Here is a 68,157-nt window from a genome sequence, read left to right on the forward strand (position 1 = left end):
TTCCCCCCTCGCCAGTCTCTTTCCCCTGGTTTATCTCGCCTCTCTCTTTCCCTCGCCAGTCTCTTTTACGTCTCTTCCCTTGGTGTCTAATTCTTCCCACTTGCACTCGCCTCCCTCTTTTCCATTAACTCTCTCTTGTCCTTGTTTTCCCTCGCCTGTCTCTTTCCCTCTGCTTTCCCTCCATAGTCTCTCCCCCCTGCTTTCCCTCAACCCTCTCTTTTCCCTCTTTCCCCTCGACAGTCACTTTTCCCCCCTTTCCCTCGCCAGTCTCTGTTATCTCTCTTCCCTTGGTGTCTAATTCTTCCCACTTGCACTCGCCTCCCTCTTTTCCATTAACTCTCTCTTGTCCTTATTTTCCCTCGCCTGTCTCTTTCCCTCTGATTTCCCTCGTCAGTCTCTTTCCCCTGCTTTCCCTCAACCCTCTCTTTTCCCTCTTTCCCCTCGACAGTCAGTTTTCCCCCCTTTCCCTCGGCAGTCTCTGTTATCTCTCTTCCCTCGGTGTCTAATACTTCCCAGTTTCACTCGCCTCCGTCTTTTCCATTAACTCTCTGTCCTTGTTTTTTCTCAACTCTCTCTTTTCCAAGTTTTCCCTCGACTGTCACTTTTCCCCCGTTTCCCTCGCCAGTCTCTGTTATCTCTCTTCCGTCGGTGTCTAATACTTCCCACTTTCCCTCGCCTCTCTCTTTTCCCTGTTATTCGTCAACTCTGTTATCCCTCTTTTCCCTCGCCAGTCTCTTTCCCCTGGTTTCTCTCGCCTCTCTCTGTTCCCTGGCTTTCCTCTTTTCTATGAAATCTCTCTTTTCCCTATTTCCAGTCAGCCCTCTCTTTTCCCTCTTTCCCCTCGCCAGTCACTTTTCCTTCCTTTCCCTCGCCAGTCTCTTTTAACCTCTATTCCCTCCGTGTCTAATTTTCCCACTTACACTCCACTCCCTCTTTTCCATGAACTCTCTCGTTCCCCTATTCCCAGTCAACTCTCTCTCTTCCCTCTTCCCCCCTCGCCAGTCTCTTTCCCCTGGTTTATCTCGCCTCTCTCTTTCCCTCGCCAGTCTCTTTTACGTCTCTTCCCTTGGTGTCTAATTCTTCCCACTTGCACTCGCCTCCCTCTTTTCCATTAACTCTCTCTTGTCCTTGTTTTCCCTCGCCTGTCTCTTTCCCTCTGCTTTCCCTCCATAGTCTCTCCCCCCTGCTTTCCCTCAACCCTCTCTTTTCCCTCTTTCCCCTCGACAGTCACTTTTCCCCCCTTTCCCTCGCCAGTCTCTGTTATCTCTCTTCCCTCGGTGTCTAATACTTCCCACTTTCCCTCGCCCCTCTCTTTTCCATGAACTCTCTCTTGTCCTTGTCTTCCCTCGCCTGTCTCTTTTCCCCTGCTTTCCCTCAACCCTCTCTTTTCCCTCTTTCCCCTCGACAGTCAGTTTTCCCCCCTTTCCCTCGGCAGTCTCTGTTATCTCTCTTCCCTCGGTGTCTAATACTTCCCAGTTTCACTCGCCTCCGTCTTTTCCATTAACTCTCTGTCCTTGTTTTTTCTCAACTCTCTCTTTTCCAAGTTTTCCCTCGACTGTCACTTTTCCCCCGTTTCCCTCGCCAGTCTCTGTTATGTCTCTTCCCTCGGTGTCTAATTCTTCCCACTTTCACCCGACTCCCTCTTTCCCCTCTCATTCCTCAATTCTCTGTTGTCCCTCGTTGCCCTCCCCTCTCTCTTTTACCTCTCTTTCCTCTAGGTCTAATTTTTCCACTTTCACACGCCTCTCTCTTTTCCCTGTTATTCGTCAACTCTGTTATCCCTCTTTTCCCTCGCCAGTCTCTTTCCCCTGGTTTCTCTCGCCTCTCTCTGTTCCCTGGCTTTCCTCTTTTCTATGAAATCTCTCTTTTCCCTATTTCCAGTCAGCCCTCTCTTTTCCCTCTTTCCCCTCGCCAGTCTCTTTTAACCTCTATTCCCTCCGTGTCTAATTTTCCCACTTACACTCCACTCCCTCTTTTCCATGAACTCTCTCGTTCCCCTATTTCCAGTCAACTCTCTCTCTTCCCTCTTCCCCCCTCGCCGGTCTCTTTCCCCTGGTTTATCTCGCCTCTCTCTTTCCCTCGCCAGTCTCTTTTATGTCTCTTCCCTTGGTGTCTAATTCTTCCCACTTGCACTCGCCTCCCTCTTTTCCATTAACTCTCTCTTGTCCTTGTTTTCCCTCTGCTTTCCCTCCATAGTCTCTTTCCCCTGCTTTCCCTCAACCCTCTCTTTTCCCTCTTTCCCCTCGACAGTCACTTTTCCCCCCTTTCCCTCGCCAGTCTCTGTTATCTCTCTTCCCTCGGTGTCGAATACTTCCCAGTTTCACTCGCCTCCGTCTTTTCCATTAACTCTCTTGTCCTTGTTTTTTCTCAACCCTCTCTTTTCCCTCTTTCCCCTCGACAGTCACTTTTCCCCCCTTTCCCTCGCCAGTCTCTGTTATCTCTCTTCCGTCGGTGTCTAATACTTCCCACTTTCCCTCGCCCCTCTCTTTTCCATGAACTCTCTCTTGTCCTTGTCTTCCCTCGCCTGTCTCTTTTCCCCTGCTTTCCCTCAACCCTCTCTTTTCCAAGTTTTCCCTCGACAGGCACTTTCCCCCCCTTTCCCTCGGAAGTGTCTGTTATCTCTCTTCCGTCGGTGTCTAATACTTCCCACTTTCCCTCGCCTCTCTCTTTTCCCTGTTATTCGTCAACTCTGTTATCCCTCTTTTCCCTCGCCAGTCTCTTTCCCCTGGTTTCTCTCGCCTCTCTCTGTTCCCTGGCTTTCCTCTTTTCTATGAAATTTCTCTTTTCCCTATTTCCAGTCAGTCCTCTCTTTTCCCTCTTCCCCTCGCCAGTCACTTTTAACCTCTATTCCCTCCGTGTCTAATTTTCCCACTTACACTCCACTCCCTCTTTTCCATGAACTCTCTCGTTCCCCTATTTCCAGTCAACTCTCTCTCTTCCCTCTTCCCCCCTCGCCAGTCTCTTTCCCCTGGTTTATCTCGCCTCTCTCTTTCCCTCGCCAGTCTCTTTTACGTCTCTTCCCTTGGTGTCTAATTCTTCCCACTTGCACTCGCCTCCCTCTTTTCCATTAACTCTCTCTTGTCCTTGTTTTCCCTCGCCTGTCTCTTTCCCTCTGCTTTCCCTCCATAGTCTCTCCCCCCTGCTTTCCCTCAACCCTCTCTTTTCCCTCTTTCCCCTCGACAGTCACTTTTCCCCCCTTTCCCTCGCCAGTCTCTGTTATCTCTCTTCCCTTGGTGTCTAATTCTTCCCACTTGCACTCGCCTCCCTCTTTTCCATTAACTCTCTCTTGTCCTTATTTTCCCTCGCCTGTCTCTTTCCCTCTGATTTCCCTCGTCAGTCTCTTTCCCCTGCTTTCCCTCAACCCTCTCTTTTCCCTCTTTCCCCTCGACAGTCAGTTTTCCCCCCTTTCCCTCGGCAGTCTCTGTTATCTCTCTTCCCTCGGTGTCTAATACTTCCCAGTTTCACTCGCCTCCGTCTTTTCCATTAACTCTCTGTCCTTGTTTTTTCTCAACTCTCTCTTTTCCAAGTTTTCCCTCGACTGTCACTTTTCCCCCGTTTCCCTCGCCAGTCTCTGTTATCTCTCTTCCGTCGGTGTCTAATACTTCCCACTTTCCCTCGCCTCTCTCTTTTCCCTGTTATTCGTCAACTCTGTTATCCCTCTTTTCCCTCGCCAGTCTCTTTCCCCTGGTTTCTCTCGCCTCTCTCTGTTCCCTGGCTTTCCTCTTTTCTATGAAATCTCTCTTTTCCCTATTTCCAGTCAGCCCTCTCTTTTCCCTCTTTCCCCTCGCCAGTCACTTTTCCTTCCTTTCCCTCGCCAGTCTCTTTTAACCTCTATTCCCTCCGTGTCTAATTTTCCCACTTACACTCCACTCCCTCTTTTCCATGAACTCTCTCGTTCCCCTATTCCCAGTCAACTCTCTCTCTTCCCTCTTCCCCCCTCGCCAGTCTCTTTCCCCTGGTTTATCTCGCCTCTCTCTTTCCCTCGCCAGTCTCTTTTACGTCTCTTCCCTTGGTGTCTAATTCTTCCCACTTGCACTCGCCTCCCTCTTTTCCATTAACTCTCTCTTGTCCTTGTTTTCCCTCGCCTGTCTCTTTCCCTCTGCTTTCCCTCCATAGTCTCTCCCCCCTGCTTTCCCTCAACCCTCTCTTTTCCCTCTTTCCCCTCGACAGTCACTTTTCCCCCCTTTCCCTCGCCAGTCTCTGTTATCTCTCTTCCCTCGGTGTCTAATACTTCCCAGTTTCACTCGCCTCCGTCTTTTCCATTAACTCTCTGTCCTTGTTTTTTCTCAACTCTCTCTTTTCCAAGTTTTCCCTCGACTGTCACTTTTCCCCCGTTTCCCTCGCCAGTCTCTGTTATGTCTCTTCCCTCGGTGTCTAATTCTTCCCACTTTCACCCGACTCCCTCTTTCCCCTCTCATTCCTCAATTCTCTGTTGTCCCTCGTTGCCCTCCCCTCTCTCTTTTACCTCTCTTCCCTCTAGGTCTAATTTTTCCACTTTCACACGCCTCTCTCTTTTCCCTGTTATTCGTCAACTCTGTTATCCCTCTTTTCCCTCGCCAGTCTCTTTCCCCTGGTTTCTCTCGCCTCTCTCTGTTCCCTGGCTTTCCTCTTTTCTATGAAATCTCTCTTTTCCCTATTTCCAGTCAGCCCTCTCTTTTCCCTCTTTCCCCTCGCCAGTCTCTTTTAACCTCTATTCCCTCCGTGTCTAATTTTCCCACTTACACTCCACTCCCTCTTTTCCATGAACTCTCTCGTTCCCCTATTTCCAGTCAACTCTCTCTCTTCCCTCTTCCCCCCTCGCCGGTCTCTTTCCCCTGGTTTATCTCGCCTCTCTCTTTCCCTCGCCAGTCTCTTTTATGTCTCTTCCCTTGGTGTCTAATTCTTCCCACTTGCACTCGCCTCCCTCTTTTCCATTAACTCTCTCTTGTCCTTGTTTTCCCTCTGCTTTCCCTCCATAGTCTCTTTCCCCTGCTTTCCCTCAACCCTCTCTTTTCCCTCTTTCCCCTCGACAGTCACTTTTCCCCCCTTTCCCTCGCCAGTCTCTGTTATCTCTCTTCCCTCGGTGTCGAATACTTCCCAGTTTCACTCGCCTCCGTCTTTTCCATTAACTCTCTTGTCCTTGTTTTTTCTCAACCCTCTCTTTTCCCTCTTTCCCCTCGACAGTCACTTTTCCCCCCTTTCCCTCGCCAGTCTCTGTTATCTCTCTTCCGTCGGTGTCTAATACTTCCCACTTTCCCTCGCCCCTCTCTTTTCCATGAACTCTCTCTTGTCCTTGTCTTCCCTCGCCTGTCTCTTTTCCCCTGCTTTCCCTCAACCCTCTCTTTTCCAAGTTTTCCCTCGACAGGCACTTTCCCCCCCCTTTCCCTCGGAAGTGTCTGTTATCTCTCTTCCGTCGGTGTCTAATACTTCCCACTTTCCCTCGCCTCTCTCTTTTCCCTGTTATTCGTCAACTCTGTTATCCCTCTTTTCCCTCGCCAGTCTCTTTCCCCTGGTTTCTCTCGCCTCTCTCTGTTCCCTGGCTTTCCTCTTTTCTATGAAATTTCTCTTTTCCCTATTTCCAGTCAGTCCTCTCTTTTCCCTCTTCCCCTCGCCAGTCACTTTTAACCTCTATTCCCTCCGTGTCTAATTTTCCCACTTACACTCCACTCCCTCTTTTCCATGAACTCTCTCGTTCCCCTATTTCCAGTCAACTCTCTCTCTTCCCTCTTCCCCCCTCGCCAGTCTCTTTCCCCTGGTTTATCTCGCCTCTCTCTTTCCCTCGCCAGTCTCTTTTACGTCTCTTCCCTTGGTGTCTAATTCTTCCCACTTGCACTCGCCTCCCTCTTTTCCATTAACTCTCTCTTGTCCTTGTTTTCCCTCGCCTGTCTCTTTCCCTCTGCTTTCCCTCCATAGTCTCTCCCCCCTGCTTTCCCTCAACCCTCTCTTTTCCCTCTTTCCCCTCGACAGTCACTTTTCCCCCCTTTCCCTCGCCAGTCTCTGTTATCTCTCTTCCCTTGGTGTCTAATTCTTCCCACTTGCACTCGCCTCCCTCTTTTCCATTAACTCTCTCTTGTCCTTATTTTCCCTCGCCTGTCTCTTTCCCTCTGATTTCCCTCGTCAGTCTCTTTCCCCTGCTTTCCCTCAACCCTCTCTTTTCCCTCTTTCCCCTCGACAGTCAGTTTTCCCCCCTTTCCCTCGGCAGTCTCTGTTATCTCTCTTCCCTCGGTGTCTAATACTTCCCAGTTTCACTCGCCTCCGTCTTTTCCATTAACTCTCTGTCCTTGTTTTTTCTCAACTCTCTCTTTTCCAAGTTTTCCCTCGACTGTCACTTTTCCCCCGTTTCCCTCGCCAGTCTCTGTTATCTCTCTTCCGTCGGTGTCTAATACTTCCCACTTTCCCTCGCCTCTCTCTTTTCCCTGTTATTCGTCAACTCTGTTATCCCTCTTTTCCCTCGCCAGTCTCTTTCCCCTGGTTTCTCTCGCCTCTCTCTGTTCCCTGGCTTTCCTCTTTTCTATGAAATCTCTCTTTTCCCTATTTCCAGTCAGCCCTCTCTTTTCCCTCTTTCCCCTCGCCAGTCACTTTTCCTTCCTTTCCCTCGCCAGTCTCTTTTAACCTCTATTCCCTCCGTGTCTAATTTTCCCACTTACACTCCACTCCCTCTTTTCCATGAACTCTCTCGTTCCCCTATTCCCAGTCAACTCTCTCTCTTCCCTCTTCCCCCCTCGCCAGTCTCTTTCCCCTGGTTTATCTCGCCTCTCTCTTTCCCTCGCCAGTCTCTTTTACGTCTCTTCCCTTGGTGTCTAATTCTTCCCACTTGCACTCGCCTCCCTCTTTTCCATTAACTCTCTCTTGTCCTTGTTTTCCCTCGCCTGTCTCTTTCCCTCTGCTTTCCCTCCATAGTCTCTCCCCCCTGCTTTCCCTCAACCCTCTCTTTTCCCTCTTTCCCCTCGACAGTCACTTTTCCCCCCTTTCCCTCGCCAGTCTCTGTTATCTCTCTTCCCTCGGTGTCTAATACTTCCCACTTTCCCTCGCCCCTCTCTTTTCCATGAACTCTCTCTTGTCCTTGTCTTCCCTCGCCTGTCTCTTTTCCCCTGCTTTCCCTCAACCCTCTCTTTTCCCTCTTTCCCCTCGACAGTCAGTTTTCCCCCCTTTCCCTCGCCAGTCTCTGTTATCTCTCTTCCCTCGGTGTCTAATACTTCCCACTTTCCCTCGCCCCTCTCTTTTCCATGAACTCTCTGTCCTTGTTTTTTCTCAACTCTCTCTTTTCCAAGTTTTCCCTCGACTGTCACTTTTCCCCCGTTTCCCTCGCCAGTCTCTGTTATGTCTCTTCCCTCGGTGTCTAATTCTTCCCACTTTCACCCGACTCCCTCTTTCCCCTCTCATTCCTCAATTCTCTGTTGTCCCTCGTTGCCCTCCCCTCTCTCTTTTACCTCTCTTTCCTCTAGGTCTAATTTTTCCACTTTCACACGCCTCTCTCTTTTCCCTGTTATTCGTCAACTCTGTTATCCCTCTTTTCCCTCGCCAGTCTCTTTCCCCTGGTTTCTCTCGCCTCTCTCTGTTCCCTGGCTTTCCTCTTTTCTATGAAATCTCTCTTTTCCCTATTTCCAGTCAGCCCTCTCTTTTCCCTCTTTCCCCTCGCCAGTCTCTTTTAACCTCTATTCCCTCCGTGTCTAATTTTCCCACTTACACTCCACTCCCTCTTTTCCATGAACTCTCTCGTTCCCCTATTTCCAGTCAACTCTCTCTCTTCCCTCTTCCCCCCTCGCCAGTCTCTTTCCCCTGGTTTATCTCGCCTCTCTCTTTCCCTCGCCAGTCTCTTTTATGTCTCTTCCCTTGGTGTCTAATTCTTCCCACTTGCACTCGCCTCCCTCTTTTCCATTAACTCTCTCTTGTCCTTGTTTTCCCTCGCCTGTCTCTTTCCCTCTGCTTTCCCTCCATAGTCTCTCCCCCCTGCTTTCCCTCAACCCTCTCTTTTCCCTCTTTCCACTCGCCAGTCACTTTTCCTTCCTTTCCCTCGCCAGTCTCTTTTAAACTCTATTCCCTCCATGTCTACTTCTTCCCACTTACACTCCACTCCCTCTTTTCCATGAACTCTCTCGTTCCCCTATTTCCAGTCAACTCTCTCTTTTCCCTCTTCCCCCCTCGCCAGTCTCTTTCCCCTGGTTTATCTCGCCTCTCTCTTTCCCTCGCCAGTCTCTTTTACGTCTCTTCCCTCGGTGTCTAATTCTTCCCACTTGCACTCGCCTCCCTCTTTTCCATTAACTCTCTCTTGTCCTTGTTTTCCCTCTGCTTTCCCTCCATAGTATCTTTCCCCTGCTTTCCCTCAACCCTCTCTTTTCCCTCTTTCCCCTCGACAGTCACTTTTCCCCCCTTTCCCTCGCCAGTCTCTGTTATCTCTCTTCCCTCGGTGTCTAATACTTCCCACTTTCCCTCGCCCCTCTCTTTTCCATGAACTCTCTCTTGTCCTTGTCTTCCCTCGCCTGTCTCTTTTCCCCTGCTTTCCCTCAACCCTCTCTTTTCCCTCTTTCCCCTCGACAGTCAGTTTTCCCCCCTTTCCCTCGGCAGTCTCTGTTATCTCTCTTCCCTCGGTGTCTAATACTTCCCAGTTTCACTCGCCTCCGTCTTTTCCATTAACTCTCTGTCCTTGTTTTTTCTCAACTCTCTCTTTTCCAAGTTTTCCCTCGACTGTCACTTTTCCCCCGTTTCCCTCGCCAGTCTCTGTTATCTCTCTTCCGTCGGTGTCTAATACTTCCCACTTTCCCTCGCCTCTCTCTTTTCCCTGTTATTCGTCAACTCTGTTATCCCTCTTTTCCCTCGCCAGTCTCTTTCCCCTGGTTTCTCTCGCCTCTCTCTGTTCCCTGGCTTTCCTCTTTTCTATGAAATCTCTCTTTTCCCTATTTCCAGTCAGCCCTCTCTTTTCCCTCTTTCCCCTCGCCAGTCACTTTTCCTTCCTTTCCCTCGCCAGTCTCTTTTAACCTCTATTCCCTCCGTGTCTAATTTTCCCACTTACACTCCACTCCCTCTTTTCCATGAACTCTCTCGTTCCCCTATTCCCAGTCAACTCTCTCTCTTCCCTCTTCCCCCCTCGCCAGTCTCTTTCCCCTGGTTTATCTCGCCTCTCTCTTTCCCTCGCCAGTCTCTTTTACGTCTCTTCCCTTGGTGTCTAATTCTTCCCACTTGCACTCGCCTCCCTCTTTTCCATTAACTCTCTCTTGTCCTTGTTTTCCCTCGCCTGTCTCTTTCCCTCTGCTTTCCCTCCATAGTCTCTCCCCCCTGCTTTCCCTCAACCCTCTCTTTTCCCTCTTTCCCCTCGACAGTCACTTTTCCCCCCTTTCCCTCGCCAGTCTCTGTTATCTCTCTTCCCTCGGTGTCTAATACTTCCCACTTTCCCTCGCCCCTCTCTTTTCCATGAACTCTCTCTTGTCCTTGTCTTCCCTCGCCTGTCTCTTTTCCCCTGCTTTCCCTCAACCCTCTCTTTTCCCTCTTTCCCCTCGACAGTCAGTTTTCCCCCCTTTCCCTCGGCAGTCTCTGTTATCTCTCTTCCCTCGGTGTCTAATACTTCCCAGTTTCACTCGCCTCCGTCTTTTCCATTAACTCTCTGTCCTTGTTTTTTCTCAACTCTCTCTTTTCCAAGTTTTCCCTCGACTGTCACTTTTCCCCCGTTTCCCTCGCCAGTCTCTGTTATGTCTCTTCCCTCGGTGTCTAATTCTTCCCACTTTCACCCGACTCCCTCTTTCCCCTCTCATTCCTCAATTCTCTGTTGTCCCTCGTTGCCCTCCCCTCTCTCTTTTACCTCTCTTCCCTCTAGGTCTAATTTTTCCACTTTCACACGCCTCTCTCTTTTCCCTGTTATTCGTCAACTCTGTTATCCCTCTTTTCCCTCGCCAGTCTCTTTCCCCTGGTTTCTCTCGCCTCTCTCTGTTCCCTGGCTTTCCTCTTTTCTATGAAATCTCTCTTTTCCCTATTTCCAGTCAGCCCTCTCTTTTCCCTCTTTCCCCTCGCCAGTCTCTTTTAACCTCTATTCCCTCCGTGTCTAATTTTCCCACTTACACTCCACTCCCTCTTTTCCATGAACTCTCTCGTTCCCCTATTTCCAGTCAACTCTCTCTCTTCCCTCTTCCCCCCTCGCCAGTCTCTTTCCCCTGGTTTATCTCGCCTCTCTCTTTCCCTCGCCAGTCTCTTTTATGTCTCTTCCCTTGGTGTCTAATTCTTCCCACTTGCACTCGCCTCCCTCTTTTCCATTAACTCTCTCTTGTCCTTGTTTTCCCTCGCCTGTCTCTTTCCCTCTGCTTTCCCTCCATAGTCTCTCCCCCCTGCTTTCCCTCAACCCTCTCTTTTCCCTCTTTCCACTCGCCAGTCACTTTTCCTTCCTTTCCCTCGCCAGTCTCTTTTAAACTCTATTCCCTCCATGTCTACTTCTTCCCACTTACACTCCACTCCCTCTTTTCCATGAACTCTCTCGTTCCCCTATTTCCAGTCAACTCTCTCTTTTCCCTCTTCCCCCCTCGCCAGTCTCTTTCCCCTGGTTTATCTCGCCTCTCTCTTTCCCTCGCCAGTCTCTTTTACGTCTCTTCCCTCGGTGTCTAATTCTTCCCACTTGCACTCGCCTCCCTCTTTTCCATTAACTCTCTCTTGTCCTTGTTTTCCCTCTGCTTTCCCTCCATAGTATCTTTCCCCTGCTTTCCCTCAACCCTCTCTTTTCCCTCTTTCCCCTCGACAGTCACTTTTCCCCCCTTTCCCTCGCCAGTCTCTGTTATCTCTCTTCCCTCGGTGTCTAATACTTCCCACTTTCCCTCGCCCCTCTCTTTTCCATGAACTCTCTCTTGTCCTTGTCTTCCCTCGCCTGTCTCTTTTCCCCTGCTTTCCCTCAACCCTCTCTTTTCCCTCTTTCCCCTCGACAGTCAGTTTTCCCCCCTTTCCCTCGGCAGTCTCTGTTATCTCTCTTCCCTCGGTGTCTAATACTTCCCAGTTTCACTCGCCTCCGTCTTTTCCATTAACTCTCTGTCCTTGTTTTTTCTCAACTCTCTCTTTTCCAAGTTTTCCCTCGACTGTCACTTTTCCCCCGTTTCCCTCGCCAGTCTCTGTTATGTCTCTTCCCTCGGTGTCTAATTCTTCCCACTTTCACCCGACTCCCTCTTTCCCCTCTCATTCCTCAATTCTCTGTTGTCCCTCGTTGCCCTCCCCTCTCTCTTTTACCTCTCTTCCCTCTAGGTCTAATTTTTCCACTTTCACACGCCTCTCTCTTTTCCCTGTTATTCGTCAACTCTGTTATCCCTCTTTTCCCTCGCCAGTCTCTTTCCCCTGGTTTCTCTCGCCTCTCTCTGTTCCCTGGCTTTCCTCTTTTCTATGAAATTTCTCTTTTCCCTATTTCCAGTCAGTCCTCTCTTTTCCCTCTTCCCCTCGCCAGTCACTTTTAACCTCTATTCCCTCCGTGTCTAATTTTCCCACTTACACTCCACTCCCTCTTTTCCATGAACTCTCTCGTTCCCCTATTTCCAGTCAACTCTCTCTCTTCCCTCTTCCCCCCTCGCCAGTCTCTTTCCCCTGGTTTATCTCGCCTCTCTCTTTCCCTCGCCAGTCTCTTTTACGTCTCTTCCCTTGGTGTCTAATTCTTCCCACTTGCACTCGCCTCCCTCTTTTCCATTAACTCTCTCTTGTCCTTGTTTTCCCTCGCCTGTCTCTTTCCCTCTGCTTTCCCTCCATAGTCTCTCCCCCCTGCTTTCCCTCAACCCTCTCTTTTCCCTCTTTCCCCTCGACAGTCACTTTTCCCCCCTTTCCCTCGCCAGTCTCTGTTATCTCTCTTCCCTTGGTGTCTAATTCTTCCCACTTGCACTCGCCTCCCTCTTTTCCATTAACTCTCTCTTGTCCTTGTTTTCCCTCGCCTGTCTCTTTCCCTCTGATTTCCCTCGTCAGTCTCTTTCCCCTGCTTTCCCTCAACCCTCTCTTTTCCCTCTTTCCCCTCGACAGTCAGTTTTCCCCCCTTTCCCTCGGCAGTCTCTGTTATCTCTCTTCCCTCGGTGTCTAATACTTCCCAGTTTCACTCGCCTCCGTCTTTTCCATTAACTCTCTGTCCTTGTTTTTTCTCAACTCTCTCTTTTCCAAGTTTTCCCTCGACTGTCACTTTTCCCCCGTTTCCCTCGCCAGTCTCTGTTATCTCTCTTCCGTCGGTGTCTAATACTTCCCACTTTCCCTCGCCTCTCTCTTTTCCCTGTTATTCGTCAACTCTGTTATCCCTCTTTTCCCTCGCCAGTCTCTTTCCCCTGGTTTCTCTCGCCTCTCTCTGTTCCCTGGCTTTCCTCTTTTCTATGAAATCTCTCTTTTCCCTATTTCCAGTCAGCCCTCTCTTTTCCCTCTTTCCCCTCGCCAGTCACTTTTCCTTCCTTTCCCTCGCCAGTCTCTTTTAACCTCTATTCCCTCCGTGTCTAATTTTCCCACTTACACTCCACTCCCTCTTTTCCATGAACTCTCTCGTTCCCCTATTCCCAGTCAACTCTCTCTCTTCCCTCTTCCCCCCTCGCCAGTCTCTTTCCCCTGGTTTATCTCGCCTCTCTCTTTCCCTCGCCAGTCTCTTTTACGTCTCTTCCCTTGGTGTCTAATTCTTCCCACTTGCACTCGCCTCCCTCTTTTCCATTAACTCTCTCTTGTCCTTGTTTTCCCTCGCCTGTCTCTTTCCCTCTGCTTTCCCTCCATAGTCTCTCCCCCCTGCTTTCCCTCAACCCTCTCTTTTCCCTCTTTCCCCTCGACAGTCACTTTTCCCCCCTTTCCCTCGCCAGTCTCTGTTATCTCTCTTCCCTCGGTGTCTAATACTTCCCACTTTCCCTCGCCCCTCTCTTTTCCATGAACTCTCTCTTGTCCTTGTCTTCCCTCGCCTGTCTCTTTTCCCCTGCTTTCCCTCAACCCTCTCTTTTCCCTCTTTCCCCTCGACAGTCAGTTTTCCCCCCTTTCCCTCGGCAGTCTCTGTTATCTCTCTTCCCTCGGTGTCTAATACTTCCCAGTTTCACTCGCCTCCGTCTTTTCCATTAACTCTCTGTCCTTGTTTTTTCTCAACTCTCTCTTTTCCAAGTTTTCCCTCGACTGTCACTTTTCCCCCGTTTCCCTCGCCAGTCTCTGTTATGTCTCTTCCCTCGGTGTCTAATTCTTCCCACTTTCACCCGACTCCCTCTTTCCCCTCTCATTCCTCAATTCTCTGTTGTCCCTCGTTGCCCTCCCCTCTCTCTTTTACCTCTCTTTCCTCTAGGTCTAATTTTTCCACTTTCACACGCCTCTCTCTTTTCCCTGTTATTCGTCAACTCTGTTATCCCTCTTTTCCCTCGCCAGTCTCTTTCCCCTGGTTTCTCTCGCCTCTCTCTGTTCCCTGGCTTTCCTCTTTTCTATGAAATCTCTCTTTTCCCTATTTCCAGTCAGCCCTCTCTTTTCCCTCTTTCCCCTCGCCAGTCTCTTTTAACCTCTATTCCCTCCGTGTCTAATTTTCCCACTTACACTCCACTCCCTCTTTTCCATGAACTCTCTCGTTCCCCTATTTCCAGTCAACTCTCTCTCTTCCCTCTTCCCCCCTCGCCAGTCTCTTTCCCCTGGTTTATCTCGCCTCTCTCTTTCCCTCGCCAGTCTCTTTTACGTCTCTTCCCTTGGTGTCTAATTCTTCCCACTTGCACTCGCCTCCCTCTTTTCCATTAACTCTCTCTTGTCCTTGTTTTCCCTCGCCTGTCTCTTTCCCTCTGCTTTCCCTCCATAGTCTCTCCCCCCTGCTTTCCCTCAACCCTCTCTTTTCCCTCTTTCCCCTCGACAGTCACTTTTCCCCCCTTTCCCTCGCCAGTCTCTGTTATCTCTCTTCCCTCGGTGTCTAATACTTCCCACTTTCCCTCGCCCCTCTCTTTTCCATGAACTCTCTCTTGTCCTTGTCTTCCCTCGCCTGTCTCTTTTCCCCTGCTTTCCCTCAACCCTCTCTTTTCCCTCTTTCCCCTCGACAGTCAGTTTTCCCCCCTTTCCCTCGGCAGTCTCTGTTATCTCTCTTCCCTCGGTGTCTAATACTTCCCAGTTTCACTCGCCTCCGTCTTTTCCATTAACTCTCTGTCCTTGTTTTTTCTCAACTCTCTCTTTTCCAAGTTTTCCCTCGACTGTCACTTTTCCCCCGTTTCCCTCGCCAGTCTCTGTTATGTCTCTTCCCTCGGTGTCTAATTCTTCCCACTTTCACCCGACTCCCTCTTTCCCCTCTCATTCCTCAATTCTCTGTTGTCCCTCGTTGCCCTCCCCTCTCTCTTTTACCTCTCTTTCCTCTAGGTCTAATTTTTCCACTTTCACACGCCTCTCTCTTTTCCCTGTTATTCGTCAACTCTGTTATCCCTCTTTTCCCTCGCCAGTCTCTTTCCCCTGGTTTCTCTCGCCTCTCTCTGTTCCCTGGCTTTCCTCTTTTCTATGAAATCTCTCTTTTCCCTATTTCCAGTCAGCCCTCTCTTTTCCCTCTTTCCCCTCGCCAGTCTCTTTTAACCTCTATTCCCTCCGTGTCTAATTTTCCCACTTACACTCCACTCCCTCTTTTCCATGAACTCTCTCGTTCCCCTATTTCCAGTCAACTCTCTCTCTTCCCTCTTCCCCCCTCGCCAGTCTCTTTCCCCTGGTTTATCTCGCCTCTCTCTTTCCCTCGCCAGTCTCTTTTATGTCTCTTCCCTTGGTGTCTAATTCTTCCCACTTGCACTCGCCTCCCTCTTTTCCATTAACTCTCTCTTGTCCTTGTTTTCCCTCGCCTGTCTCTTTCCCTCTGCTTTCCCTCCATAGTCTCTCCCCCCTGCTTTCCCTCAACCCTCTCTTTTCCCTCTTTCCACTCGCCAGTCACTTTTCCTTCCTTTCCCTCGCCAGTCTCTTTTAAACTCTATTCCCTCCATGTCTACTTCTTCCCACTTACACTCCACTCCCTCTTTTCCATGAACTCTCTCGTTCCCCTATTTCCAGTCAACTCTCTCTTTTCCCTCTTCCCCCCTCGCCAGTCTCTTTCCCCTGGTTTATCTCGCCTCTCTCTTTCCCTCGCCAGTCTCTTTTACGTCTCTTCCCTCGGTGTCTAATTCTTCCCACTTGCACTCGCCTCCCTCTTTTCCATTAACTCTCTCTTGTCCTTGTTTTCCCTCTGCTTTCCCTCCATAGTATCTTTCCCCTGCTTTCCCTCAACCCTCTCTTTTCCCTCTTTCCCCTCGACAGTCAGTTTTCCCCCCTTTCCCTCGGCAGTCTCTGTTATCTCTCTTCCCTCGGTGTCTAATACTTCCCACTTTCCCTCGCCCCTCTCTTTTCCATGAACTCTCTCTTGTCCTTGTCTTCCCTCGCCTGTCTCTTTTCCCCTGCTTTCCCTCAACCCTCTCTTTTCCCTCTTTCCCCTCGACAGTCAGTTTTCCCCCCTTTCCCTCGGCAGTCTCTGTTATCTCTCTTCCCTCGGTGTCTAATACTTCCCAGTTTCACTCGCCTCCGTCTTTTCCATTAACTCTCTGTCCTTGTTTTTTCTCAACTCTCTCTTTTCCAAGTTTTCCCTCGACTGTCACTTTTCCCCCGTTTCCCTCGCCAGTCTCTGTTATGTCTCTTCCCTCGGTGTCTAATTCTTCCCACTTTCACCCGACTCCCTCTTTCCCCTCTCATTCCTCAATTCTCTGTTGTCCCTCGTTGCCCTCCCCTCTCTCTTTTACCTCTCTTCCCTCTAGGTCTAATTTTTCCACTTTCACACGCCTCTCTCTTTTCCCTGTTATTCGTCAACTCTGTTATCCCTCTTTTCCCTCGCCAGTCTCTTTCCCCTGGTTTCTCTCGCCTCTCTCTGTTCCCTGGCTTTCCTCTTTTCTATGAAATCTCTCTTTTCCCTATTTCCAGTCAGCCCTCTCTTTTCCCTCTTTCCACTCGCCAGTCACTTTTCCTTCCTTTCCCTCGCCAGTCTCTTTTAAACTCTATTCCCTCCATGTCTAATTCTTCCCACTTGCACTCGCCTCCCTCTTTTCCATTAACTCTCTCTTGTCCTTGTTTTCCCTCTGCTTTCCCTCCATAGTCTCTTTCCCCTGCTTTCCCTCAACCCTCTCTTTTCCAAGTTTTCCCTCGACAGGCACTTCCCCCGCCTTTCCCTCGGCAGTCTCTGTTATCTCTCTTCCGTCGGTGTCTAATACTTCCCACTTTCCGTCGCCTCTCTCTTTTCCCTGTTATTCGTCAACTCTGTTATCCCTCTTTTCCCTCGCCAGTCTCTTTCCCCTGGTTTCTCTCGCCTCTCTGTTCCCTGGCTTTCCTCTTTTCTATGAAATCTCTCTTTTCCCTATTTCCAGTCAGCCCTCTCTTTTCCCTCTTTCCCCTCGCCAGTCTCTTTTAACCTCTGTTCCCTCCGTGTCTAATTTTCCCACTTACACTCCACTCCCTCTTTTCCATGAACTCTCTCGTTCCCCTATTCCCAGTCAACTCTCTCTCTTCCCTCTTCCCCCCCTCGCCAGTCTCTTTCCCCTGGTTTATCTCGCCTCTCTCTTTCCCTCGCCAGTCTCTTTTACCTCTCTTCCCTCGGTGTCTAATTCTTCCCACTTGCACTCGCCTCCCTCTTTTCCATTAACTCTCTCTTGTCCTTGTTTTCCCTCTGATTTCCCTCGTCAGTCTCTTTCCCCTGCTTTCCCTCAACCCTCTCTTTTCCCTCTTTCCCCTCGACAGTCACTTTTCCCCCCTTTCCCTCGGCAGTCTCTGTTATCTCTCTTCCCTCGGTGTCGAATACTTCCCAGTTTCACTCGCCTCCGTCTTTTCCATTAGCTCTCTTGTCCTTGTTTTTTCTCAACCCTCTCTTTTCCCTCTTTCCCCTCGACAGTCACTTTTCCCCCCTTTCCCTCGCCAGTCTCTGTTATCTCTCTTCCCTCGGTGTCTAATACTTCCCACTTTCCCTCGCCCCTCTCTTTTCCATGAACTCTCTCTTGTCCTTGTCTTCCCTCACCTGTCTCTTTTCCCCTGCTTTCCCTCAACCCTCTCTTTTCCAAGTTTTCCCTCGACAGTCACTTTTCCCCCCTTTCCCTCGGCAGTCTCTGTTATCTCTCTTCCCTCGGTGTCTAATACTTCCCAGTTTCACTCGCCTCCGTCTTTTCCATTAACTCTCTCTCCTTGTTTTTTTCTCAACTCTCTCTTTTCCAAGTTTTCCCTCGACTGTCAGTTTTCCCCCGTTTCCCTCGCCAGTCTCTGTTATCTCTCTTCCGTCGGTGTCTAATACTTCCCACTTTCCCTCGCCTCTCTCTTTTCCCTGTTATTCGTCAACTCTGTTATCCCTCTTTTCCCTCGCCAGTCTCTTTCCCCTGGTTTCTCTCGCCTCTCTCTGTTCCCTGGCTTTCCTCTTTTCTATGAAATCTCTCTTTTCCCTATTTCCAGTCAGCCCTCTCTTTTCCCTCTTTCCCCTCGCCAGTCACTTTTCCTTCCTTTCCCTCGCCAGTCTCTTTTAAACTCTATTCCCTCCATGTCTACTTCTTCCCACTTACACTCCACTCCCTCTTTTCCATGAACTCTCTCGTTCCCCTATTTCCAGTCAACTCTCTCTTTTCCCTCTTCCCCCCTCGCCAGTCTCTTTCCCCTGGTTTATCTCGCCTCTCTCTTTCCCTCGCCAGTCTCTTTTACGTCTCTTCCCTCGGTGTCTAATTCTTCCCACTTGCACTCGCCTCCCTCTTTTCCATTAACTCTCTCTTGTCCTTGTTTTCCCTCGCCTGTCTCTTTCCCTCTGCTTTCCCTCCATAGTCTCTCCCCCCTGCTTTCCCTCAACCCTCTCTTTTCCCTCTTTCCCCTCGACAGTCACTTTTCCCCCCTTTCCCTCGCCAGTCTCTGTTATCTCTCTTCCCTTGGTGTCTAATTCTTCCCACTTGCACTCGCCTCCCTCTTTTCCATTAACTCTCTCTTGTCCTTGTTTTCCCTCGCCTGTCTCTTTCCCTCTGATTTCCCTCGTCAGTCTCTTTCCCCTGCTTTCCCTCAACCCTCTCTTTTCCCTCTTTCCCCTCGACAGTCAGTTTTCCCCCCTTTCCCTCGCCAGTCTCTGTTATCTCTCTTCCCTCGGTGTCTAATACTTCCCAGTTTCACTCGCCTCCCTCTTTTCCATTAACTCTCTGTCCTTGTTTTTTTCTCAACTCTCTCTTTTCCAAGTTTTCCCTCGACTGTCACTTTCCCCCCGTTTCCCTCGCCAGTCTCTGTTATCTCTCTTCCCTCGGTGTCTAATTCTTCCCACTTTCACCCGACTCCCTCTTTCCCCTCTCATTCCTCAATTCTCTGTTGTCCCTCGTTGCCCTCCCCTCTCTCTTTTACCTCTCTTCCCTCTAGGTCTAATTTTTCCACTTTCACACGCCTCTCTCTTTTCCCTGTTATTCGTCAACTCTGTTATCCCTCTTTTCCCTCGCCAGTCTCTTTCCCCTGGTTTCTCTCGCCTCTCTCTGTTCCCTGGCTTTCCTCTTTTCTATGAAATCTCTCTTTTCCCTATTTCCAGTCAGCCCTCTCTTTTCCCTCTTTCCCCTCGCCAGTCACTTTTCCTTCCTTTCCCTCGCCAGTCTCTTTTAACCTCTATTCCCTCCGTGTCTAATTTTCCCACTTACACTCCACTCCCTCTTTTCCATGAACTCTCTCGTTCCCCTATTCCCAGTCAACTCTCTCTCTTCCCTCTTCCCCCCTCGCCAGTCTCTTTCCCCTGGTTTATCTCGCCTCTCTCTTTCCCTCGCCAGTCTCTTTTACGTCTCTTCCCTTGGTGTCTAATTCTTCCCACTTGCACTCGCCTCCCTCTTTTCCATTAACTCTCTCTTGTCCTTGTTTTCCCTCGCCTGTCTCTTTCCCTCTGCTTTCCCTCCATAGTCTCTCCCCCCTGCTTTCCCTCAACCCTCTCTTTTCCCTCTTTCCCCTCGACAGTCACTTTTCCCCCCTTTCCCTCGCCAGTCTCTGTTATCTCTCTTCCCTCGGTGTCTAATACTTCCCAGTTTCACTCGCCTCCGTCTTTTCCATTAACTCTCTGTCCTTGTTTTTTTCTCAACTCTCTCTTTTCCAAGTTTTCCCTCGACTGTCACTTCCCCCCGTTTCCCTCGCCAGTCTCTGTTATGTCTCTTCCCTCGGTGTCTAATTCTTCCCACTTTCACCCGACTCCCTCTTTCCCCTCTCATTCCTCAATTCTCTGTTGTCCCTCGTTGCCCTCCCCTCTCTCTTTTACCTCTCTTCCCTCTAGGTCTAATTTTTCCACTTTCACACGCCTCTCTCTTTTCCCTGTTATTCGTCAACTCTGTTATCCCTCTTTTCCCTCGCCAGTCTCTTTCCCCTGGTTTCTCTCGCCTCTCTCTTTCCCTCGCCAGTCTCTTTTACGTCTCTTCCCTCGGTGTCTAATTCTTCCCACTTGCACTCGCCTCCCTCTTTTCCATTAACTCTCTCTTGTCCTTGTTTTCCCTCTGCTTTCCCTCCATAGTCTCTTTCCCCTGCTTTCCCTCAACCCTCTCTTTTCCAAGTTTCCCCTCGACAGTCACTTTTCCCCCCTTTCCCTCGCCAGTCTCTGTTATCTCTCTTCCCTCGGTGTCTAATACTTCCCACTTTCCCTCGCCCCTCTCTTTTCCATGAACTCTCTCTTGTCCTTGTCTTCCCTCGCCTGTCTCTTTTCCCCTGCTTTCCCTCAACCCTCTCTTTTCCCTCTTTCCCCTCGACAGTCAGTTTTCCCCCCTTTCCCTCGGCAGTCTCTGTTATCTCTCTTCCCTCGGTGTCTAATACTTCCCAGTTTCACTCGCCTCCGTCTTTTCCATTAACTCTCTGTCCTTGTTTTTTCTCAACTCTCTCTTTTCCAAGTTTTCCCTCGACTGTCACTTTTCCCCCGTTTCCCTCGCCAGTCTCTGTTATGTCTCTTCCCTCGGTGTCTAATTCTTCCCACTTTCACCCGACTCCCTCTTTCCCCTCTCATTCCTCAATTCTCTGTTGTCCCTCGTTGCCCTCCCCTCTCTCTTTTACCTCTCTTTCCTCTAGGTCTAATTTTTCCACTTTCACACGCCTCTCTCTTTTCCCTGTTATTCGTCAACTCTGTTATCCCTCTTTTCCCTCGCCAGTCTCTTTCCCCTGGTTTCTCTCGCCTCTCTCTGTTCCCTGGCCTTCCTCTTTTCTATGAAATCTCTCTTTTCCCTATTTCCAGTCAGCCCTCTCTTTTCCCTCTTTCCCCTCGCCAGTCTCTTTTAACCTCTATTCCCTCCGTGTCTAATTTTCCCACTTACACTCCACTCCCTCTTTTCCATGAACTCTCTCGTTCCCCTATTTCCAGTCAACTCTCTCTCTTCCCTCTTCCCCCCTCGCCAGTCTCTTTCCCCTGGTTTATCTCGCCTCTCTCTTTCCCTCGCCAGTCTCTTTTATGTCTCTTCCCTTGGTGTCTAATTCTTCCCACTTGCACTCGCCTCCCTCTTTTCCATTAACTCTCTCTTGTCCTTGTTTTCCCTCGCCTGTCTCTTTCCCTCTGCTTTCCCTCCATAGTCTCTCCCCCCTGCTTTCCCTCAACCCTCTCTTTTCCCTCTTTCCACTCGCCAGTCACTTTTCCTTCCTTTCCCTCGCCAGTCTCTTTTAAACTCTATTCCCTCCATGTCTACTTCTTCCCACTTACACTCCACTCCCTCTTTTCCATGAACTCTCTCGTTCCCCTATTTCCAGTCAACTCTCTCTTTTCCCTCTTCCCCCCTCGCCAGTCTCTTTCCCCTGGTTTATCTCGCCTCTCTCTTTCCCTCGCCAGTCTCTTTTACGTCTCTTCCCTCGGTGTCTAATTCTTCCCACTTGCACTCGCCTCCCTCTTTTCCATTAACTCTCTCTTGTCCTTGTTTTCCCTCTGCTTTCCCTCCATAGTATCTTTCCCCTGCTTTCCCTCAACCCTCTCTTTTCCCTCTTTCCCCTCGACAGTCACTTTTCCCCCCTTTCCCTCGCCAGTCTCTGTTATCTCTCTTCCCTCGGTGTCTAATACTTCCCACTTTCCCTCGCCCCTCTCTTTTCCATGAACTCTCTCTTGTCCTTGTCTTCCCTCGCCTGTCTCTTTTCCCCTGCTTTCCCTCAACCCTCTCTTTTCCCTCTTTCCCCTCGACAGTCAGTTTTCCCCCCTTTCCCTCGGCAGTCTCTGTTATCTCTCTTCCCTCGGTGTCTAATACTTCCCAGTTTCACTCGCCTCCGTCTTTTCCATTAACTCTCTGTCCTTGTTTTTTCTCAACTCTCTCTTTTCCAAGTTTTCCCTCGACTGTCACTTTTCCCCCGTTTCCCTCGCCAGTCTCTGTTATGTCTCTTCCCTCGGTGTCTAATTCTTCCCACTTTCACCCGACTCCCTCTTTCCCCTCTCATTCCTCAATTCTCTGTTGTCCCTCGTTGCCCTCCCCTCTCTCTTTTACCTCTCTTCCCTCTAGGTCTAATTTTTCCACTTTCACACGCCTCTCTCTTTTCCCTGTTATTCGTCAACTCTGTTATCCCTCTTTTCCCTCGCCAGTCTCTTTCCCCTGGTTTCTCTCGCCTCTCTCTGTTCCCTGGCTTTCCTCTTTTCTATGAAATTTCTCTTTTCCCTATTTCCAGTCAGTCCTCTCTTTTCCCTCTTCCCCTCGCCAGTCACTTTTAACCTCTATTCCCTCCGTGTCTAATTTTCCCACTTACACTCCACTCCCTCTTTTCCATGAACTCTCTCGTTCCCCTATTTCCAGTCAACTCTCTCTCTTCCCTCTTCCCCCCTCGCCAGTCTCTTTCCCCTGGTTTATCTCGCCTCTCTCTTTCCCTCGCCAGTCTCTTTTACGTCTCTTCCCTTGGTGTCTAATTCTTCCCACTTGCACTCGCCTCCCTCTTTTCCATTAACTCTCTCTTGTCCTTGTTTTCCCTCGCCTGTCTCTTTCCCTCTGATTTCCCTCGTCAGTCTCTTTCCCCTGCTTTCCCTCAACCCTCTCTTTTCCCTCTTTCCCCTCGACAGTCAGTTTTCCCCCCTTTCCCTCGGCAGTCTCTGTTATCTCTCTTCCCTCGGTGTCTAATACTTCCCAGTTTCACTCGCCTCCGTCTTTTCCATTAACTCTCTGTCCTTGTTTTTTCTCAACTCTCTCTTTTCCAAGTTTTCCCTCGACTGTCACTTTTCCCCCGTTTCCCTCGCCAGTCTCTGTTATCTCTCTTCCGTCGGTGTCTAATACTTCCCACTTTCCCTCGCCTCTCTCTTTTCCCTGTTATTCGTCAACTCTGTTATCCCTCTTTTCCCTCGCCAGTCTCTTTCCCCTGGTTTCTCTCGCCTCTCTCTGTTCCCTGGCTTTCCTCTTTTCTATGAAATCTCTCTTTTCCCTATTTCCAGTCAGCCCTCTCTTTTCCCTCTTTCCCCTCGCCAGTCACTTTTCCTTCCTTTCCCTCGCCAGTCTCTTTTAACCTCTATTCCCTCCGTGTCTAATTTTCCCACTTACACTCCACTCCCTCTTTTCCATGAACTCTCTCGTTCCCCTATTCCCAGTCAACTCTCTCTCTTCCCTCTTCCCCCCTCGCCAGTCTCTTTCCCCTGGTTTATCTCGCCTCTCTCTTTCCCTCGCCAGTCTCTTTTACGTCTCTTCCCTTGGTGTCTAATTCTTCCCACTTGCACTCGCCTCCCTCTTTTCCATTAACTCTCTCTTGTCCTTGTTTTCCCTCGCCTGTCTCTTTCCCTCTGCTTTCCCTCCATAGTCTCTCCCCCCTGCTTTCCCTCAACCCTCTCTTTTCCCTCTTTCCCCTCGACAGTCACTTTTCCCCCCTTTCCCTCGCCAGTCTCTGTTATCTCTCTTCCCTCGGTGTCTAATACTTCCCACTTTCCCTCGCCCCTCTCTTTTCCATGAACTCTCTCTTGTCCTTGTCTTCCCTCGCCTGTCTCTTTTCCCCTGCTTTCCCTCAACCCTCTCTTTTCCCTCTTTCCCCTCGACAGTCAGTTTTCCCCCCTTTCCCTCGGCAGTCTCTGTTATCTCTCTTCCCTCGGTGTCTAATACTTCCCAGTTTCACTCGCCTCCGTCTTTTCCATTAACTCTCTGTCCTTGTTTTTTCTCAACTCTCTCTTTTCCAAGTTTTCCCTCGACTGTCACTTTTCCCCCGTTTCCCTCGCCAGTCTCTGTTATGTCTCTTCCCTCGGTGTCTAATTCTTCCCACTTTCACCCGACTCCCTCTTTCCCCTCTCATTCCTCAATTCTCTGTTGTCCCTCGTTGCCCTCCCCTCTCTCTTTTACCTCTCTTTCCTCTAGGTCTAATTTTTCCACTTTCACACGCCTCTCTCTTTTCCCTGTTATTCGTCAACTCTGTTATCCCTCTTTTCCCTCGCCAGTCTCTTTCCCCTGGTTTCTCTCGCCTCTCTCTGTTCCCTGGCTTTCCTCTTTTCTATGAAATCTCTCTTTTCCCTATTTCCAGTCAGCCCTCTCTTTTCCCTCTTTCCCCTCGCCAGTCTCTTTTAACCTCTATTCCCTCCGTGTCTAATTTTCCCACTTACACTCCACTCCCTCTTTTCCATGAACTCTCTCGTTCCCCTATTTCCAGTCAACTCTCTCTCTTCCCTCTTCCCCCCTCGCCAGTCTCTTTCCCCTGGTTTATCTCGCCTCTCTCTTTCCCTCGCCAGTCTCTTTTATGTCTCTTCCCTTGGTGTCTAATTCTTCCCACTTGCACTCGCCTCCCTCTTTTCCATTAACTCTCTCTTGTCCTTGTTTTCCCTCGCCTGTCTCTTTCCCTCTGCTTTCCCTCCATAGTCTCTCCCCCCTGCTTTCCCTCAACCCTCTCTTTTCCCTCTTTCCACTCGCCAGTCACTTTTCCTTCCTTTCCCTCGCCAGTCTCTTTTAAACTCTATTCCCTCCATGTCTACTTCTTCCCACTTACACTCCACTCCCTCTTTTCCATGAACTCTCTCGTTCCCCTATTTCCAGTCAACTCTCTCTTTTCCCTCTTCCCCCCTCGCCAGTCTCTTTCCCCTGGTTTATCTCGCCTCTCTCTTTCCCTCGCCAGTCTCTTTTACGTCTCTTCCCTCGGTGTCTAATTCTTCCCACTTGCACTCGCCTCCCTCTTTTCCATTAACTCTCTCTTGTCCTTGTTTTCCCTCTGCTTTCCCTCCATAGTATCTTTCCCCTGCTTTCCCTCAACCCTCTCTTTTCCCTCTTTCCCCTCGACAGTCACTTTTCCCCCCTTTCCCTCGCCAGTCTCTGTTATCTCTCTTCCCTCGGTGTCTAATACTTCCCACTTTCCCTCGCCCCTCTCTTTTCCATGAACTCTCTCTTGTCCTTGTCTTCCCTCGCCTGTCTCTTTTCCCCTGCTTTCCCTCAACCCTCTCTTTTCCCTCTTTCCCCTCGACAGTCAGTTTTCCCCCCTTTCCCTCGGCAGTCTCTGTTATCTCTCTTCCCTCGGTGTCTAATACTTCCCAGTTTCACTCGCCTCCGTCTTTTCCATTAACTCTCTGTCCTTGTTTTTTCTCAACTCTCTCTTTTCCAAGTTTTCCCTCGACTGTCACTTTTCCCCCGTTTCCCTCGCCAGTCTCTGTTATGTCTCTTCCCTCGGTGTCTAATTCTTCCCACTTTCACCCGACTCCCTCTTTCCCCTCTCATTCCTCAATTCTCTGTTGTCCCTCGTTGCCCTCCCCTCTCTCTTTTACCTCTCTTCCCTCTAGGTCTAATTTTTCCACTTTCACACGCCTCTCTCTTTTCCCTGTTATTCGTCAACTCTGTTATCCCTCTTTTCCCTCGCCAGTCTCTTTCCCCTGGTTTCTCTCGCCTCTCTCTGTTCCCTGGCTTTCCTCTTTTCTATGAAATTTCTCTTTTCCCTATTTCCAGTCAGTCCTCTCTTTTCCCTCTTCCCCTCGCCAGTCACTTTTAACCTCTATTCCCTCCGTGTCTAATTTTCCCACTTACACTCCACTCCCTCTTTTCCATGAACTCTCTCGTTCCCCTATTTCCAGTCAACTCTCTCTCTTCCCTCTTCCCCCCTCGCCAGTCTCTTTCCCCTGGTTTATCTCGCCTCTCTCTTTCCCTCGCCAGTCTCTTTTACGTCTCTTCCCTTGGTGTCTAATTCTTCCCACTTGCACTCGCCTCCCTCTTTTCCATTAACTCTCTCTTGTCCTTGTTTTCCCTCGCCTGTCTCTTTCCCTCTGCTTTCCCTCCATAGTCTCTCCCCCCTGCTTTCCCTCAACCCTCTCTTTTCCCTCTTTCCCCTCGACAGTCACTTTTCCCCCCTTTCCCTCGGCAGTCTCTGTTATCTCTCTTCCCTCGGTGTCTAATACTTCCCAGTTTCACTCGCCTCCGTCTTTTCCATTAACTCTCTGTCCTTGTTTTTTCTCAACTCTCTGTTTTCCAAGTTTTCCCTCGACTGTCACTTTTCCCCCGTTTCCCTCGCCAGTCTCTGTTATCTCTCTTCCGTCGGTGTCTAATACTTCCCACTTTCCCTCGCCTCTCTCTTTTCCCTGTTATTCGTCAACTCTGTTATCCCTCTTTTCCCTCGCCAGTCTCTTTCCCCTGGTTTCTCTCGCCTCTCTCTGTTCCCTGGCTTTCCTCTTTTCTATGAAATCTCTCTTTTCCCTATTTCCAGTCAGCCCTCTCTTTTCCCTCTTTCCCCTCGCCAGTCACTTTTCCTTCCTTTCCCTCGCCAGTCTCTTTTAACCTCTATTCCCTCCGTGTCTAATTTTCCCACTTACACTCCACTCCCTCTTTTCCATGAACTCTCTCGTTCCCCTATTCCCAGTCAACTCTCTCTCTTCCCTCTTCCCCCCTCGCCAGTCTCTTTCCCCTGGTTTATCTCGCCTCTCTCTTTCCCTCGCCAGTCTCTTTTACGTCTCTTCCCTTGGTGTCTAATTCTTCCCACTTGCACTCGCCTCCCTCTTTTCCATTAACTCTCTCTTGTCCTTGTTTTCCCTCGCCTGTCTCTTTCCCTCTGCTTTCCCTCCATAGTCTCTCCCCCCTGCTTTCCCTCAACCCTCTCTTTTCCCTCTTTCCCCTCGACAGTCACTTTTCCCCCCTTTCCCTCGCCAGTCTCTGTTATCTCTCTTCCCTCGGTGTCTAATACTTCCCACTTTCCCTCGCCCCTCTCTTTTCCATGAACTCTCTCTTGTCCTTGTCTTCCCTCGCCTGTCTCTTTTCCCCTGCTTTCCCTCAACCCTCTCTTTTCCCTCTTTCCCCTCGACAGTCAGTTTTCCCCCCTTTCCCTCGGCAGTCTCTGTTATCTCTCTTCCCTCGGTGTCTAATACTTCCCAGTTTCACTCGCCTCCGTCTTTTCCATTAACTCTCTGTCCTTGTTTTTTCTCAACTCTCTGTTTTCCAAGTTTTCCCTCGACTGTCACTTTTCCCCCGTTTCCCTCGCCAGTCTCTGTTATCTCTCTTCCGTCGGTGTCTAATACTTCCCACTTTCCCTCGCCTCTCTCTTTTCCCTGTTATTCGTCAACTCTGTTATCCCTCTTTTCCCTCGCCAGTCTCTTTCCCCTGGTTTCTCTCGCCTCTCTCTGTTCCCTGGCTTTCCTCTTTTCTATGAAATCTCTCTTTTCCCTATTTCCAGTCAGCCCTCTCTTTTCCCTCTTTCCCCTCGCCAGTCACTTTTCCTTCCTTTCCCTCGCCAGTCTCTTTTAACCTCTATTCCCTCCGTGTCTAATTTTCCCACTTACACTCCACTCCCTCTTTTCCATGAACTCTCTCGTTCCCCTATTCCCAGTCAACTCTCTCTCTTCCCTCTTCCCCCCTCGCCAGTCTCTTTCCCCTGGTTTATCTCGCCTCTCTCTTTCCCTCGCCAGTCTCTTTTACGTCTCTTCCCTTGGTGTCTAATTCTTCCCACTTGCACTCGCCTCCCTCTTTTCCATTAACTCTCTCTTGTCCTTGTTTTCCCTCGCCTGTCTCTTTCCCTCTGCTTTCCCTCCATAGTCTCTCCCCCCTGCTTTCCCTCAACCCTCTCTTTTCCCTCTTTCCCCTCGACAGTCACTTTTCCCCCCTTTCCCTCGCCAGTCTCTGTTATCTCTCTTCCCTCGGTGTCTAATACTTCCCACTTTCCCTCGCCCCTCTCTTTTCCATGAACTCTCTCTTGTCCTTGTCTTCCCTCGCCTGTCTCTTTTCCCCTGCTTTCCCTCAACCCTCTCTTTTCCCTCTTTCCCCTCGACAGTCAGTTTTCCCCCCTTTCCCTCGGCAGTCTCTGTTATCTCTCTTCCCTCGGTGTCTAATACTTCCCAGTTTCACTCGCCTCCGTCTTTTCCATTAACTCTCTGTCCTTGTTTTTTCTCAACTCTCTCTTTTCCAAGTTTTCCCTCGACTGTCACTTTTCCCCCGTTTCCCTCGCCAGTCTCTGTTATGTCTCTTCCCTCGGTGTCTAATTCTTCCCACTTTCACCCGACTCCCTCTTTCCCCTCTCATTCCTCAATTCTCTGTTGTCCCTCGTTGCCCTCCCCTCTCTCTTTTACCTCTCTTTCCTCTAGGTCTAATTTTTCCACTTTCACACGCCTCTCTCTTTTCCCTGTTATTCGTCAACTCTGTTATCCCTCTTTTCCCTCGCCAGTCTCTTTCCCCTGGTTTCTCTCGCCTCTCTCTGTTCCCTGGCTTTCCTCTTTTCTATGAAATCTCTCTTTTCCCTATTTCCAGTCAGCCCTCTCTTTTCCCTCTTTCCCCTCGCCAGTCTCTTTTAACCTCTATTCCCTCCGTGTCTAATTTTCCCAATTACACTCCACTCCCTCTTTTCCATGAACTCTCTCGTTCCCCTATTTCCAGTCAACTCTCTCTCTTCCCTCTTCCCCCCTCGCCAGTCTCTTTCCCCTGGTTTATCTCGCCTCTCTCTTTCCCTCGCCAGTCTCTTTTATGTCTCTTCCCTCGGTGTCTAATTCTTCCCACTTTCACCCGACTCCCTCTTTCCCCTCTCATTCCTCAATTCTCTGTTGTCCCTCGTTGCCCTCCCCTCTCTCTTTTACCTCTCTTTCCTCTAGGTCTAATTTTTCCACTTTCACACGCCTCTCTCTTTTCCCTGTTATTCGTCAACTCTGTTATCCCTCTTTTCCCTCGCCAGTCTCTTTCCCCTGGTTTCTCTCGCCTCTCTCTGTTCCCTGGCTTTCCTCTTTTCTATGAAATCTCTCTTTTCCCTATTTCCAGTCAGCCCTCTCTTTTCCCTCTTTCCCCTCGCCAGTCTCTTTTAACCTCTATTCCCTCCGTGTCTAATTTTCCCACTTACACTCCACTCCCTCTTTTCCATGAACTCTCTCGTTCCCCTATTTCCAGTCAACTCTCTCTCTTCCCTCTTCCCCCCTCGCCAGTCTCTTTCCCCTGGTTTATCTCGCCTCTCTCTTTCCCTCGCCAGTCTCTTTTATGTCTCTTCCCTTGGTGTCTAATTCTTCCCACCTGCACTCGCCTCCCTCTTTTCCATTAACTCTCTCTTGTCCTTGTTTTCCCTCGCCTGTCTCTTTCCCTCTGCTTTCCCTCCATAGTCTCTCCCCCCTGCTTTCCCTCAACCCTCTCTTTTCCCTCTTTCCACTCGCCAGTCACTTTTCCTTCCTTTCCCTCGCCAGTCTCTTTTAAACTCTATTCCCTCCATGTCTACTTCTTCCCACTTACACTCCACTCCCTCTTTTCCATGAACTCTCTCGTTCCCCTATTTCCAGTCAACTCTCTCTTTTCCCTCTTCCCCCCTCGCCAGTCTCTTTCCCCGGTTTATCTCGCCTCTCTCTTTCCCTCGCCAGTCTCTTTTACGTCTCTTCCCTCGGTGTCTAATTCTTCCCACTTGCACTCGCCTCCCTCTTTTCCATTAACTCTCTCTTGTCCTTGTTTTCCCTCTGCTTTCCCTCCATAGTATCTTTCCCCTGCTTTCCCTCAACCCTCTCTTTTCCCTCTTTCCCCTCGACAGTCAGTTTTCCCCCCTTTCCCTCGGCAGTCTCTGTTATCTCTCTTCCCTCGGTGTCTAATACTTCCCACTTTCCCTCGCCCCTCTCTTTTCCATGAACTCTCTCTTGTCCTTGTCTTCCCTCGCCTGTCTCTTGTCCCCTGCTTTCCCTCAACCCTCTCTTTTCCCTCTTTCCCCTCGACAGTCAGTTTTCCCCCCTTTCCCTCGGCAGTCTCTGTTATCTCTCTTCCCTCGGTGTCTAATACTTCCCAGTTTCACTCGCCTCCGTCTTTTCCATTAACTCTCTGTCCTTGTTTTTTCTCAACTCTCTCTTTTCCAAGTTTTCCCTCGACTGTCACTTTTCCCCCGTTTCCCTCGCCAGTCTCTGTTATGTCTCTTCCCTCGGTGTCTAATTCTTCCCACTTTCACCCGACTCCCTCTTTCCCCTCTCATTCCTCAATTCTCTGTTGTCCCTCGTTGCCCTCCCCTCTCTCTTTTACCTCTCTTCCCTCTAGGTCTAATTTTTCCACTTTCACACGCCTCTCTCTTTTCCCTGTTATTCGTCAACTCTGTTATCCCTCTTTTCCCTCGCCAGTCTCTTTCCCCTGGTTTCTCTCGCCTCTCTCTGTTCCCTGGCTTTCCTCTTTTCTATGAAATCTCTCTTTTCCCTATTTCCAGTCAGCCCTCTCTTTTCCCTCTTTCCACTCGCCAGTCACTTTTCCTTCCTTTCCCTCGCCAGTCTCTTTTAAACTCTATTCCCTCCATGTCTACTTCTTCCCACTTACACTCCACTCCCTCTTTTCCATGAACTCTCTCGTTCCCCTATTTCCAGTCAACTCTCTCTTTTCCCTCTTCCCCCCTCGCCAGTCTCTTTCGCCTGGTTTATCTCGCCTCTCTCTTTCCCTCGCCAGTCTCTTTTACGTCTCTTCCCTCGGTGTCTAATTCTTCCCACTTGCACTCGCCTCCCTCTTTTCCATTAACTCTCTCTTGTCCTTGTTTTCCCTCTGCTTTCCCTCCATAGTCTCTTTCCCCTGCTTTCCCTCAACCCTCTCTTTTCCAAGTTTTCCCTCGACAGGCACTTCCCCCGCCTTTCCCTCGGCAGTCTCTGTTATCTCTCTTCCGTCGGTGTCTAATACTTCCCACTTTCCGTCGCCTCTCTCTTTTCCCTGTTATTCGTCAACTCTGTTATCCCTCTTTTCCCTCGCCAGTCTCTTTCCCCTGGTTTCTCTCGCCTCTCTGTTCCCTGGCTTTCCTCTTTTCTATGAAATCTCTCTTTTCCCTATTTCCAGTCAGCCCTCTCTTTTCCCTCTTTCCCCTCGCCAGTCTCTTTTAACCTCTGTTCCCTCCGTGTCTAATTTTCCCACTTACACTCCACTCCCTCTTTTCCATGAACTCTCTCGTTCCCCTATTTCCAGTCAACTCTCTCTCTTCCCTCTTCCCCCCCTCGCCAGTCTCTTTCCCCTGGTTTATCTCGCCTCTCTCTTTCCCTCGCCAGTCTCTTTTACCTCTCTTCCCTCGGTGTCTAATTCTTCCCACTTGCACTCGCCTCCCTCTTTTCCATTAACTCTCTCTTGTCCTTGTTTTCCCTCGCCTGTCTCTTTCCCTCTGATTTCCCTCGTCAGTCTCTTTCCCCTGCTTTCCCTCAACCCTCTCTTTTCCCTCTTTCCCCTCGACAGTCAGTTTTCCCCCCTTTCCCTCGGCAGTCTCTGTTATCTCTCTTCCCTCGGTGTCTAATACTTCCCAGTTTCACTCGCCTCCGTCTTTTCCATTAACTCTCTGTCCTTGTTTTTTTCTCAACTCTCTCTTTTCCAAGTTTTCCCTCGACTGTCACTTTCCCCCCGTTTCCCTCGCCAGTCTCTGTTATGTCTCTTCCCTCGGTGTCTAATTCTTCCCACTTTCACCCGACTCCCTCTTTCCCCTCTCATTCCTCAATTCTCTGTTGTCCCTCGTTGCCCTCCCCTCTCTCTTTTACCTCTCTTTCCTCTAGGTCTAATTTTTCCACTTTCACACGCCTCTCTCTTTTCCCTGTTATTCGTCAACTCTGTTATCCCTCTTTTCCCTCGCCAGTCTCTTTCCCCTGGTTTCTCTCGCCTCTCTCTGTTCCCTGGCTTTCCTCTTTTCTATGAAATCTCTCTTTTCCCTATTTCCAGTCAGCCCTCTCTTTTCCCTCTTTCCCCTCGCCAGTCACTTTTCCTTCCTTTCCCTCGCCAGTCTCTTTTAACCTCTATTCCCTCCGTGTCTAATTTTCCCACTTACACTCCACTCCCTCTTTTCCATGAACTCTCTCGTTCCCCTATTCCCAGTCAACTCTCTCTCTTCCCTCTTCCCCCCTCGCCAGTCTCTTTCCCCTGGTTTATCTCGCCTCTCTCTTTCCCTCGCCAGTCTCTTTTACGTCTCTTCCCTTGGTGTCTAATTCTTCCCACTTGCACTCGCCTCCCTCTTTTCCATTAACTCTCTCTTGTCCTTGTTTTCCCTCGCCTGTCTCTTTCCCTCTGCTTTCCCTCCATAGTCTCTCCCCCCTGCTTTCCCTCAACCCTCTCTTTTCCCTCTTTCCCCTCGACAGTCACTTTTCCCCCCTTTCCCTCGCCAGTCTCTGTTATCTCTCTTCCCTCGGTGTCTAATACTTCCCACTTTCCCTCGCCCCTCTCTTTTCCATGAACTCTCTCTTGTCCTTGTCTTCCCTCGCCTGTCTCTTTTCCCCTGCTTTCCCTCAACCCTCTCTTTTCCCTCTTTCCCCTCGACAGTCAGTTTTCCCCCCTTTCCCTCGGCAGTCTCTGTTATCTCTCTTCCCTCGGTGTCTAATACTTCCCAGTTTCACTCGCCTCCGTCTTTTCCATTAACTCTCTGTCCTTGTTTTTTCTCAACTCTCTCTTTTCCAAGTTTTCCCTCGACTGTCACTTTTCCCCCGTTTCCCTCGCCAGTCTCTGTTATGTCTCTTCCCTCGGTGTCTAATTCTTCCCACTTTCACCCGACTCCCTCTTTCCCCTCTCATTCCTCAATTCTCTGTTGTCCCTCGTTGCCCTCCCCTCTCTCTTTTACCTCTCTTTCCTCTAGGTCTAATTTTTCCACTTTCACACGCCTCTCTCTTTTCCCTGTTATTCGTCAACTCTGTTATCCCTCTTTTCCCTCGCCAGTCTCTTTCCCCTGGTTTCTCTCGCCTCTCTCTGTTCCCTGGCTTTCCTCTTTTCTATGAAATCTCTCTTTTCCCTATTTCCAGTCAGCCCTCTCTTTTCCCTCTTTCCCCTCGCCAGTCTCTTTTAACCTCTATTCCCTCCGTGTCTAATTTTCCCACTTACACTCCACTCCCTCTTTTCCATGAACTCTCTCGTTCCCCTATTTCCAGTCAACTCTCTCTCTTCCCTCTTCCCCCCTCGCCAGTCTCTTTCCCCTGGTTTATCTCGCCTCTCTCTTTCCCTCGCCAGTCTCTTTTATGTCTCTTCCCTTGGTGTCTAATTCTTCCCACTTGCACTCGCCTCCCTCTTTTCCATTAACTCTCTCTTGTCCTTGTTTTCCCTCGCCTGTCTCTTTCCCTCTGCTTTCCCTCCATAGTCTCTCCCCCCTGCTTTCCCTCAACCCTCTCTTTTCCCTCTTTCCACTCGCCAGTCACTTTTCCTTCCTTTCCCTCGCCAGTCTCTTTTAAACTCTATTCCCTCCATGTCTACTTCTTCCCACTTACACTCCACTCCCTCTTTTCCATGAACTCTCTCGTTCCCCTATTTCCAGTCAACTCTCTCTTTTCCCTCTTCCCCCCTCGCCAGTCTCTTTCCCCTGGTTTATCTCGCCTCTCTCTTTCCCTCGCCAGTCTCTTTTACGTCTCTTCCCTCGGTGTCTAATTCTTCCCACTTGCACTCGCCTCCCTCTTTTCCATTAACTCTCTCTTCTCCTTGTTTTCCCTCTGCTTTCCCTCCATAGTATCTTTCCCCTGCTTTCCCTCAACCCTCTCTTTTCCCTCTTTCCCCTCGACAGTCACTTTTCCCCCCTTTCCCTCGCCAGTCTCTGTTATCTCTCTTCCCTCGGTGTCTAATACTTCCCACTTTCCCTCGCCCCTCTCTTTTCCATGAACTCTCTCTTGTCCTTGTCTTCCCTCGCCTGTCTCTTTTCCCCTGCTTTCCCTCAACCCTCTCTTTTCCCTCTTTCCCCTCGACAGTCAGTTTTCCCCCCTTTCCCTCGGCAGTCTCTGTTATCTCTCTTCCCTCGGTGTCTAATACTTCCCAGTTTCACTCGCCTCCGTCTTTTCCATTAACTCTCTGTCCTTGTTTTTTCTCAACTCTCTCTTTTCCAAGTTTTCCCTCGACTGTCACTTTTCCCCCGTTTCCCTCGCCAGTCTCTGTTATGTCTCTTCCCTCGGTGTCTAATTCTTCCCACTTTCACCCGACTCCCTCTTTCCCCTCTCATTCCTCAATTCTCTGTTGTCCCTCGTTGCCCTCCCCTCTCTCTTTTACCTCTCTTCCCTCTAGGTCTAATTTTTCCACTTTCACACGCCTCTCTCTTTTCCCTGTTATTCGTCAACTCTGTTATCCCTCTTTTCCCTCGCCAGTCTCTTTCCCCTGGTTTCTCTCGCCTCTCTCTGTTCCCTGGCTTTCCTCTTTTCTATGAAATCTCTCTTTTCCCTATTTCCAGTCAGCCCTCTCTTTTCCCTCTTTCCACTCGCCAGTCACTTTTCCTTCCTTTCCCTCGCCAGTCTCTTTTAAACTCTATTCCCTCCATGTCTACTTCTTCCCACTTACACTCCACTCCCTCTTTTCCATGAACTCTCTCGTTCCCCTATTTCCAGTCAACTCTCTCTTTTCCCTCTTCCCCCCTCGCCAGTCTCTTTCCCCTGGTTTATCTCGCCTCTCTCTTTCCCTCGCCAGTCTCTTTTACGTCTCTTCCCTCGGTGTCTAATTCTTCCCACTTGCACTCGCCTCCCTCTTTTCCATTAACTCTCTCTTGTCCTTGTTTTCCCTCTGCTTTCCCTCCATAGTCTCTTTCCCCTGCTTTCCCTCAACCCTCTCTTTTCCAAGTTTTCCCTCGACAGGCACTTCCCCCGCCTTTCCCTCGGCAGTCTCTGTTATCTCTCTTCCGTCGGTGTCTAATACTTCCCACTTTCCGTCGCCTCTCTCTTTTCCCTGTTATTCGTCAACTCTGTTATCCCTCTTTTCCCTCGCCAGTCTCTTTCCCCTGGTTTCTCTCGCCTCTCTCTGTTCCCTGGCTTTCCTCTTTTCTATGAAATCTCTCTTTTCCCTATTTCCAGTCAGCCCTCTCTTTTCCCTCTTTCCCCTCGCCAGTCACTTTTCCTTCCTTTCCCTCGCCAGTCTCTTTTAAACTCTATTCCCTCCATGTCTACTTCTTCCCACTTACACTCCACTCCCTCTTTTCCATGAACTCTCTCGTTCCCCTATTTCCAGTCAACTCTCTCTTTTCCCTCTTCCCCCCTCGCCAGTCTCTTTCCCCTGGTTTATCTCGCCTCTCTCTTTCCCTCGCCAGTCTCTTTTACGTCTCTTCCCTCGGTGTCTAATTCTTCCCACTTGCACTCGCCTCCCTCTTTTCCATTAACTCTCTCTTGTCCTTGTTTTCCCTCGCCTGTCTCTTTCCCTCTGCTTTCCCTCCATAGTCTCTCCCCCCTGCTTTCCCTCAACCCTCTCTTTTCCCTCTTTCCCGTCGACAGTCACTTTTCCCCCCTTTCCCTCGCCAGTCTCTGTTATCTCTCTTCCCTTGGTGTCTAATTCTTCCCACTTGCACTCGCCTCCCTCTTTTCCATTAACTCTCTCTTGTCCTTGTTTTCCCTCGCCTGTCTCTTTCCCTCTGATTTCCCTCGTCAGTCTCTTTCCCCTGCTTTCCCTCAACCCTCTCTTTTCCCTCTTTCCCCTCGACAGTCAGTTTTCCCCCCTTTCCCTCGGCAGTCTCTGTTATCTCTCTTCCCTCGGTGTCTAATACTTCCCAGTTTCACTCGCCTCCCTCTTTTCCATTAACTCTCTCTTGTCCTTGTTTTCCCTCTGCTTTCCCTCCATAGTCTCTTTCCCCTGCTTTCCCTCAACCCTCTCTTTTCCCTCTTTCCCCTCGACAGTCACTTTCCCCCCGTTTCCCTCGCCAGTCTCTGTTATGTCTCTTCTCTCGGTGTCTAATTCTTCCCACTTTCACCCGACTCCCTCTTTCCCCTCTCATTCCTCAATTCTCTGTTGTCCCTCGTTGCCCTCCCCTCTCTCTTTTACCTCTCTTTCCTCTAGGTCTAATTTTTCCACTTTCACACGCCTCTCTCTTTTCCCTGTTATTCGTCAACTCTGTTATCCCTCTTTTCCCTCGCCAGTCTCTTTCCCCTGGTTTATCTCGCCTCTCTCTTTCCCTCGCCAGTCTCTTTTACGTCTCTTCCCTCGGTGTCTAATTCTTCCCACTTGCACTCGCCTCCCTCTTTTCCATTAACTCTCTCTTGTCCTTGTTTTCCCTCTGCTTTCCCTCCATAGTCTCTTTCCCCTGCTTTCCCTCAACCCTCTCTTTTCCCTCTTTCCCCTCGACAGTCACTTTTCCCCCCTTTCCCTCGCCAGTCTCTGTTATCTCTCTTCCCTCGGTGTCGAATACTTCCCAGGTTCACTCGCCTCCGTCTTTTCCATTAGCTCTCTTGTCCTTGTTTTTTCTCAACCCTCTCTTTTCCCTCTTTCCCCTCGACAGTCACTTTTCCCCCCTTTCCCTCGCCAGTCTCTGTTATCTCTCTTCCCTCGGTGTCTAATACTTCCCAGTTTCACTCGCCTCCCTCTTTTCCATTAACTCTCTTGTCCTTGTTTTTTCTCAGCTCTCTCTTTTCCAAGTTTTCCCTCGACTGTCACTTTTCCCCCGTTTCCCTCGCCAGTCTCTGTTACCTCTCTTCCCTCGGTGTCCAATTCTTCCCACTTTCACCCGACTCCCTCTTTCCCCTCTCATTCCTCAATTGTCTGTTGTCCCTCGTTGCCCTCCCCTCTCTCTTTTACCTCTCTTCCCTCTAGGTCTAATTTTTCCACTTTCACACGCCTCTCTCTTTTCCCTGTTATTCGTCAACTCTGTTATCCCTCTTTTCCCTCGCCAGTCTCTTTTCCCCTGGTTTCTCTCGCCTCTCTCTGTTCCCTGGCTTTCCTCTTTTCTATGAAATCTCTCTTTTCCCTATTTCCAGTCAGCCCTCTCTTTTCCCTCTTCCCCTCGCCAGTCACTTTTCCTTCCTTTCCCTCGCCAGTCTCTTTTAACCTCTATTCCCTCCGTGTCTAATTTTCCCACTTACACTCCACTCCCTCTTTTCCATGAACTCTCTCGTTCCCCTATTTCCAGTCAACTCTCTCTCTTCCCTCTTCCCCCCTCGCCGGTCTCTTTCCCCTGGTTTATCTCGCCTCTCTCTTTCCCTCGCCAGTCTCTTTTATGTCTCTTCCCTTGGTGTCTAATTCTTCCCACTTTCACTCGCCTCCCTCTTTTCCATTAACTCTCTCTTGTCCTTGTTTTCCCTCTGCTTTCCCTCCATAGTCTCTTTCCCCTGCTTTCCCTCAACCCTCTCTTTTCCCTCTTTCCCCTCGACAGTCACTTTTCCCCCCTTTCCCTCGCCAGTCTCTGTTATCTCTCTTCCCTCGGTGTCGAATACTTCCCAGTTTCACTCGCCTCCGTCTTTTCCATTAACTCTCTTGTCCTTGTTTTTTCTCAACCCTCTCTTTTCCCTCTTTCCCCTCGACAGTCACTTTTCCCCCCTTTCCCTCGCCAGTCTCTGTTATCTCTCTTCCGTCGGTGTCTAATACTTCCCACTTTCCCTCGCCCCTCTCTTTTCCATGAACTCTCTCTTGTCCTTGTCTTCCCTCGCCTGTCTCTTTTCCCCTGCTTTCCCTCAACCCTCTCTTTTCCAAGTTTTCCCTCGACAGGCACTTTCCCCCCCTTTCCCTCGGAAGTGTCTGTTATCTCTCTTCCGTCGGTGTCTAATACTTCCCACTTTCCCTCGCCTCTCTCTTTTCCCTGTTATTCGTCAACTCTGTTATCCCTCTTTTCCCTCGCCAGTCTCTTTCCCCTGGTTTCTCTCGCCTCTCTCTGTTCCCTGGCTTTCCTCTTTTCTATGAAATTTCTCTTTTCCCTATTTCCAGTCAGTCCTCTCTTTTCCCTCTTCCCCTCGCCAGTCACTTTTAACCTCTATTCCCTCCGTGTCTAATTTTCCCACTTACACTCCACTCCCTCTTTTCCATGAACTCTCTCGTTCCCCTATTTCCAGTCAACTCTCTCTCTTCCCTCTTCCCCCCTCGCCAGTCTCTTTCCCCTGGTTTATCTCGCCTCTCTCTTTCCCTCGCCAGTCTCTTTTACGTCTCTTCCCTTGGTGTCTAATTCTTCCCACTTGCACTCGCCTCCCTCTTTTCCATTAACTCTCTCTTGTCCTTGTTTTCCCTCGCCTGTCTCTTTCCCTCTGCTTTCCCTCCATAGTCTCTCCCCCCTGCTTTCCCTCAACCCTCTCTTTTCCCTCTTTCCCCTCGACAGTCACTTTTCCCCCCTTTCCCTCGCCAGTCTCTGTTATCTCTCTTCCCTCGGTGTCTAATACTTCCCACTTTCCCTCGCCCCTCTCTTTTCCATGAACTCTCTCTTGTCCTTGTCTTCCCTCGCCTGTCTCTTTTCCCCTGCTTTCCCTCAACCCTCTCTTTTCCCTCTTTCCCCTCGACAGTCAGTTTTCCCCCCTTTCCCTCGCCAGTCTCTGTTATCTCTCTTCCCTCGGTGTCTAATACTTCCCACTTTCCCTCGCCCCTCTCTTTTCCATGAACTCTCTCTTGTCCTTGTCTTCCCTCGCCTGTCTCTTTTCCCCTGCTTTCCCTCAACCCTCTCTTTTCCCTCTTTCCCCTCGACAGTCAGTTTTCCCCCCTTTCCCTCGGCAGTCTCTGTTATCTCTCTTCCCTCGGTGTCTAATACTTCCCAGTTTCACTCGCCTCCGTCTTTTCCATTAACTCTCTGTCCTTGTTTTTTCTCAACTCTCTCTTTTCCAAGTTTTCCCTCGACTGTCACTTTTCCCCCGTTTCCCTCGCCAGTCTCTGTTATGTCTCTTCCCTCGGTGTCTAATTCTTCCCACTTTCACCCGACTCCCTCTTTCCCCTCTCATTCCTCAATTCTCTGTTGTCCCTCGTTGCCCTCCCCTCTCTCTTTTACCTCTCTTTCCTCTAGGTCTAATTTTTCCACTTTCACACGCCTCTCTCTTTTCCCTGTTATTCGTCAACTCTGTTATCCCTCTTTTCCCTCGCCAGTCTCTTTCCCCTGGTTTCTCTCGCCTCTCTCTGTTCCCTGGCTTTCCTCTTTTCTATGAAATCTCTCTTTTCCCTATTTCCAGTCAGCCCTCTCTTTTCCCTCTTTCCCCTCGCCAGTCTCTTTTAACCTCTATTCCCTCCGTGTCTAATTTTCCCACTTACACTCCACTCCCTCTTTTCCATGAACTCTCTCGTTCCCCTATTTCCAGTCAACTCTCTCTCTTCCCTCTTCCCCCCTCGCCAGTCTCTTTCCCCTGGTTTATCTCGCCTCTCTCTTTCCCTCGCCAGTCTCTTTTATGTCTCTTCCCTTGGTGTCTAATTCTTCCCACTTGCACTCGCCTCCCTCTTTTCCATTAACTCTCTCTTGTCCTTGTTTTCCCTCGCCTGTCTCTTTCCCTCTGCTTTCCCTCCATAGTCTCTCCCCCCTGCTTTCCCTCAACCCTCTCTTTTCCCTCTTTCCCCTCGACAGTCACTTTTCCCCCCTTTCCCTCGCCAGTCTCTGTTATCTCTCTTCCCTTGGTGTCTAATTCTTCCCACTTGCACTCGCCTCCCTCTTTTCCATTAACTCTCTCTTGTCCTTGTTTTCCCTCGCCTGTCTCTTTCCCTCTGATTTCCCTCGTCAGTCTCTTTCCCCTGCTTTCCCTCAACCCTCTCTTTTCCCTCTTTCCCCTCGACAGTCAGTTTTCCCCCCTTTCCCTCGGCAGTCTCTGTTATCTCTCTTCCCTCGGTGTCTAATACTTCCCACTTTCCCTCGCCCCTCTCTTTTCCATGAACTCTCTCTTGTCCTTGTCTTCCCTCGCCTGTCTCTTTTCCCCTGCTTTCCCTCAACCCTCTCTTTTCCCTCTTTCCCCTCGACAGTCAGTTTTCCCCCCTTTCCCTCGGCAGTCTCTGTTATCTCTCTTCCCTCGGTGTCTAATACTTCCCAGTTTCACTCGCCTCCGTCTTTTCCATTAACTCTCTGTCCTTGTTTTTTCTCAACTCTCTCTTTTCCAAGTTTTCCCTCGACTGTCACTTTTCCCCCGTTTCCCTCGCCAGTCTCTGTTATGTCTCTTCCCTCGGTGTCTAATTCTTCCCACTTTCACCCGACTCCCTCTTTCCCCTCTCATTCCTCAATTCTCTGTTGTCCCTCGTTGCCCTCCCCTCTCTCTTTTACCTCTCTTCCCTCTAGGTCTAATTTTTCCACTTTCACACGCCTCTCTCTTTTCCCTGTTATTCGTCAACTCTGTTATCCCTCTTTTCCCTCGCCAGTCTCTTTCCCCTGGTTTCTCTCGCCTCTCTCTGTTCCCTGGCTTTCCTCTTTTCTATGAAATCTCTCTTTTCCCTATTTCCAGTCAGCCCTCTCTTTTCCCTCTTTCCACTCGCCAGTCACTTTTCCTTCCTTTCCCTCGCCAGTCTCTTTTAAACTCTATTCCCTCCATGTCTAATTTTCCCACTTACACTCCACTCCCTCTTTTCCATGAACTCTCTCGTTCCCCTATTCCCAGTCAACTCTCTCTCTTCCCTCTTCCCCCCTCGCCAGTCTCTTTCCCCTGGTTTATCTCGCCTCTCTCTTTCCCTCGCCAGTCTCTTTTACGTCTCTTCCCTCGGTGTCTAATTCTTCCCACTTGCACTCGCCTCCATCTTTTCCATTAACTCTCTCTTGTCCTTGTTTTCCCTCTGCTTTCCCTCCATAGTCTCTTTCCCCTGCTTTCCCTCAACCCTCTCTTTTCCAAGTTTTCCCTCGACAGGCACTTCCCCCCCCTTTCCCTCGGCAGTCTCTGTTATCTCTCTTCCGTCGGTGTCTAATACTTCCCACTTTCCGTCGCCTCTCTCTTTTCCCTGTTATTCGTCAACTCTGTTATCCCTCTTTTCCCTCGCCAGTCTCTTTCCCCTGGTTTCTCTCGCCTCTCTGTTCCCTGGCTTTCCTCTTTTCTATGAAATCTCTCTTTTCCCTATTTCCAGTCAGCCCTCTCTTTTCCCTCTTTCCCCTCGCCAGTCTCTTTTAACCTCTGTTCCCTCCGTGTCTAATTTTCCCACTTACACTCCACTCCCTCTTTTCCATGAACTCTCTCGTTCCCCTATTTCCAGTCAACTCTCTCTCTTCCCTCTTCCCCCCCTCGCCAGTCTCTTTCCCCTGGTTTATCTCGCCTCTCTCTTTCCCTCGCCAGTCTCTGTTACCTCTCTTCCCTCGGTGTCTAATTCTTCCCACTTGCACTCGCCTCCCTCTTTTCCATTAACTCTCTCTTGTCCTTGTTTTCCCTCGCCTGTCTCTTTCCCTCTGCTTTCCCTCCATAGTCTCTCCCCCCTGCTTTCCCTCAACCCTCTCTTTTCCCTCTTTCCACTCGCCAGTCACTTTTCCTTCCTTTCCCTCGCCAGTCTCTTTTAAACTCTATTCCCTCCATGTCTACTTCTTCCCACTTACACTCCACTCCCTCTTTTCCATGAACTCTCTCGTTCCCCTATTTCCAGTCAACTCTCTCTCTTCCCTCTTCCCCCCCTCGCCAGTCTCTTTCCCCTGGTTTATCTCGCCTCTCTCTTTCCCTCGCCAGTCTCTGTTACCTCTCTTCCCTCGGTGTCTAATTCTTCCCACTTGCACTCGCCTCCCTCTTTTCCATTAACTCTCTCTTGTCCTTGTTTTCCCTCGCCTGTCTCTTACCCTCTGCTTTCCCTCCATAGTCTCTTTCCCCTGCTTTCCCTCAACCCTCTATTTTCCCTCTTTCCCCTCGACAGTCACTTTTCCCCCCTTTCCCTCGCCAGTCTCTGTTATCTCTCTTCCCTTGGTGTCTAATTCTTCCCACTTGCACTCGCCTCCCTCTTTTCCATTCACTCTCTCTTGTCCTTGTTTTCCCTCGCCTGTCTCTTTCCCTCTGATTTCCCTCGTCAGTCTCTTTCCCCTGCTTTCCCTCAACCCTCTCTTTTCCCTCTTTCCCCTCGACAGTCACTTTTCCCCCCTTTCCCTCGCCAGTCTCTTTTATCTCTCTTCCCTCGGTGTCTAATACTTCCCAGTTTCACTCGCCTCCCTCTTTTCCATTAACTCTCTTGTCCTTGTTTTTTCTCAGCTCTCTCTTTTCCAAGTTTTCCCTCGACTGTCACTTTTCCCCCGTTTCCCTCGCCAGTCTCTGTTACCTCTCTTCCCTCGGTGTCCAATTCTTCCCACTTTCACCCGACTCCCTCTTTCCCCTCTCATTCCTCAATTGTCTGTTGTCCCTCGTTGCCCTCCCCTCTCTCTTTTACCTCTCTTCCCTCTAGGTCTAATTTTTCCACTTTCACACGCCTCTCTCTTTTCCCTGTTATTCGTCAACTCTGTTATCCCTCTTTTCCCTCGCCAGTCTCTTTCCCCTGGTTTCTCTCGCCTCTCTCTGTTCCCTGGCTTTCCTCTTTTCTATGAAATCTCTCTTTTCCCTATTTCCAGTCAGCCCTCTCTTTTCCCTCTTCCCCTCGCCAGTCACTTTTCCTTCCTTTCCCTCGCCAGTCTCTTTTAACCTCTATTCCCTCCGTGTCTAATTTTCCCACTTACACTCCACTCCCTCTTTTCCATGAACTCTCTCGTTCCCCTATTTCCAGTCAACTCTCTCTCTTCCCTCTTCCCCCCTCGCCAGTCTCTTTCCCCTGGTTTATCTCGCCTCTCTCTTTCCCTCGCCAGTCTCTTTTACGTCTCTTCCCTTGGTGTCTAATTCTTCCCACTTGCACTCGCCTCCCTCTTTTCCATTAACTCTCTCTTGTCCTTGTTTTCCCTCTGCTTTCCCTCCATAGTCTCTTTCCCCTGCTTTCCCTCAACCCTCTCTTTTCCCTCTTTCCCCTCGACAGTCACTTTTCCCCCCTTTCCCTCGCCAGTCTCTGTTATCTCTCTTCCCTCGGTGTCGAATACTTCCCAGTTTCACTCGCCTCCGTCTTTTCCATTAACTCTCTTGTCCTTGTTTTTTCTCAACCCTCTCTTTTCCCTCTTTCCCCTCGACAGTCACTTTTCCCCCCTTTCCCTCGCCAGTCTCTGTTATCTCTCTTCCGTCGGTGTCTAATACTTCCCACTTTCCCTCGCCCCTCTCTTTTCCATGAACTCTCTCTTGTCCTTGTCTTCCCTCGCCTGTCTCTTTTCCCCTGCTTTCCCTCAACCCTCTCTTTTCCAAGTTTTCCCTCGACAGGCACTTTCCCCCCCTTTCCCTCGGAAGTGTCTGTTATCTCTCTTCCGTCGGTGTCTAATACTTCCCACTTTCCCTCGCCTCTCTCTTTTCCCTGTTATTCGTCAACTCTGTTATCCCTCTTTTCCCTCGCCAGTCTCTTTCCCCTGGTTTCTCTCGCCTCTCTCTGTTCCCTGGCTTTCCTCTTTTCTATGAAATTTCTCTTTTCCCTATTTCCAGTCAGTCCTCTCTTTTCCCTCTTCCCCTCGCCAGTCACTTTTAACCTCTATTCCCTCCGTGTCTAATTTTCCCACTTACACTCCACTCCCTCTTTTCCATGAACTCTCTCGTTCCCCTATTTCCAGTCAACTCTCTCTCTTCCCTCTTCCCCCCTCGCCAGTCTCTTTCCCCTGGTTTATCTCGCCTCTCTCTTTCCCTCGCCAGTCTCTTTTACGTCTCTTCCCTTGGTGTCTAATTCTTCCCACTTGCACTCGCCTCCCTCTTTTCCATTAACTCTCTCTTGTCCTTGTTTTCCCTCGCCTGTCTCTTTCCCTCTGCTTTCCCTCCATAGTCTCTCCCCCCTGCTTTCCCTCAACCCTCTCTTTTCCCTCTTTCCCCTCGACAGTCACTTTTCCCCCCTTTCCCTCGCCAGTCTCTGTTATCTCTCTTCCCTCGGTGTCTAATACTTCCCACTTTCCCTCGCCCCTCTCTTTTCCATGAACTCTCTCTTGTCCTTGTCTTCCCTCGCCTGTCTCTTTTCCCCTGCTTTCCCTCAACCCTCTCTTTTCCCTCTTTCCCCTCGACAGTCAGTTTTCCCCCCCTTTCCCTCGGCAGTCTCTGTTATCTCTCTTCCCTCGGTGTCTAATACTTCCCAGTTTCACTCGCCTCCGTCTTTTCCATTAACTCTCTGTCCTTGTTTTTTCTCAACTCTCTCTTTTCCAAGTTTTCCCTCGACTGTCACTTTTCCCCCGTTTCCCTCGCCAGTCTCTGTTATGTCTCTTCCCTCGGTGTCTAATTCTTCCCACTTTCACCCGACTCCCTCTTTCCCCTCTCATTCCTCAATTCTCTGTTGTCCCTCGTTGCCCTCCCCTCTCTCTTTTACCTCTCTTTCCTCTAGGTCTAATTTTTCCACTTTCACACGCCTCTCTCTTTTCCCTGTTATTCGTCAACTCTGTTATCCCTCTTTTCCCTCGCCAGTCTCTTTCCCCTGGTTTCTCTCGCCTCTCTCTGTTCCCTGGCTTTCCTCTTTTCTATGAAATCTCTCTTTTCCCTATTTCCAGTCAGCCCTCTCTTTTCCCTCTTCCCCTCGCCAGTCTCTTTTAACCTCTATTCCCTCCGTGTCTAATTTTCCCACTTACACTCCACTCCCTCTTTTCCATGAACTCTCTCGTTCCCCTATTCCCAGTCAACTCTCTCTCTTCCCTCTTCCCCCCTCGCCAGTCTCTTTCCCCTGGTTTATCTCGCCTCTCTCTTTCCCTCGCCAGTCTCTTTTATGTCTCTTCCCTTGGTGTCTAATTCTTCCCACTTGCACTCGCCTCCCTCTTTTCCATTAACTCTCTCTTGTCCTTGTTTTCCCTCTGATTTCCCTCGTCAGTCTCTCCCCCCTGCTTTCCCTCAACCCTCTCTTTTCCCTCTTTCCCCTCGACAGTCACTTTTCCCCCCTTTCCCTCGGCAGTCTCTGTTATCTCTCTTCCCTCGGTGTCGAATACTTCCCAGGTTCACTCGCCTCCGTCTTTTCCATTAGCTCTCTTGTCCTTGTTTTTTCTCAACCCTCTCTTTTCTCTCTTTCCCCTCGACAGTCACTTTTCCCCCCTTTCCCTCGCCAGTCTCTGTTATCTCTCTTCCCTCGGTGTCTAATACTTCCCACTTTCCCTCGCCCCTCTCTTTTCCATGAACTCTCTCTTGTCCTTGTCTTCCCTCACCTGTCTCTTTTCCCCTGCTTTCCCTCAACCCTCTCTTTTCCCTCTTTCCCCTCGACAGTCAGTTTTCCCCCCTTTCCCTCGGCAGTCTCTGTTATCTCTCTTCCCTCGGTGTCTAATACTTCCCAGTTTCACTCGCCTCCGTCTTTTCCATTAACTCTCTCTCCTTGTTTTTTTCTCAACTCTCTCTTTTCCAAGTTTTCCCTCGACTGTCACTTTCCCCCCGTTTCCCTCGCCAGTCTCTGTTATCTCTCTTCCCTCGGTGTCTAATTCTTCCCACTTTCACCCGACTCCCTCTTTCCCCTCTCATTCCTCAATTCTCTGTTGTCCCTCGTTGCCCTCCCCTCTCTCTTTTACCTCTCTTCCCTCTAGGTCTAATTTTTCCACTTTCACACGCCTCTCTCTTTTCCCTGTTATTCGTCAACTCTGTTATCCCTCTTTTCCCTCGCCAGTCTCTTTCCCCTGGTTTATCTCGCCTCTCTCTTTCCCTCGCCAGTCTCTTTTACGTCTCTTCCCTCGGTGTCTAATTCTTCCCACTTGCACTCGCCTCCCTCTTTTCCATTAACTCTCTCTTGTCCTTGTTTTCCCTCGCCTGTCTCTTTCCCTCTGCTTTCCCTCCATAGTCTCTCCCCCCTGCTTTCCCTCAACCCTCTCTTTTCCCTCTTTCCCCTCGACAGTCACTTTTCCCCCCTTTCCCTCGCCAGTCTCTGTTATCTCTCTTCCCTCGGTGTCTAATACTTCCCACTTTCCCTCGCCCCTCTCTTTTCCATGAACTCTCTCTTGTCCTTGTCTTCCCTCGCCTGTCTCTTTTCCCCTGCTTTCCCTCAACCCTCTCTTTTCCCTCTTTCCCCTCGACAGTCAGTTTTCCCCCCTTTCCCTCGGCAGTCTCTGTTATCTCTCTTCCCTCGGTGTCTAATACTTCCCAGTTTCACTCGCCTCCGTCTTTTCCATTAACTCTCTGTCCTTGTTTTTTCTCAACTCTCTCTTTTCCAAGTTTTCCCTCGACTGTCACTTTTCCCCCGTTTCCCTCGCCAGTCTCTGTTATGTCTCTTCCCTCGGTGTCTAATTCTTCCCACTTTCACCCGACTCCCTCTTTCCCCTCTCATTCCTCAATTCTCTGTTGTCCCTCGTTGCCCTCCCCTCTCTCTTTTACCTCTCTTTCCTCTAGGTCTAATTTTTCCACTTTCACACGCCTCTCTCTTTTCCCTGTTATTCGTCAACTCTGTTATCCCTCTTTTCCCTCGCCAGTCTCTTTCCCCTGGTTTCTCTCGCCTCTGTCTGTTCCCTGGCTTTCCTCTTTTCTATGAAATCTCTCTTTTCCCTATTTCCAGTCAGCCCTCTCTTTTCCCTCTTTCCCCTCGCCAGTCTCTTTTAACCTCTATTCCCTCCGTGTCTAATTTTCCCACTTACACTCCACTCCCTCTTTTCCATGAACTCTCTCGTTCCCCTATTTCCAGTCAACTCTCTCTCTTCCCTCTTCCCCCCTCGCCAGTCTCTTTCCCCTGGTTTATCTCGCCTCTCTCTTTCCCTCGCCAGTCTCTTTTATGTCTCTTCCCTTGGTGTCTAATTCTTCCCACTTGCACTCGCCTCCCTCTTTTCCATTAACTCTCTCTTGTCCTTGTTTTCCCTCGCCTGTCTCTTTCCCTCTGCTTTCCCTCCATAGTCTCTCCCCCCTGCTTTCCCTCAACCCTCTCTTTTCCCTCTTTCCACTCGCCAGTCACTTTTCCTTCCTTTCCCTCGCCAGTCTCTTTTAAACTCTATTCCCTCCATGTCTACTTCTTCCCACTTACACTCCACTCCCTCTTTTCCATGAACTCTCTCGTTCCCCTATTTCCAGTCAACTCTCTCTTTTCCCTCTTCCCCCCTCGCCAGTCTCTTTCCCCTGGTTTATCTCGCCTCTCTCTTTCCCTCGCCAGTCTCTTTTACGTCTCTTCCCTCGGTGTCTAATTCTTCCCACTTGCACTCGCCTCCCTCTTTTCCATTAACTCTCTCTTGTCCTTGTTTTCCCTCTGCTTTCCCTCCATAGTATCTTTCCCCTGCTTTCCCTCAACCCTCTCTTTTCCCTCTTTCCCCTCGACAGTCACTTTTCCCCCCTTTCCCTCGCCAGTCTCTGTTATCTCTCTTCCCTCGGTGTCTAATACTTCCCACTTTCCCTCGCCCCTCTCTTTTCCATGAACTCTCTCTTGTCCTTGTCTTCCCTCGCCTGTCTCTTTTCCCCTGCTTTCCCTCAACCCTCTCTTTTCCCTCTTTCCCCTCGACAGTCAGTTTTCCCCCCTTTCCCTCGGCAGTCTCTGTTATCTCTCTTCCGTCGGTGTCTAATACTTCCCACTTTCCGTCGCCTCTCTCTTTTCCCTGTTATTCGTCAACTCTGTTATCCCTCTTTTCCCTCGCCAGTCTCTTTCCCCTGGTTTCTCTCGCCTCTCTGTTCCCTGGCTTTCCTCTTTTCTATGAAATCTCTCTTTTCCCTATTTCCAGTCAGCCCTCTCTTTTCCCTCTTTCCCCTCGCCAGTCTCTTTTAACCTCTGTTCCCTCCGTGTCTAATTTTCCCACTTACACTCCACTCCCTCTTTTCCATGAACTCTCTCGTTCCCCTATTTCCAGTCAACTCTCTCTCTTCCCTCTTCCCCCCCTCGCCAGTCTCTTTCCCCTGGTTTATCTCGCCTCTCTCTTTCCCTCGCCAGTCTCTTTTACCTCTCTTCCCTCGGTGTCTAATTCTTCCCACTTGCACTCGCCTCCCTCTTTTCCATTAACTCTCTCTTGTCCTTGTTTTCCCTCGCCTGTCTCTTTCCCTCTGCTTTCCCTCCATAGTCTCTCCCCCCTGCTTTCCCTCAACCCTCTCTTTTCCCTCTTTCCACTCGCCAGTCACTTTTCCTTCCTTTCCCTCGCCAGTCTCTTTTAAACTCTATTCCCTCCATGTCTACTTCTTCCCACTTACACTCCACTCCCTCTTTTCCATGAACTCTCTCGTTCCCCTATTTCCAGTCAACTCTCTCTTTTCCCTCTTCCCCCCTCGCCAGTCTCTTTCCCCTGGTTTATCTCGCCTCTCTCTTTCCCTCGCCAGTCTCTTTTACGTCTCTTCCCTCGGTGTCTAATTCTTCCCACTTGCACTCGCCTCCCTCTTTTCCATTAACTCTCTCTTGTCCTTGTTTTCCCTCTGCTTTCCCTCCATAGTATCTTTCCCCTGCTTTCCCTCAACCCTCTCTTTTCCCTCTTTCCCCTCGACAGTCACTTTTCCCCCCTTTCCCTCGCCAGTCTCTGTTATCTCTCTTCCCTCGGTGTCTAATACTTCCCACTTTCCCTCGCCCCTCTCTTTTCCATGAACTCTCTCTTGTCCTTGTCTTCCCTCGCCTGTCTCTTTTCCCCTGCTTTCCCTCAACCCTCTCTTTTCCCTCTTTCCCCTCGACAGTCAGTTTTCCCCCCTTTCCCTCGGCAGTCTCTGTTATCTCTCTTCCCTCGGTGTCTAATACTTCCCAGTTTCACTCGCCTCCGTCTTTTCCATTAACTCTCTGTCCTTGTTTTTTCTCAACTCTCTCTTTTCCAAGTTTTCCCTCGACTGTCACTTTTCCCCCGTTTCCCTCGCCAGTCTCTGTTATGTCTCTTCCCTCGGTGTCCAAATCTTCCCACTTTCACCCGACTCCCTCTTTCCCCTCTCATTCCTCAATTCTCTGTTGTCCCTCGTTGCCCTCCCCTCTCTCTTTTACCTCTCTTTCCTCTAGGTCTAATTTTTCCACTTTCACACGCCTCTCTCTTTTCCCTGTTATTCGTCAACTCTGTTATCCCTCTTTTCCCTCGCCAGTCTCTTTCCCCTGGTTTCTCTCGCCTCTCTCTGTTCCCTGGCTTTCCTCTTTTCTATGAAATCTCTCTTTTCCCTATTTCCAGTCAGCCCTCTCTTTTCCCTCTTTCCACTCGCCAGTCACTTTTCCTTCCTTTCCCTCGCCAGTCTCTTTTAAACTCTATTCCCTCCATGTCTACTTCTTCCCACTTACACTCCACTCCCTCTTTTCCATGAACTCTCTCGTTCCCCTATTTCCAGTCAACTCTCTCTTTTCCCTCTTCCCCCCTCGCCAGTCTCTTTCCCCTGGTTTATCTCGCCTCTCTCTTTCCCTCGCCAGTCTCTTTTACGTCTCTTCCCTCGGTGTCTAATTCTTCCCACTTGCACTCTCCTCCCTCTTTTCCATTAACTCTCTCTTGTCCTTGTTTTCCCTCTGCTTTCCCTCCATAGTCTCTTTCCCCTGCTTTCCCTCAACCCTCTCTTTTCCAAGTTTTCCCTCGACAGGCACTTCCCCCCCCTTTCCCTCGGCAGTCTCTGTTATCTCTCTTCCGTCGGTGTCTAATACTTCCCACTTTCCGTCGCCTCTCTCTTTTCCCTGTTATTCGTCAACTCTGTTATCCCTCTTTTCCCTCGCCAGTCTCTTTCCCCTGGTTTCTCTCGCCTCTCTGTTCCCTGGCTTTCCTCTTTTCTATGAAATCTCTCTTTTCCCTATTTCCAGTCAGCCCTCTCTTTTCCCTCTTTCCCCTCGCCAGTCTCTTTTAACCTCTGTTCCCTCCGTGTCTAATTTTCCCACTTACACTCCACTCCCTCTTTTCCATGAACTCTCTCGTTCCCCTATTTCCAGTCAACTCTCTCTCTTCCCTCTTCCCCCCCTCGCCAGTCTCTTTCCCCTGGTTTATCTCGCCTCTCTCTTTCCCTCGCCAGTCTCTGTTACCTCTCTTCCCTCGGTGTCTAATTCTTCCCACTTGCACTCGCCTCCCTCTTTTCCATTAACTCTCTCTTGTCCTTGTTTTCCCTCGCCTGTCTCTTACCCTCTGCTTTCCCTCCATAGTCTCTTTCCCCTGCTTTCCCTCAACCCTCTATTTTCCCTCTTTCCCCTCGACAGTCAGTTTTCCCCCCTTTCCCTCGGCAGTCTCTGTTATCTCTCTTCCCTCGGTGTCTAATACTTCCCACTTTCCCTCGCCCCTCTCTTTTCCATGAACTCTCTCTTGTCCTTGTTTTCCCTCGCCTGTCTCTTTCCCCTGCTTTGCCATGACTCTCTCTTTTCCAACTTTTCCCTCGCCAGTCACCTTTCCCTCCTTTTCCTCGCCAGTCTCCGTTACCTCTCTTCCCTCGGTGTCCAATTCTTCCCACTTTCACCCGACTCCCTCTTTCCCCTCTCATTCCTCAATTCTCTGTTGTCCCTCGTTGCCCTCCCCTCTCTCTTTTACCTCTCTTCCCTCTAGGTCTAATTTTTCCACTTTCCCTCGCCTCTCTCTTTCCCCTGTTATTCGTCAACTCTGTTATCCCTCTTTTCCCTCGCCAGTCTCTTTCCCCTGGTTTCTCTCGCCTCTCTCTGTTCCCTGGCTTTCCTCTTTTCTATGAAATCTCTCTTTTCCCTATTTCCAATCAACTCTCTCTGTTCCCTCTTCCCCCCTCGCCAGTCTCTTTCCCCTGGTTTCTCTCGCCTCTCTCTGTTCCCTGGCTTTCCTCTTTTCTATGAAATCTCTCTTTTCCCTATTTCCAATCAACCCTCTCTGTTCCCTCTTCCCCCCTCGCCAGTCTCTTTCCCCTGGTTTATCTCGCCTCTCTCTTTCCCTCGCCAGTCTCTGTCACCTCTCTTCCCTCGGTGTCTAATTCTTCCCACTTTCACTCACCTATTTCTTTTCCACTAACTCTCTTGTCCTTGTTTTCCCTCGCCTGTCTCTTTCCCCCTGCTTTGCCATGACTCTCTCTTTTCCAACTTCTCCCTCGCCAGTCACCTTTCCCTCCTTTTCCTCGCCAGTCTCTGTTACCTCTCTTCCCTCTAGGTCTAATTTTTCCACTTTCCCTCGCCGCTCTCTTTTCCCTGTTATTCGTCAACTCTGTTATCCCTCTTTTCCCTCGCCAGTCTCTTTCCCCTGGTTTCTCTCGCCTCTCTCTGTTCCCTGGCTTTCCTCTTTTCTATGAAATCTCTCTTTTCCCTATTTCCAGTCAGCCCTCTCTTTTCCCTCTTTCCCCTCGCCAGTCACTTTTCCTTCCTTTCCCTCGCCAGTCTCTTTTAACCTCTATTCCCTCCGTGTCTAATTCTTCCTTCTTACACTCCACTCCCTCTTTTCCATGAACTCTCTCGTTCCCCTATTTCCAGTCAACTCTCTCTTTTCCCTCTTCCCCCCTCGCCAGTCTCTTTCCCCTGGTTTATCTCGCCTCTCTCTTTCCCTCGCCAGTCTCTGTTACCTCTCTTCCCTCGGTGTCTAATACTTCCCACTTTCCCTCGCCCCTCTCTTTTCCATGAACTCTCTCTTGTCCTTGTTTTCCCTCGCCTGTCTCTTTCCCCCTGCTTTGCCATGACTCTCTCTTTTCCAACTTTTCCCTCGCCAGTCACCTTTCCCTCCTTTTCCTCGCCAGTCTCCGTTACCTCTCTTCCCTCGGTGTCCAATTCTTCCCACTTTCACCCGACTCCCTCTTTCCCCTCTCATTCCTCAATTCTCTGTTGTCCCTCGTTGCCCTCCCCTCTCTCTTTTACCTCTCTTCCCTCTAGGTCTAATTTTTCCACTTTCCCTCGCCTCTCTCTTTCCCCTGTTATTCGTCAACTCTGTTATCCCTCTTTTCCCTCGCCAGTCTCTTTCCCCTGGTTTCTCTCGCCTCTCTCTGTTCCCTGGCTTTCCTCTTTTCTATGAAATCTCTCTTTTCCCTATTTCCAATCAACTCTCTCTGTTCCCTCTTCCCCCCTCGCCAGTCTCTTTCCCCTGGTTTCTCTCGCCTCTCTCTGTTCCCTGGCTTTCCTCTTTTCTATGAAATCTCTCTTTTCCCTATTTCCAATCAACCCTCTCTGTTCCCTCTTCCCCCCTCGCCAGTCTCTTTCCCCTGGTTTATCTCGCCTCTCTCTTTCCCTCGCCAGTCTCTGTCACCTCTCTTCCCTCGGTGTCTAATTCTTCCCACTTTCACTCACCTATTTCTTTTCCACTAACTCTCTTGTCCTTGTTTTCCCTCGCCTGTCTCTTTCCCCCTGCTTTGCCATGACTCTCTCTTTTCCAACTTTTCCCTCGCCAGTCACCTTTCCCTCCTTTTCCTCGCCAGTCTCTGTTACCTCTCTTCCCTCTAGGTCTAATTTTTCCACTTTCCCTCGCCGCTCTCTTTTCCCTGTTATTCGTCAACTCTGTTATCCCTCTTTTCCCTCGCCAGTCTCTTTCCCCTGGTTTATCTCGCCTCTCTCTTTCACTCGCCAGTCTCTTTTACGTCTCTTCCCTTGGTGTCTAATTCTTCCCACTTGCACTCGCCTCCCTCTTTTCCATTAACTCTCTCTTGTCCTTGTTTTCCCTCGCCTGTCTCTTTCCCTCTGATTTCCCTCGTCAGTCTCTTTCCCCTGCTTTCCCTCAACCCTCTCTTTTCCCTCTTTCCCCTCGACAGTCAGTTTTCCCCCCTTTCCCTCGGCAGTCTCTGTTATCTCTCTTCCCTCGGTGTCGAATACTTCCCAGTTTCACTCGCCTCCGTCTTTTCCATTAACTCTCTGTCCTTGTTTTTTTCTCAACTCTCTCTTTTCCAAGTTTTCCCTCGACTGTCACTTTCCCCCCGTTTCCCTCGCCAGTCTCTGTTATGTCTCTTCCCTCGGTGTCTAATTCTTCCCACTTTCACCCGACTCCCTCTTTCCCCTCTCATTCCTCAATTCTCTGTTGTCCCTCGTTGCCCTCCCCTCTCTCTTTTACCTCTCTTTCCTCTAGGTCTAATTTTTCCACTTTCACACGCCTCTCTCTTTTCCCTGTTATTCGTCAACTCTGTTATCCCTCTTTTCCCTCGCCAGTCTCTTTCCCCTGGTTTATCTCGCCTCTCTCTTTCCCTCGCCAGTCTCTTTTACGTCTCTTCCCTCGGTGTCTAATTCTTCCCACTTGCACTCGCCTCCCTCTTTTCCATTAACTCTCTCTTGTCCTTGTTTTCCCTCTGCTTTCCCTCCATAGTCTCTTTCCCCTGCTTTCCCTCAACCCTCTCTTTTCCCTCTTTCCCCTCGACAGTCACTTCCCCCCACTTTCCCTCGGCAGTCTCTGTTATCTCTCTTCCCTCGGTGTCGAATACTTCCCAGGTTCACTCGCCTCCGTCTTTTCCATTAGCTCTCTTGTCCTTGTTTTTTTCTCAACCCTCTCTTTTCCCTCTTTCCCCTCGACAGTCACTTTTCCCCCCTTTCCCTCGCCAGTCTCTTTTATCTCTCTTCCCTCGGTGTCTAATACTTCCCAGTTTCACTCGCCTCCCTCTTTTCCATTAACTCTCTTGTCCTTGTTTTTTCTCAGCTCTCTCTTTTCCAAGTTTTCCCTCGACTGTCACTTTTCCCCCCGTTTCCCTCGCCAGTCTCTGTTACCTCTCTTCCCTCGGTGTCCAATTCTTCCCACTTTCACCCGACTCCCTCTTTCCCCTCTCATTCCTCAATTGTCTGTTGTCCCTCGTTGCCCTCCCCTCTCTCTTTTACCTCTCTTCCCTCTAGGTCTAATTTTTCCACTTTCACACGCCTCTCTCTTTTCCCTGTTATTCGTCAACTCTGTTATCCCTCTTTTCCCTCGCCAGTCTCTTTCCCCTGGTTTCTCTCGCCTCTCTCTGTTCCCTGGCTTTCCTCTTTTCTATGAAATCTCTCTTTTCCCTATTTCCAGTCAGCCCTCTCTTTTCCCTCTTCCCCTCGCCAGTCACTTTTCCTTCCTTTCCCTCGCCAGTCTCTTTTAACCTCTATTCCCTCCGTGTCTAATTTTCCCACTTACACTCCACTCCCTCTTTTCCATGAACTCTCTCGTTCCCCTATTCCCAGTCAACTCTCTCTCTTCCCTCTTCCCCCCTCGCCAGTCTCTTTCCCCTGGTTTATCTCGCCTCTCTCTTTCCCTCGCCAGTCTCTTTTATGTCTCTTCCCTTGGTGTCTAATTCTTCCCACTTTCACTCGCCTCCCTCTTTTCCATTAACTCTCTCTTGTCCTTGTTTTCCCTCTGCTTTCCCTCCATAGTCTCTTTCCCCTGCTTTCCCTCAACCCTCTCTTTTCCCTCTTTCCCCTCGACAGTCACTTTTCCCCCCTTTCCCTCGCCAGTCTCTGTTATCTCTCTTCCCTCGGTGTCGAATACTTCCCAGTTTCACTCGCCTCCGTCTTTTCCATTAACTCTCTTGTCCTTGTTTTTTCTCAACCCTCTCTTTTCCCTCTTTCCCCTCGACAGTCACTTTTCCCCCCTTTCCCTCGCCAGTCTCTGTTATCTCTTTTCCGTCGGTGTCTAATACTTCCCACTTTCCCTCGCCCCTCTCTTTTCCATGAACTCTCTCTTGTCCTTGTCTTCCCTCGCCTGTCTCTTTTCCCCTGCTTTCCCTCAACCCTCTCTTTTCCAAGTTTTCCCTCGACAGGCACTTTCCCCCCCCTTTCCCTCGGAAGTGTCTGTTATCTCTCTTCCGTCGGTGTCTAATACTTCCCACTTTCCCTCGCCTCTCTCTTTTCCCTGTTATTCGTCAACTCTGTTATCCCTCTTTTCCCTCGCCAGTCTCTTTCCCCTGGTTTCTCTCGCCTCTCTCTGTTCCCTGGCTTTCCTCTTTTCTATGAAATTTCTCTTTTCCCTATTTCCAGTCAGTCCTCTCTTTTCCCTCTTCCCCTCGCCAGTCACTTTTAACCTCTATTCCCTCCGTGTCTAATTTTCCCACTTACACTCCACTCCCTCTTTTCCATGAACTCTCTCGTTCCCCTATTTCCAGTCAACTCTCTCTCTTCCCTCTTCCCCCCTCGCCAGTCTCTTTCCCCTGGTTTATCTCGCCTCTCTCTTTCCCTCGCCAGTCTCTTTTACGTCTCTTCCCTTGGTGTCTAATTCTTCCCACTTGCACTCGCCTCCCTCTTTTCCATTAACTCTCTCTTGTCCTTGTTTTCCCTCGCCTGTCTCTTTCCCTCTGCTTTCCCTCCATAGTCTCTTTCCCCTGCTTTCCCTCAACCCTCTCTTTTCCCTCTTTCCCCTCGACAGTCAGTTTTCCCCCCTTTCCCTCGGCAGTCTCTGTTATCTCTCTTCCCTCGGTGTCTAATACTTCCCAGTTTCACTCGCCTCCGTCTTTTCCATTAACTCTCTGTCCTTGTTTTTTTCTCAACTCTCTCTTTTCCAAGTTTTCCCTCGACTGTCACTTTCCCCCCGTTTCCCTCGCCAGTCTCTGTTATGTCTCTTCCCTCGGTGTCTAATTCTTCCCACTTTCACCCGACTCCCTCTTTCCCCTCTCATTCCTCAATTCTCTGTTGTCCCTCGTTGCCCTCCCCTCTCTCTTTTACCTCTCTTTCCTCTAGGTCTAATTTTTCCACTTTCACACGCCTCTCTCTTTTCCCTGTTATTCGTCAACTCTGTTATCCCTCTTTTCCCTCGCCAGTCTCTTTCCCCTGGTTTATCTCGCCTCTCTCTTTCCCTCTCCAGTCTCTTTTACGTCTCTTCCCTCGGTGTCTAATTCTTCCCACTTGCACTCGCCTCCCTCTTTTCCATTAACTCTCTCTTGTCCTTGTTTTCCCTCTGCTTTCCCTCCATAGTCTCTTTCCCCTGCTTTCCCTCAACCCTCTCTTTTCCCTCTTTCCCCTCGACAGTCACTTCCCCCCCCTTTCCCTCGGCAGTCTCTGTTATCTCTCTTCCCTCGGTGTCGAATACTTCCCAGGTTCACTCGCCTCCGTCTTTTCCATTAGCTCTCTTGTCCTTGTTTTTTCTCAACCCTCTCTTTTCCCTCTTTCCCCTCGACAGTCACTTTTCCCCCCTTTCCCTCGCCAGTCTCTTTTATCTCTCTTCCCTCGGTGTCTAATACTTCCCAGTTTCACTCGCCTCCCTCTTTTCCATTAACTCTCTTGTCCTTGTTTTTTCTCAGCTCTCTCTTTTCCAAGTTTTCCCTCGACTGTCACTTTTCCCCCGTTTCCCTCGCCAGTCTCTGTTACCTCTCTTCCCTCGGTGTCCAATTCTTCCCACTTTCACCCGACTCCCTCTTTCCCCTCTCATTCCTCAATTGTCTGTTGTCCCTCGTTGCCCTCCCCTCTCTCTTTTACCTCTCTTCCCTCTAGGTCTAATTTTTCCACTTTCACACGCCTCTCTCTTTTCCCTGTTATTCGTCAACTCTGTTATCCCTCTTTTCCCTCGCCAGTCTCTTTCCCCTGGTTTCTCTCGCCTCTCTCTGTTCCCTGGCTTTCCTCTTTTCTATGAAATCTCTATTTTCCCTATTTCCAGTCAGCCCTCTCTTTTCCCTCTTCCCCTCGCCAGTCACTTTTCCTTCCTTTCCCTCGCCAGTCTCTTTTAACCTCTATTCCCTCCGTGTCTAATTCCTCCCACTTACACTCCACTCCCTCTTTTCCATGAACTCTCTCGTTCCCCTATTTCCAGTCAACTCTCTCTCTTCCCTCTTCCCCCCTCGCCAGTCTCTTTCCCCTGGTTTATCTCGCCTCTCTCTTTCCCTCGCCAGTCTCTTTTACGTCTCTTCCCTCGGTGTCTAATTCTTCCCACTTGCACTCGCCTCCCCTCTTTTCCATTAACTCTCTCTTGTCCTTGTTTCCCTCTGCTTTCCCTCCCTTAGTCTCTTTCCCCTGCTTTCCCTCAACCCTCTCTTTTCCCTCTTTCCCCTCGACAGTCACTTTTCCCCCCTTTCCCTCGCCAGTCTCTGTTATCTCTCTTCCCTCGGTGTCTAATACTTCCCACTTTCCCCTCGCCCCTCTCTTATTCCATGAACTCTCTCTTGTCCTTGTCTTCCCTCGCCTGTCTCTTTTCCCCTGCTTTCCCTCAACCCTCTCTTTTCCAAGTTTTCCCTCGACAGGCACTTCCCCCCCTTTCCCTCGGCAGTCTCTGTTATCTCTCTTCCGTCGGTGTCTAATACTTCCCACTTTCGTCGCCTCTCTCTTTTCCCTGTTATTCGTCAACTCTGTTATCCCTCTTTTCCCTCGCCAGTCTCTTTCCCCTGGTTTCTCCTCGCCTCTCTGTTCCCTGGCTTTCCTCTTTTCTATGAAATCTCTCTTTTCCCTATTTCCAGTCAGCCCTCTCTTTTCCCTCTTTCCCCTCGCCAGTCTCATTTTAAACTCTGTTCCTCCGTGTCTAATTTTCCCACTTACACTCCACTCCTTCTTTTCCATGAACTCTCTCGTTCCCCTATTTCCAGTCAACTCTCGCTCTTCCTCTTCCCCCCCTCGCCAGTCTCTTTCCCCTGGTTTATCTCGCCTCTCTCTTTCCTCGCCAGTCTCTGTTACCATCTCTTCCCTCGGTGTCTAATTCTTCCCACTTGCACTCGCCCTCCCTCTTTTCCATTAACTCTCTCTTGTCCTTGTTTTCCCTCGCCTGTCTCTTACCCTCTGCTTTCCCTCCATAGTCTCTTTCCCCTGCTTTCCCTCAACCCTCTATTTTCCTCTTTCCCCCTCGACAGTCCAGTTTTCCCCCCTTTCCCTCGGCAGTCTCTGTTATCTCTCTTCCCTCTGTGTCTAATACTTCCCAGTTTCACTCGCCTCCCTCTTTTCCATTAACTCTCTTGTCCTTGTTTTTTCTCAAGTCTCTGTTTTCCAAGTTTTTCCCTCGACTGTCACTTTTCCCCCGTTTTCCCTCGCCAGTCTCTGTTATCTCTCTTCCGTCGGTGTCTAATACTTCCCACTTTCCCTCGCCTCTCTCTTTTCCCTGTTATTCGTCAACTCTGTTATCCCTCTTTTCCCTCGCCAGTCTCTTTCCCCTGGTTTCTCTCGCCTCTCTCTGTTCCCTGGCTTTCCTCTTTTCTATGAAATCTCTCTTTTCCCTATTTCCAGTCAGCCCTCTCTTTTCCCTCTTTCCCCTCGCCAGTCACTTTTCCTTCCTTTCCCTCGCCAGTCTCTTTTAACCTCTATTCCCTCCGTGTCTAATTTTCCCACTTACACTCCACTCCCACTTTTCCATGAACTCTCTCGTTCCCCTATCCCAGTCAACTCTCTCTCTTCCCTCTTCCCCCCTCGCCAGTCTCTTTCCCCCTGGTTTATCTCGCCTCTCTCTTTCCTCGCCAGTCTCTTTTACGTCTCTTCCCTTGGTGTCTAATTCTTCCCACTTGCACTCGCCTCCCTCTTTCCATTAACTCTCTCTTGTCCTTGTTTTCCCTCGCCTGTCTCTTTCCCTCTGCTTTCCCTCCATAGTCTCTCCCCCCTGCTTTCCCTCAACCCTCTCTTTCCCTCTTCCCCTCGACAGTCACTTTTCCCCCCTTTCCCCTCGCCAGTCTCTGTTATCTCTCTTCCCTCGGTGTCTAATACTTCCCACTTTCCCTCGCCCCTCTCTTTTCCATGAACTCTCTCTTGTCCTTGTCTTCCCTCGCCTGTCTCTTTTCCCCTGCTTTCCCTCAACCCTCTCTTTTTCCCTCTTTCCCCTCGACAGTCAGTTTTCCCCCCCTTTCCCTCGGCAGTCTCTGTTATCTCTCTTCCCTCGGTGTCTAATACTTCCCAGTTTCACTCGCCTCCGTCTTTTCCATTAACTCTCTCTCCTTGTTTTTTTCTCAACTCTCTCTTTTCCAAGTTTTCCCTCGACTGTCACTTTCCCCCCGTTTCCCTCGCCAGTCTCTGTTACCTCTCTTCCCTCGGTGTCTAATTCTTCCCACTTTCACCCGACTCCCTCTTTCCCCTCTCATTCCTCAATTCTCTGTTGTCCCTCGTTGCCCTCCCCTCTCTCTTTTACCTCTCTTCCCTCTAGGTCTAATTTTTCCACTTTCACACGCCTCTCTCTTTTCCCTGTTATTCGTCAACTCAGTTATCCCTCTTTTCCCTCGCCAGTCTCTTTCCCCTGGTTTATCTCGCCTCTCTCTTTCCCTCGCCAGTCTCTTTTACGTCTCTTCCCTCGGTGTCTAATTCTTCCCACTTGCACTCGCCTCCCTCTTTTCCATTAACTCTCTCTTGTCCTTGTTTTCCCTCTGCTTTCCCTCCATAGTCTCTTTCCCCTGCTTTCCCTCAACCCTCTCTTTTCCCTCTTTCCCCTCGACAGTCACTTTTCCCCCCTTTCCCTCGCCAGTCTCTGTTATCTCTCTTCCCTCGGTGTCTAATACTTCCCACTTTCCCTCGCCCCTCTCTTTTCCATGAACTCTCTCTTGTCCTTGTCTTCCCTCGCCTGTCTCTTTTCCCCTGCTTTCCCTCAACCCTCTCTTTTCCAAGTTTTCCCTCGACAGGCACTTCCCCCCCCTTTCCCTCGGCAGTCTCTGTTATCTCTCTTCCGTCGGTGTCTAATACTTCCCACTTTCCGTCGCCTCTCTCTTTTCCCTGTTATTCGTCAACTCTGTTATCCCTCTTTTCCCTCGCCAGTCTCTTTCCCCTGGTTTCTCTCGCCTCTCTGTTCCCTGGCTTTCCTCTTTTCTATGAAATCTCTCTTTTCCCTATTTCCAGTCAGCCCTCTCTTTTCCCTCTTTCCCCTCGCCAGTCTCTTTTAACCTCTGTTCCCTCCGTGTCTAATTTTCCCACTTACACTCCACTCCTTCTTTTCCATGAACTCTCTCGTTCCCCTATTTCCAGTCAACTCTCTCTCTTCCCTCTTCCCCCCCTCGCCAGTCTCTTTCCCCTGGTTTATCTCGCCTCTCTCTTTCCCTCGCCAGTCTCTGTTACCTCTCTTCCCTCGGTGTCTAATTCTTCCCACTTGCACTCGCCTCCGTCTTTTCCATTAACTCTCTCTCCTTGTTTTTTTCTCAACTCTCTCTTTTCCAAGTTTTCCCTCGACTGTCACTTTCCCCCCGTTTCCCTCGCCAGTCTCTGTTATCTCTCTTCCCTCGGTGTCTAATTCTTCCCACTTTCACCCGACTCCCTCTTTCCCCTCTCATTCCTCAATTCTCTGTTGTCCCTCGTTGCCCTCCCCTCTCTCTTTTACCTCTCTTCCCTCTAGGTCTAATTTTTCCACTTTCACACGCCTCTCTCTTTTCCCTGTTATTCGTCAACTCTGTTATCCCTCTTTTCCCTCGCCAGTCTCTTTCCCCTGGTTTATCTCGCCTCTCTCTTTCCCTCGCCAGTCTCTTTTACGTCTCTTCCCTCGGTGTCTAATTCTTCCCACTTGCACTCGCCTCCCTCTTTTCCATTAACTCTCTCTTGTCCTTCTTTTCCCTCTGCTTTCCCTCCATAGTCTCTTTCCCCTGCTTTCCCTCAACCCTCTCTTTTCCCTCTTTCCCCTCGACAGGCACTTCCCCCCCCTTTCCCTCGGCAGTCTCTGTTATCTCTCTTCCGTCGGTGTCTAATACTTCCCACTTTCCGTCGCCTCTCTCTTTTCCCTGTTATTCGTCAACTCTGTTATCCCTCTTTTCCCTCGCCAGTCTCTTTCCCCTGGTTTCTCTCGCCTCTCTGTTCCCTGGCTTTCCTCTTTTCTATGAAATCTCTCTTTTCCCTATTTCCAGTCAGCCCTCTCTTTTCCCTCTTTCCCCTCGCCAGTCTCTTTTAACCTCTGTTCCCTCCGTGTCTAATTTTCCCACTTACACTCCACTCCTTCTTTTCCATGAACTCTCTCGTTCCCCTATTTCCAGTCAACTCTCTCTCTTCCCTCTTCCCCCCCTCGCCAGTCTCTTTCCCCTGGTTTATCTCGCCTCTCTCTTTCCCTCGCCAGTCTCTGTTACCTCTCTTCCCTCGGTGTCTAATTCTTCCCACTTGCACTCGCCTCCCTCTTTTCCATTAACTCTCTCTTGTCCTTGTTTTCCCTCGCCTGTCTCTTACCCTCTGCTTTCCCTCCATAGTCTCTTTCCCCTGCTTTCCCTCAACCCTCTCTTTTCCCTCTTTCCCCTCGACAGTCAGTTTTCCCCCCTTTCCCTCGCCAGTCTCTGTTATCTCTCTTCCCTCGGTGTCTAATACTTCCCAGTTTCACTCGCCTCCCTCTTTTCCATTAACTCTCTTGTCCTTGTTTTTTCTCAAGTCTCTGTTTTCCAAGTTTTCCCTCGACTGTCACTTTTCCCCCGTTTCCCTCGCCAGTCTCTGTTATCTCTCTTCCCTCGGTGTCTAATACTTCCCACTTTCCCTCGCCTCTCTCTTTTCCCTGTTATTCGTCAACTCTGTTATCCCTCTTTTCCCTCGCCAGTCTCTTTCCCCTGGTTTCTCTCGCCTCTCTCTGTTCCCTGGCTTTCCTCTTTTCTATGAAATCTCTCTTTTCCCTATTTCCAGTCAGCCCTCTCTTTTCCCTCTTTCCCCTCGCCAGTCACTTTTCCTTCCTTTCCCTCGCCAGTCTCTTTTAACCTCTATTCCCTCCGTGTCTAATTTTCCCACTTACACTCCACTCCCTCTTTTCCATGAACTCTCTCGTTCCCCTATTCCCAGTCAACTCTCTCTCTTCCCTCTTCCCCCCTCGCCAGTCTCTTTCCCCTGGTTTATCTCGCCTCTCTCTTTCCCTCGCCAGTCTCTTTTACGTCTCTTCCCTTGGTGTCTAATTCTTCCCGCTTGCACTCGCCTCCCTCTTTTCCATTAACTCTCTCTTGTCCTTGTTTTCCCTCGCCTGTCTCTTTCCCTCTGCTTTCCCTCCATAGTCTCTCCCCCCTGCTTTCCCTCAACCCTCTCTTTTCCCTCTTTCCCCTCGACAGTCACTTTTCCCCCCTTTCCCTCGCCAGTCTCTGTTATCTCTCTTCCCTCGGTGTCTAATACTTCCCACTTTCCCTCGCCCCTCTCTTTTCCATGAACTCTCTCTTGTCCTTGTCTTCCCTCGCCTGTCTCTTTTCCCCTGCTTTCCCTCAACCCTCTCTTTTCCCTCTTTCCCCTCGACAGTCAGTTTTCCCCCCTTTCCCTCGGCAGTCTCTGTTATCTCTCTTCCCTCGGTGTCTAATACTTCCCAGTTTCACTCGCCTCCGTCTTTTCCATTAACTCTCTCTCCTTGTTTTTTTCTCAACTCTCTCTTTTCCAAGTTTTCCCTCGACTGTCACTTTCCCCCCGTTTCCCTCGCCAGTCTCTGTTATCTCTCTTCCCTCGGTGTCTAATTCTTCCCACTTTCACCCGACTCCCTCTTTCCCCTCTCATTCCTCAATTCTCTGTTGTCCCTCGTTGCCCTCCCCTCTCTCTTTTACCTCTCTTCCCTCTAGGTCTAATTTTTCCACTTTCACACGCCTCTCTCTTTTCCCTGTTATTCGTCAACTCTGTTATCCCTCTTTTCCCTCGCCAGTCTCTTTCCCCTGGTTTATCTCGCCTCTCTCTTTCCCTCGCCAGTCTCTTTTACGTCTCTTCCCTCGGTGTCTAATTCTTCCCACTTGCACTCGCCTCCCTCTTTTCCATTAACTCTCTCTTGTCCTTGTTTTCCCTCTGCTTTCCCTCCATAGTCTCTTTCCCCTGCTTTCCCTCAACCCTCTCTTTTCCCTCTTTCCCCTCGACAGTCACTTTTCCCCCCTTTCCCTCGCCAGTCTCTGTTATCTCTCTTCCCTCGGTGTCTAATACTTCCCACTTTCCCTCGCCCCTCTCTTTTCCATGAACTCTCTCTTGTCCTTGTCTTCCCTCGCCTGTCTCTTTTCCCCTGCTTTCCCTCAACCCTCTCTTTTCCAAGTTTTCCCTCGACAGGCACTTCCCCCCCTTTCCCTCGGCAGTCTCTGTTATCTCTCTTCCGTCGGTGTCTAATACTTCCCACTTTCCGTCGCCTCTCTCTTTTCCCTGTTATTCGTCAACTCTGTTATCCCTCTTTTCCCTCGCCAGTCTCTTTCCCCTGGTTTCTCTCGCCTCTCTGTTCCCTGGCTTTCCTCTTTTCTATGAAATCTCTCTTTTCCCTATTTCCAGTCAGCCCTCTCTTTTCCCTCTTTCCCCTCGCCAGTCTCTTTTAACCTCTGTTCCCTCCGTGTCTAATTTTCCCACTTACACTCCACTCCTTCTTTTCCATGAACTCTCTCGTTCCCCTATTTCCAGTCAACTCTCTCTCTTCCCTCTTCCCCCCCTCGCCAGTCTCTTTCCCCTGGTTTATCTCGCCTCTCTCTTTCCCTCGCCAGTCTCTGTTACCTCTCTTCCCTCGGTGTCTAATTCTTCCCACTTGCACTCGCCTCCCTCTTTTCCATTAACTCTCTCTTGTCCTTGTTTTCCCTCGCCTGTCTCTTACCCTCTGCTTTCCCTCCATAGTCTCTTTCCCCTGCTTTCCCTCAACCCTCTCTTTTCCCTCTTTCCCCTCGACAGTCAGTTTTCCCCCCTTTCCCTCGCCAGTCTCTGTTATCTCTCTTCCCTCGGTGTCTAATACTTCCCAGTTTCACTCGCCTCCCTCTTTTCCATTAACTCTCTTGTCCTTGTTTTTTCTCAAGTCTCTGTTTTCCAAGTTTTCCCTCGACTGTCACTTTTCCCCCGTTTCCCTCGCCAGTCTCTGTTATCTCTCTTCCCTCGGTGTCTAATACTTCCCACTTTCCCTCGCCTCTCTCTTTTCCCTGTTATTCGTCAACTCTGTTATCCCTCTTTTCCCTCGCCAGTCTCTTTCCCCTGGTTTCTCTCGCCTCTCTCTGTTCCCTGGCTTTCCTCTTTTCTATGAAATCTCTCTTTTCCCTATTTCCAGTCAGCCCTCTCTTTTCCCTCTTTCCCCTCGCCAGTCACTTTTCCTTCCTTTCCCTCGCCAGTCTCTTTTAACCTCTATTCCCTCCGTGTCTAATTTTCCCACTTACACTCCACTCCCTCTTTTCCATGAACTCTCTCGTTCCCCTATTCCCAGTCAACTCTCTCTCTTCCCTCTTCCCCCCTCGCCAGTCTCTTTCCCCTGGTTTATCTCGCCTCTCTCTTTCCCTCGCCAGTCTCTTTTACGTCTCTTCCCTTGGTGTCTAATTCTTCCCACTTGCACTCGCCTCCCTCTTTTCCATTAACTCTCTCTTGTCCTTGTTTTCCCTCGCCTGTCTCTTTCCCTCTGCTTTCCCTCCATAGTCTCTCCCCCCTGCTTTCCCTCAACCCTCTCTTTTCCCTCTTTCCCCTCGACAGTCACTTTTCCCCCCTTTCCCTCGCCAGTCTCTGTTATCTCTCTTCCCTCGGTGTCTAATACTTCCCAGTTTCACTCGCCTCCGTCTTTTCCATTAACTCTCTCTCCTTGTTTTTTTCTCAACTCTCTCTTTTCCAAGTTTTCCCTCGACTGTCACTTTCCCCCCGTTTCCCTCGCCAGTCTCTGTTATCTCTCTTCCCTCGGTGTCTAATTCTTCCCACTTTCACCCGACTCCCTCTTTCCCCTCTCATTCCTCAATTCTCTGTTGTCCCTCGTTGCCCTCCCCTCTCTCTTTTACCTCTCTTCCCTCTAGGTCTAATTTTTCCACTTTCACACGCCTCTCTCTTTTCCCTGTTATTCGTCAACTCTGTTATCCCTCTTTTCCCTCGCCAGTCTCTTTCCCCTGGTTTATCTCGCCTCTCTCTTTCCCTCGCCAGTCTCTTTTACGTCTCTTCCCTCGGTGTCTAATTCTTCCCACTTGCACTCGCCTCCCTCTTTTCCATTAACTCTCTCTTGTCCTTGTTTTCCCTCTGCTTTCCCTCCATAGTCTCTTTCCCCTGCTTTCCCTCAACCCTCTCTTTTCCAAGTTTCCCCTCGACAGTCACTTTTCCCCCCTTTCCCTCGCCAGTCTCTGTTATCTCTCTTCCCTCGGTGTCTAATACTTCCCACTTTCCCTCGCCCCTCTCTTTTCCATGAACTCTCTCTTGTCCTTGTCTTCCCTCGCCTGTCTCTTTTCCCCTGCTTTCCCTCAACCCTCTCTTTTCCAAGTTTTCCCTCGACAGGCACTTCCCCCCCTTTCCCTCGGCAGTCTCTGTTATCTCTCTTCCGTCGGTGTCTAATACTTCCCACTTTCCGTCGCCTCTCTCTTTTCCCTGTTATTCGTCAACTCTGTTATCCCTCTTTTCCCTCGCCAGTCTCTTTCCCCTGGTTTCTCTCGCCTCTCTGTTCCCTGGCTTTCCTCTTTTCTATGAAATCTCTCTTTTCCCTATTTCCAGTCAGCCCTCTCTTTTCCCTCTTTCCCCTCGCCAGTCTCTTTTAACCTCTGTTCCCTCCGTGTCTAATTTTCCCACTTACACTCCACTCCTTCTTTTCCATGAACTCTCTCGTTCCCCTATTTCCAGTCAACTCTCTCTCTTCCCTCTTCCCCCCCTCGCCAGTCTCTTTCCCCTGGTTTATCTCGCCTCTCTCTTTCCCTCGCCAGTCTCTGTTACCTCTCTTCCCTCGGTGTCTAATTCTTCCCACTTGCACTCGCCTCCCTCTTTTCCATTAACTCTCTCTTGTCCTTGTTTTCCCTCGCCTGTCTCTTACCCTCTGCTTTCCCTCCATAGTCTCTTTCCCCTGCTTTCCCTCAACCCTCTATTTTCCCTCTTTCCCCTCGACAGTCAGTTTTCCCCCCTTTCCCTCGGCAGTCTCTGTTATCTCTCTTCCCTCTGTGTCTAATACTTCCCAGTTTCACTCGCCTCCCTCTTTTCCATTAACTCTCTTGTCCTTGTTTTTTCTCAAGTCTCTGTTTTCCAAGTTTTCCCTCGACTGTCACTTTTCCCCCGTTTCCCTCGCCAGTCTCTGTTATCTCTCTTCCGTCGGTGTCTAATACTTCCCACTTTCCCTCGCCTCTCTCTTTTCCCTGTTATTCGTCAACTCTGTTATCCCTCTTTTCCCTCGCCAGTCTCTTTCCCCTGGTTTCTCTCGCCTCTCTCTGTTCCCTGGCTTTCCTCTTTTCTATGAAATCTCTCTTTTCCCTATTTCCAGTCAGCCCTCTCTTTTCCCTCTTTCCCCTCGCCAGTCACTTTTCCTTCCTTTCCCTCGCCAGTCTCTTTTAACCTCTATTCCCTCCGTGTCTAATTTTCCCACTTACACTCCACTCCCTCTTTTCCATGAACTCTCTCGTTCCCCTATTCCCAGTCAACTCTCTCTCTTCCCTCTTCCCCCCTCGCCAGTCTCTTTCCCCTGGTTTATCTCGCCTCTCTCTTTCCCTCGCCAGTCTCTTTTACGTCTCTTCCCTTGGTGTCTAATTCTTCCCACTTGCACTCGCCTCCCTCTTTTCCATTAACTCTCTCTTGTCCTTGTTTTCCCTCGCCTGTCTCTTTCCCTCTGCTTTCCCTCCATAGTCTCTCCCCCCTGCTTTCCCTCAACCCTCTCTTTTCCCTCTTTCCCCTCGACAGTCACTTTTCCCCCCTTTCCCTCGCCAGTCTCTGTTATCTCTCTTCCCTCGGTGTCTAATACTTCCCAGTTTCACTCGCCTCCGTCTTTTCCATTAACTCTCTCTCCTTGTTTTTTTCTCAACTCTCTCTTTTCCAAGTTTTCCCTCGACTGTCACTTTCCCCCCGTTTCCCTCGCCAGTCTCTGTTATCTCTCTTCCCTCGGTGTCTAATTCTTCCCACTTTCACCCGACTCCCTCTTTCCCCTCTCATTCCTCAATTCTCTGTTGTCCCTCCTTGCCCTCCCCTCTCTCTTTTACCTCTCTTCCCTCTAGGTCTAATTTTTCCACTTTCACACGCCTCTCTCTTTTCCCTGTTATTCGTCAACTCTGTTATCCCTCTTTTCCCTCGCCAGTCTCTTTCCCCTGGTTTATCTCGCCTCTCTCTTTCCCTCGCCAGTCTCTTTTACGTCTCTTCCCTCGGTGTCTAATTCTTCCCACTTGCACTCGCCTCCCTCTTTTCCATTAACTCTCTCTTGTCCTTGTTTTCCCTCTGCTTTCCCTCCATAGTCTCTTTCCCCTGCTTTCCCTCAACCCTCTCTTTTCCAAGTTTCCCCTCGACAGTCACTTTTCCCCCCTTTCCCTCGCCAGTCTCTGTTATCTCTCTTCCCTCGGTGTCTAATACTTCCCACTTTCCCTCGCCCCTCTCTTTTCCATGAACTCTCTCTTGTCCTTGTCTTCCCTCGCCTGTCTCTTTTCCCCTGCTTTCCCTCAACCCTCTCTTTTCCAAGTTTTCCCTCGACAGGCACTTTCCCCCCCTTTCCCTCGCCAGTCTCTGTTATCTCTCTTCCCTCTGTGTCTAATACTTCCCAGTTTCACTCGCCTCCCTCTTTTCCATTAACTCTCTTGTCCTTGTTTTTTCTCAAGTCTCTGTTTTCCAAGTTTTCCCTCGACAGGCACTTTCCCCCCCTTTCCCTCGGCAGTCTCTGTTATCTCTCTTCCGTCGGTGTCTAATACTTCCCACTTTCCGTCGCCTCTCTCTTTTCCCTGTTATTCGTCAACTCTGTTATCCCTCTTTTCCCTCGCCAGTCTCTTTCCCCTGGTTTCTCTCGCCTCTCTGTTCCCTGGCTTTCCTCTTTTCTATGAAATCTCTCTTTTCCCTATTTCCAGTCAGCCCTCTCTTTTCCCTCTTTCCCCTCGCCAGTCTCTTTTAACCTCTGTTCCCTCCGTGTCTAATTTTCCCACTTACACTCCACTCCCTCTTTTCCATGAACTCTCTCGTTCCCCTATTTCCAGTCAACTCTCTCTTTTCCCTCTTCCCCCCTCGCCAGTCTCTTTCCCCTGGTTTATCTCGCCTCTCTCTTTCCCTCGCCAGTCTCTTTTACGTCTCTTCCCTCGGTGTCTAATTCTTCCCACTTGCACTCGCCTCCCTCTTTTCCATTAACTCTCTCTTGTCCTTGTTTTCCCTCTGCTTTCCCTCCATAGTATCTTTCCCCTGCTTTCCCTCAACCCTCTCTTTTCCCTCTTTCCCCTCGACAGTCACTTTTCCCCCCTTTCCCTCGCCAGTCTCTGTTATCTCTCTTCCCTCGGTGTCTAATACTTCCCACTTTCCCTCGCCCCTCTCTTTTCCATGAACTCTCTCTTGTCCTTGTCTTCCCTCGCCTGTCTCTTTTCCCCTGCTTTCCCTCAACCCTCTCTTTTCCCTCTTTCCCCTCGACAGTCAGTTTTCCCCCCTTTCCCTCGGCAGTCTCTGTTATCTCTCTTCCCTCGGTGTCTAATACTTCCCAGTTTCACTCGCCTCCGTCTTTTCCATTAACTCTCTGTCCTTGTTTTTTCTCAACTCTCTCTTTTCCAAGTTTTCCCTCGACTGTCACTTTTCCCCCGTTTCCCTCGCCAGTCTCTGTTATGTCTCTTCCCTCGGTGTCTAATTCTTCCCACTTTCACCCGACTCCCTCTTTCCCCTCTCATTCCTCAATTCTCTGTTGTCCCTCGTTGCCCTCCCCTCTCTCTTTTACCTCTCTTCCCTCTAGGTCTAATTTTTCCACTTTCACACGCCTCTCTCTTTTCCCTGTTATTCGTCAACTCTGTTATCCCTCTTTTCCCTCGCCAGTCTCTTTCCCCTGGTTTCTCTCGCCTCTCTCTGTTCCCTGGCTTTCCTCTTTTCTATGAAATCTCTCTTTTCCCTATTTCCAGTCAGCCCTCTCTTTTCCCTCTTTCCCCTCGCCAGTCACTTTTCCTTCCTTTCCCTCGCCAGTCTCTTTTAAACTCTATTCCCTCCATGTCTACTTCTTCCCACTTACACTCCACTCCCTCTTTTCCATGAACTCTCTCGTTCCCCTATTTCCAGTCAACTCTCTCTTTTCCCTCTTCCCCCCTCGCCAGTCTCTTTCCCCTGGTTTATCTCGCCTCTCTCTTTCCCTCGCCAGTCTCTTTTACGTCTCTTCCCTCGGTGTCTAATTCTTCCCACTTGCACTCGCCTCCCTCTTTTCCATTAACTCTCTCTTGTCCTTGTTTTCCCTCTGCTTTCCCTCCATAGTCTCTTTCCCCTGCTTTCCCTCAACCCTCTCTTTTCCAAGTTTTCCCTCGACAGGCACTTCCCCCCCCTTTCCCTCGGCAGTCTCTGTTATCTCTCTTCCGTCGGTGTCTAATACTTCCCACTTTCCGTCGCCTCTCTCTTTTCCCTGTTATTCGTCAACTCTGTTATCCCTCTTTTCCCTCGCCAGTCTCTTTCCCCTGGTTTCTCTCGCCTCTCTGTTCCCTGGCTTTCCTCTTTTCTATGAAATCTCTCTTTTCCCTATTTCCAGTCAGCCCTCTCTTTTCCCTCTTTCCCCTCGCCAGTCTCTTTTAACCTCTGTTCCCTCCGTGTCTAATTTTCCCACTTACACTCCACTCCCTCTTTTCCATGAACTCTCTCGTTCCCCTATTCCCAGTCAACTCTCTCTCTTCCCTCTTCCCCCCCTCGCCAGTCTCTTTCCCCTGGTTTATCTCGCCTCTCTCTTTCCCTCGCCAGTCTCTGTTACCTCTCTTCCCTCGGTGTCTAATTCTTCCCACTTGCACTCGCCTCCCTCTTTTCCATTAACTCTCTCTTGTCCTTGTTTTCCCTCGCCTGTCTCTTACCCTCTGCTTTCCCTCCATAGTCTCTTTCCCCTGCTTTCCCTCAACCCTCTATTTTCCCTCTTTCCCCTCGACAGTCAGTTTTCCCCCCTTTCCCTCGGCAGTCTCTGTTATCTCTCTTCCCTCTGTGTCTAATACTTCCCAGTTTCACTCGCCTCCCTCTTTTCCATTAACTCTCTTGTCCTTGTTTTTTCTCAAGT

Source organism: Harpia harpyja, chromosome W (genome assembly GCF_026419915.1).
Source record: "Harpia harpyja isolate bHarHar1 chromosome W, bHarHar1 primary haplotype, whole genome shotgun sequence".
Classification (NCBI taxonomy): domain Eukaryota; kingdom Metazoa; phylum Chordata; class Aves; order Accipitriformes; family Accipitridae; genus Harpia; species Harpia harpyja.